The sequence below is a fragment of the Pinus tabuliformis genome, chromosome J, assembly GCF_031772625.1.
Source record: "Pinus tabuliformis cultivar Carrire ecotype Pingquan chromosome J, CPIR1, whole genome shotgun sequence".
Taxonomy (NCBI): domain Eukaryota; kingdom Viridiplantae; phylum Streptophyta; class Pinopsida; order Pinales; family Pinaceae; genus Pinus; species Pinus tabuliformis.
In genome coordinates, this window is record NC_142295.1 from 15751282 (window position 1) to 15823370 (window position 72089).

Here is a 72089-nt window from a genome sequence, read left to right on the forward strand (position 1 = left end):
AGGTGCAGGAGTTGCTTGAGAAAGGGTTCATCAGACCTAGCACATCACCATGTGGGTCACCAATCATTTTGGTGAGAAAGAAAGATGGTTTGTGGATAATGTGCATTGATTACCGAGCACTGAATAAGATAACAATCAAAAATCGTTATCCCCTTCCTCACATAGATGATCTTTTAGATCAATTGAAGGAAGATGTTTATTTCTCCAAGCTAGACTTGCATAGTGGATACCATCAGGTCAGATTTGCATAACAAGATGCATGGAAGACTGCTTTCAAAACAAAGAAGGGATTGTATGAGTGGCTGGTTATGCCTTTTGGCTTAACTAATGCTCCTACTACTTTCATGAGATTAATGAATGATGTACTCAGACCTTTTCTTGATGATTTTTTTATTCTGTATTTGGATGACATTCTGATTTTTAGTAAAACGTGGGAAGAACACTTAAAGCATGTTAAGCAGACATTAGATGTTTTGAAAAGAGAAAAACTTCATGTTAAACTCTCAAAATGTGAATTTGGCAAAACATCTCTGAATTATTTGGGTCATATAGTAGGGGGTGGTGAATTGAAGATAGATCCCTCTAAGGTGGCAATCACTGTAAACTGGCCTAAACCCAAATCTGCTACAGAAGTTAGAAGCTTCTTAGGAGCAGAACAATATTGGAGGAAGTTCATTTCTAAATTTTCCTTAATTGCAGCTCCCTTACATGCTTTAACAGGATTGAACAAGGTGTTTCAGTGGGGAGGCAAATAGCAGAAAGCCTTCGACACCTTGAAAGAAAAGATTAGTACAACACCTGTACTAGCACTGCTTGATCTTCAAAGACCATTTGAGATCCAAACAGATGCCAGTGACTATGCCATGGGAGTAGTGTTGACATAGCACGGTAAACCCATATGTTATCATTCTGAGACTTTTAATCCTACAGTAGTTAACTATCCTACATATGATAAAGAATTGTATGCATTAGTACAGAGTGTGAAAAAGTGGAAACATTACTTAATGGGCAAAGAGATAGTAATACATACTGATCATCAACCACTTCAATATCTACACTCCCAAACTAAGTTGCAACAATCAAGGCACTATAGATGGATGGGTTTTCTACAACATTTTCATTTAGTCATCAGATATAAAAAGGGCATACACAATAAAGTTGCAGACATGTTATCTAGACCCATTATAAATGCATCTACTATAATTAAGCATAATTCTATTCTAATGAAAGCTACATTGAACAATATGCTAAAGATATAGACTTTAAGGATGTATATGCAACTTTAAGTCAAGGTAAACGGGTAGAAGAATTGGATTATCACATAAAGGACCGACTCTTATACCATTGTGGGAAGTTATGCATTCCACAAACTTAAAGACTAAAGATAATTAGAGAAGCACACACTTCTCTGATATCAGGTCACTTTGGGGTAAGTAAAACAATTGCACAGCTGCAAAGATTTTGCTATTGGCCAAAAATGAATGAGACAGTTTCTAGATATGTAAGAGGGTGTACTATGTGTGCTAAAAGCAAGCCTGGCAATAGAAAACTAGGCTTGTACACTCCATTACCAATTCCTTCTCACCCTTGGGGAAGTGTTTCCATGGATTTTGTTGGAGGACTGCCTAAATCTAGGAAAGTTCATGATTATCTATATGTTGTTGTGGATAGGTTCAGAAAAATGTGTATTTTGATACCTTGTAATAAACAGATTACAGCTGAACAAACTGCAAAACTGTTCTTTGAACATGTATGGGTTCATTTTTGATTACCCACTTCCATTGTATCTGATCAAGACACCTGATTTGTGGGGAAGTTTTGGTCAAGTTTGTGGGAACTGATGGACACCAAACTGAAGAAAAGCACAACTTTTCATCCAAAAACTGATGGCCAGACAGAAGTAGTTAACAGGACAGTGATCTAGTTACTCAGAGGATATTGCAGCAAACATCCTAAGCTTTGGGATGAACATTTGTGTTATGTGCAGCATGCTTACAACAGAGCAAAAAAATCTTCTACACAAAGATCTCCTTTTGAGACGTGTTTTGGTTTCACACCAAGGTCTCCTTTGGATTTTGTTTTTGGTAAAGACACCACAGTTGAGGGACACAGTGATGTGGACAGGGCAACTAGGTTCATTGAACAAATCCAAGAGATCCACCAGGCAGTATAGGAACAGCTGGAAAAGAGCCAAGCCAAATACAAGGCAAGGCATGACAAGCATCAGATGGAGCATAGTTTCCAAGTTGGTGACCAAGTCTGTCTGTATATCAGCAAGGACAGGATGTAAGGTGAAGGTAAAAAGCTAAATCCTATCAGGTATGGACCCTTCAATATACTTGAGAAGATTGGCGAGAATGCTTTTCGCCTTGATCTACCAGCTTACATGCACATCTACTCAGTGGTAAATGCAGATGGCTTGAGGCTGTTTGAACCTTCATTAATTGAGGATCCCGAAGAGTAGAGTAAATTGCATTCTATTGATGACCTGCTACCTGAATATCTTAATGAATTGTAGGAAGACACAGTTTTGGACAGGAAGGTGAGGATGACACGCAGAGGAGATGTTGAGTACCTCAGAGTTGGGCTCAAGGGTTCAAAGCCAAGCAGTGCAAAGTGGATAGAGATTGGAAAAGTGAGACAATTGTACCCTCACTTAGTCGATGCTTGAAAACCAACTTTTGGTGGTCCAAAAGCTTTTTCAGTGGGAAGGTCGTGATCCGAATTAGATCCATGAAGAATTATCAAAGTGCCATGACTGTATCAAATCAGGATAGACGTCAGTAATTTATGAACAAACAATGATCAGGAAGACCTCTGGACAGTGGCAGTTTGCAGCCAGCAAGGAACGACGAGGACCTCGGTAAAAGCGTGCTGACCAAGGCCCATGGAGACCACGCAGGAGGCAAAATTGGCAGTTGAGAAGCCTGGATTGCGAAATGGAGGCCATTTTTGATATGCACTAAGCGCACATTGCTGGGGAAAACCCCTCGAGAAGGAAAGGCCCTGAGCACTCGGTCGCATGGGAAGTCAAGAAACCATGGGGAAAGCACTAAGGCGAAAGGCAGGTCCCGCGCTCCAAAACTGGCGGTATATCAGGGGAATCCTTGGGCAGTGAGTGGATTTGGTAGAAAACGAGCGATTCCATTCAGTGCATAACGCATGTCTGGTGGATGATAGAGAAAACTGCCTCTCATCACGCGCTAATGGTCGAGCAAGCCAACCGTGCTGTCACGCGGAAAGAGTCGTTAGTGCGGACACAACCGACCTTCCTAGAAAGCCTAAGACTTTCTAATGACAAACAATACAAATAAGAGCAATCCTTCCCTAAATATGTTTTTACAATATGAGAAATCAAGTGTTTAGATCCTACCTGTAATCCAACGCTGTTGTAGTAGTCCAGCTTCGTTGATCCGGATGAGCTCCTCCTTCCCTTCGAAACCTGCATTCACCAACAATCAAACGATTAAATAGCACCTGAATATCACATAAAATAAAACATATTTAACATATAGACCAAGGAGTACATGAAACAACTCATAAATAACAAATTGTTGGGAAGAATGGACTAATTTGTATTAAAAGGTAACAAAGGAACCATTACAACCTGAGCCTTGGTGTTGTGCAAGCTCCTCCCAGGGTCCACAAGAGTTCTCCCTTACTCTGATCAGCTCACCCACCTCCCAATGGAAACAAGTAAAGATGGTAATCTCTCCTCACAAGCTTCTACAAGGAAGTCCTAATTCCAGCAGCATCTACCCTTAGGAATGTTCAGCTTTCAACCTCTCCTCCCTTTGGCCCAATGCCTGTATTTATAGTGCTCTAGAGGAAGTTATTCAGGTCCACCATCAATGGGATAAGCCCCTCTTTGGATGGAATAGCTCCCCTCTTGATGGGATAAGTTCCTCTTAGGTAGGGATACATGAACCATCTGGAGGCGCTTCATACACGTCAAACAAGCTTCTAGAAGGCTCTAGAAATGACCACAAGTAACTTTTTTGGAGTGAAACTTGCGCCTTTTGACATTTACAGGAGTACGCACCCATTGCTTTACATACAGAGCGTACAAGTACGCAGGTACTGTGAACTTGGGTTGCGTACACGCAGGTAAGGCTAAGAGAAACTGCATACCAGAGATAATTGACTTTTAATGACTTTTCTCTTTTTCTTGAAGTTTGACATGAAGAGCAGAGGCATGAGACTTTCCAAGGAGGATAGTATGATAGTGGATGGAGCCACACTAACTGCAAATAGTCATGGTGACATTTTTTAGTGTAACAGATTGCCCCCTAAAGTGCGAAGCCTGTAGTAGATTAGGGTTTCATATGATCTAGGAAGGGTGAAGTACTTTATCATTTCAAGGAGTATCTTGCGGAGGACCCGGTCAGAACCTGCAAATATTCAACACAAAATACATATATAAGATGATATCATCGCTGAGGTAGGCATTCCCATACTCAGATTGAAAACTTTAACTAACAATCTAACTACTGCTCTGATACAAGAATGATTTTGCAGTACATCACAATCATAGACTTTTGTAGACACAGTATGGACGCAGCCATCTGTTTATGATTAGTCTACTATATAATGAATACAAAAACTCCTCGCAGCCGGGATGGTGGAAACTAGATCCAGGGTCTTCATTTCTACTTCCCGAATTGGTACGATTCTATCCATGCGAATAAATGAGTTGATGTCGAGCATGGTAGAAACCACTTGATTACCGGTCAATGATGTAAACCGTTAACAAGTGTGAGAGAGACCACCAGTAATGTCAATGGTTCTCAAAGTACCCAGTACAATCCATGAAATGTGAATGAATGGGTTGATGTCGAACACATCACAGAATCCTTTGATCGAAAGTCAATGATGTAAACTGTCGTCAAAGGCGAGAAACCTGCCATTGATGCATGCAGACTTCAAGGTACTGACGATTTCTAAGTCATCTTTCTAGATAATGTGCTGATGTCGATAGAAAGCGACCCGTTGCAGGCAAGCCCACAACACGAAATCATTGTTCAAGTTGAAGAAATGTTGCTGTAAGGACTGACTCAGGGATGGCCAAATGGATGACAAGTATTTTGCATATGAATGGTTTATTTGCAGAGACCTCTTGAACACATAACGACACGACAGATGACTTGGTGACGATTGACCCAAAGTTAATACCCAGAAACGGTTGAAGACTTTCAAAGCGGTTTTGATCAACTTTAAGGCAAAGGATTTACCAACCCAGGTGAATGAAAAGTGTCGTGTTCAAGAGCGGTGATAAGGTTCTTCTGTAACAAAGGATGGCAAATAGGTTCATTCTTCTCTCTTTTCCCCCACCATTTCTGGCAAGTACCTCTTTATTTTTTACAAGCTTGAGGAGGATAACATATGCTTGATTATAAGCTCATCCTTTGGATGAGTCCAACTTAGTTTAGATTCAAACCCTAAGAAGGAGTGGTCCGTTCCTGTTTGTAATCGAACAGGTCCTTTACTGTGAAATTTTAACGAGTCCAGTATAGGAGAAACTCGGCGTTTTTCAATTTTAGAGAGTCTGAAAAAACTAAAGAAGACTCCAAGGTGAACTTTTTCGTAAATTTGTGTCTCCCAAGCCCGAAAAAGTATAAAATAATACCTGAGAGAACCGCTTGATCTTGCAACCAAGGAGTACTTTCATGATTAGTGCCTCTGACCTGAAAAGTAAAAAGCGATCAAGGACACGTCGTTTTATTTCCAATATCGAGTTTGAAACGACAAAAACCCGGCAATCTTTTCCTGTTTTTACGGTCAGAAAAGGGCTATAAGGGGACCGTCTTTTAATTTCGTTTTAACGAGTGTAAAAGAAATGCTCGGCAATCTTTTCATGTTTTAGGAGTCAGAAAAGGGCTTAAAATATGACTCTGATGTCTTGGTTCGTGAAAAATGATGATTTTACCCTAAAGCCCCTTTGTCCTGCACAAAAACAACACATTACTCATACCTGTTTAAGATAGGCAAAAATACGTTGAAAAATATCCTTTCATGGTGAAAAATAAACAAACTTAGCATTCATTCATCCAAAAAACCTATAAAAAGACTTTTTACCATGTCATTTTTACCATTTTACTGTTGAGGTTGAGAAAAGGGCTTTTGACAAGAAATTTCCCGTGGACTTTGCGGAGAATCCGACCGTCAAAATCGAGCGTCGTCTCTTTCAGGTATTTCACAACATCCTCCTCTTCAATTTCATCCGTTTAGAATTTCATTTCAAGTTCTAGTTTGATTTTTTAGAGGGCTTTAGGTTTTAGGGTCCGCTTCTCGGGGGACGCAGGTGCCCCATGGGCGACCTGCGTACCCCGACTTTTTCGTATATGGGAAAAAGGTCGGAGTACGCAGCCCACCTTCAGAATAGCTGCATACCGCCGCTCTGTTTCTGAACGCGGGGTGCGTACCACGTGAAACGCGGATTTTCAAACCCCAAACCCCAAATTTAACCAACCAAATTTTGTTTAATGAATTCTAATCATTGTTTTTTGGTGTGTAGGTCACTCACCATGCTAGATTGGCGTGAAAGAGAACACGAAGACGTTGATTTGGCTGCAATAGGTCATCAACCTTCTATTGATGCGTTAAAGGCATGCGGTCTCTACAAGTACTGGGCCATACCTGGCATGAGGGCCCAGGTGCCATTCTTAGAGTGGCTGGTTGAAAGGTGGAACATTCAGGATCAATGTTTTTACATCGGAGAACACCAACTCGAGATAGAGTCCTCCGACATATACTTTCTCACTGGCTTGCCTAACAGGGGCGAGCAACTCTCTCTATTCGGGACTAGGCCGGGTGGCCAATCCCTTGCTAGTCTCCGGCTAGAGTGGTGCAACAATCAAAACCAGGAGAAGGGGATAGAAATCAAGTACATATCCCAACCTGAACTTATGGTAATTGCCTTTACAGTTACCAGACTTTGCGGCGCTGCCGCTTTGCACATAGCCACTGGTTCCCAAATGCGGATGGCTATAGATTGCTTCCGAGGCACCATTTTCAACTGGTGCGATGCTGTGTTGGCCAATATGAAGGGCCAACTAACCAGGGCAAAGAATGGACAACTGAAGACTTTTGGATATGGGCCTTTAGTTGTGAGCTTTGCCCTAGAGAGAGTTCCAATGCTGATCCCCCAGCATCTTACAGTTCCAGTTGGGGCTCCTCGGGAGCCTAAGTTGACGAGATGGGTTGCGGTAATGGCCCGGCATCCTGATGAGGGAGCAGCAGTTGTTCGATTTCCTGATGGTTACTTTCACTGGCTGGAGAGCCAGGTCTTTGCGATTCAGGATTTTCCTTATGCCGGAATGGATTTTCGCAATGATCCGAACATGGTTCTTCCACAGGGAGAACAATGGGACGACAGAGGTATTTCATTTTTCACAAGTTTTTTAAATTATCTATTTTTTATTTTTTTTTTATTTTTTATATATATATATATCATCTCAAAACTGACAGTGACAAATTTTCAAAATGCAGATGTAGGTCCACGGCGTCCAGCCAATCTCTGGGCTTTTGAGAGAAGAGTACCAGCACCGGCCCCACAGGATGCGGCCGCAGAGACCTTAGCCGAGCTGGAACAGGATCTAGAGCGTCTGACGGCGGGTATACCAGAGACCACTATAGATGACATTCCTATCCGACTTCAGCACTATGTGGTCGCAGTCCCAGGACCTTTCAGGAGGTTCCTGTGTAGGGTAGCGCGGGCAGGGGTCTCGTATAGAGAGCACCACCAGTGATTGGCTAGTCACTTTTGTAGACACATGTGACATTTTTGGTTTTTTGTACTTATCATTTTTGTCGATCATAAGGTGTTTTTCAACCTATGATCGAAGACGATGTATATTTTTGACACACTCCTATCTATATATATATCATTATTACCGGCTTATTTTGTTAAACATGTGTGATTAAATGTTTATAAATTTACATTTATGATTGTTACAAATGTCTATTTAACATTCGAGACGCCATTGCATCTGCTAATTTATTTAAAGACCTTGGAATATGCTGATATTCAATGTAATCAAATTCACATTCCAAGAGACGCACCCTCAAAAACAATCTTAATAACACTGGATTTCTAATGGCATAGACTCTATTAAGCTGTAATACAACGAGTTCAAAATCTAACCTCACTATCAAACTCCGAATCCCAAATGAAATAGATTCAGATAATAGCTCAATCACTGCACTGTATTCTGCAATGTTGTTTGTTGTTTGACCGAGGCTCACCCCATGCATAGAAACTAACTCGTCAGAGGGCGAATAGATAACCCAAGCTGCGGAAGAGATATTCTGTGTACTACGACAAGCACCATCAGCAAATCCAATGTATGTTTGGAGAGGCGTCGACATCTGCAATATCAAGAGTAAAACCAAGATAAGCCAGAATAACGACAAAAAACACACTCTCTAAGCTAAGCACACTGTCTAAAATAAGCAAACATACCAGCTAGAAAGAAAAATTAACCTAACTAAACTAACTAAATCTCCATACCCACCATTTAAGCATAATACCTCTTTAGGTAGAGTCCATTTCTGGGCTTACCCAAAGAGTCCCCATCAAAATCTACCAGCTCATAGGCCCCTTTTGCTAGCTTTCGCTTGACAATGTAGGGCCCATGCCACATAGGGACGAATTTTCCAGCACCTAATTTGTCGTTAGCTTGATCATATAATAGCACTAGGTCTCCTTCCAAAAAATTACGAGGGGTTACGTTACGATCATACTGAGCTTTCATCCTTTTTGCGTGAGTCTCGATTGCTAAAGCAGCGTCACGTCGAGTCTCATCTAATTTAGCTAAGTATAACAGACGCTTCTCCTCTTCGGAAGTAGCTGGGAGTAATTCGATAGCCATTTGAAGTGATGGGATTTCGCATTCAATGGGCAACACTGCTTCCAAACCATAAACTAGTTGGAAAGGAGTGAACCCTGTTGATGTTTTTACTGAGGTTCAGTATGCCCAAAGCGCTGAAAATAACATGTTGTGCCAATTTGACCGATGAATACCAATGATTCGTCAGATCATGATAACTAGAACTTTGTTGATGGATTCAACCAAACCGTTTGCTTGAGGATAATAAGGAGTAGAACTATCATGGCGTAAACCAAGCTGGCTTGTAAGTTCTGTCATCATAATGTTTCGAAAATGGCATCCATGGTCAGTGATTATCGCTTGTGGGACACCAAACCTAGCAATAATGTGATTGAATAGGAAAATTGTTGTTGTCTTGCCGCTGGCCTCGAATGTAGGCATCGCCTCGGCCCACTTAGTAAAATAATCAACCGCAAGGATGATATACGCATGCCCCCCGGCCGAGTGAGGGTTACATGTAATAAAATCGATACCCCATTTAGCAAAAGGACCAACGGCAATTATAGGGTGGAGAGGAGCAGGTGGTGCGCGCATCTTGCGATCAAACACTTGACAGTTGTGGCATTTCCGGACCGCAATGATACAATCTTTAAACATGGACGGCCAGAAATAGCCAGCACGGAACACCTTCTGAGCTGTGGCATACCCAGACATATGACCGCCACATGCTCCAGAGTGACAGTCATTCAAAACCCTTTCTGCCTCTTCATGAGTTAAGCAACGACGAAAAACCAAGTCCGCCCCACGACGATAAAGAGTATCTCCAATAATTTTGTACTGTTGGGACTGGAATCGAATTTTCCGGCGTTCTGACTTTGAAGCTTCGGGCCGAAAGGATTGGGTTTGGAGATAGACAATTATATCCCCATACCACGGATCTAAAGTGCTGATAAGAAACAGAGATTCGTCCACAATGGGTTCCTCTGCCACAGTTTCCGTGTCAGCACGCGGGAAGTCACACATCAATTCCGCAAAAACTAAGGATTTCTTAGACTTGGACTTCTCGAACTCCAAATCGAACTCCTGCAGGATAACAATCCATTTGGAGTACTTGCCCCCTAGCAATTTTTTAGTCAAAATATAGATCATAGGGTTGCAATCCGAAATCACTGTAGTTTTACGGAGAAGAATGTAGTGACGAAAACGCTGGACAGCTTGAACGGCTGCCAGTGCCAATTTCTCCACATGCGAATATTTTAGCTCAGTGGGATTTAACGTCCTACTAAGATAATATATCACATGTTCCATTCCTAATTCGTCTTCCTGAACTAAGACCATTCCAATAGTGGAGTGGGAAGCGGCGAGATACAAAAAGTAGTTTTGGTTGTAGTTGGTAGGATGCAGCAACGGTGCATGGGTCAACGCGTGCTTAAGCGCATCAAAAGATTTATGAGCTATCTCATCCCAAGAAAATTGAGCGTTTTGTTTCAACAACCGGGTGAAACCCTTTCTAACCTCGGCGTAGTTAGGAATGAATCGACGTAAAAAGTTCGCTTTCCCCTGCAAACTTTGGAGTTGGTGCAAACTCGAAGGAGGAGGCAATTTGATGATGGCTTCGACCTTCGAGGGATCGACGCGGATACCGGCTTTTGAAACGACAAATCCTAGCAACCGTCCCACTTCTATGCAGAAGACACATTTGTGTGGGTTCAACCGTATTCGATAATGCCGACACCTCATAAAAATAGCGCGTAAGTGGACAAGGTGATCAGCTCGATGTAAAGAATGAGCAGGCAAATCATCGAGATACGGTTGCACAATGTGCTTGATGTCGTGAAACGCGTAAGACATTGCCCGCTGGAAAGTGGCTCCGGCATTCTTAAGTCCGAAAGGTAATTTGCAGTAAGCAAATGTCCCCCAAGGACAAATGAAAGTCGTTTTTGGTTGATCGGCAGGTAGAATATTGATTTGGTTGTAACCGGAAAAACCGTCCATAAAGGAAAATATTTCACTGCCGGCACAATCATCAATTATTTGATCGATATAGGGCGTGGGATAGTTGTCTTTTGGACAAGCACGATTTATATCCCTATAATCGATGCATATTCTTATTGTTCCTTGTTTCTTGTTAACCGGAACAATATTCAATACCCAATCCATTAACGGGATCAGATAAATGAAACCTGCTTTCAACAGCTTCTCGACTTCTGCTTTAATCGCAGCCGCTTTCCTAGGGTGTATCTGACGCAGACGTTGCCGAACGGGTTTAGCGTCCAGGTAGGTCTTGATTTCATGAACAACAATAGAGGGATCAATTCCTGGCATTTCCTCATAGGACCAGGCAAACACGTCGCGGAATTCTTGAAATAGGACCTTGTATGTTTGAATTTCGTCATCCGTACACGAGGCTCCTATATGAATGTTTTCAATAACTCCGGTTTTGACTGAAATGTCAATGGCAATAGTTTGGGAAATGTTTCCCAAATTCAACTCTGAATCAGGATGTTTCGTGGGATTCTGAGCGTCCTTGACATATTCAACTGTAAAAATTGATCAAAATTTATTTTCAAAGTCATCACCCTCAGGTAAAAACGAAGATCTATGATGAAGATCTTCCCATGGTAGATCGTCTACACTTAGGATTTCGCGAAGTTGTTCGTCAGATGACACGACTTCAGGAAACGTTATCCGTTCTGAGGTTGATGTGAAAAGTGATTCCTCACGGACCACATTCATTTGGTCGATTTGGGTTGAACGCGAGTCGGTAAAAGACTGCACGGATTCATAAGCAATTTCATATGGACTCAAAGGCATGGCATCACCGAGTGAGTCTATCTTAGATTCAGATGGGACAATCCAAGGATCATCGTAAATAATAGTGTCTGAAGTAATCATATGAATGGATGCGAATGAAGGGTCTGCATTGATCGAAGGAAAAGGAAAAGTTCCCAGTAAACCGGAATATTTAACTAATCCTACACCAACATCCTTGTAAGGGATAGTCATTTTACCGACATGCTGGATACTCTCTGAAGAGGCTGGGTCGGATGAGAAGTAAGCCAGCTGGTCTATTGTCACGATCTTACCATTATGTGGAAACTTTATAACTCTGAAGACCGATGACACGACCCCTGTCATAGCGTAAGACCAACTGTGACCCAAAAGAAGGTTGTAGTCTAGAGGGGCATCAACCACCTCCACATCCAGACTAACAGTTTTTCCTTCAACCCCTATAGGCAAATCCTGTAGAATGCCAAACGGATGGAACCCACGGCCATCAAAGGCCTTAAGAATTGTCGGGGATTGGTTCAGTGAAGGAGAACCAAGCGATCTCCAACACTGAATCGACATAATACACGTAGAAGCTCCTTCATCAATTACAGTCCGATGAATAGGCATGTTTTTGACTATCACTGGTATCTGGAAAGCCATTTGATGAGGGAGGCGCGGTGTACTATTTTCTAGATCAAAGATTATCAGGTTCGGGTCCTGAATATCAACAGCTCCTATAGCCAACAAGAGTAATTTTCGCTGTGCTGGGCATGATTGCAGCACTTCCAAAGCCGACATTGCTGAGGGTGAAACAGCTAAATCCTCAACAATGTTATAATTCTGAGCTGCTCTCGCATGTGGATTGAAAGCAGACTTTCGAAGTATACCCTTAGCGGGCGGAGTGATTACCAAGTCCGGATTAGGTTTCTCGATCTGTAGTGGATCGGAACTGGGAGCTGAGGTTGATGGATTAGAATGAGAAGATTCTGCTTCTTTGCCATCAACAGGATTCTTACTACCATAATCTTGCGATCGAGTCGCAATCCGTACATGAGACATCATCAATATGGGTTCTTCACTGGCACTCGAGGAAGAACCTATCATTTTACTCTCTCGCTTTGGAAATGGATCTTTCAAAACAGCAGGAGTTGGGGAACCCTTAACGATTTTCACAACCTCTGCCCGATGAGGGCAATCTCTTGTGAAATGATCTTCTTCACAAATTAAACAAGGATAGCGAGGTTTGCGCTTTTCGTCGTTAGATTCTGACTTCTCTTTTTTCTCCTTTGGAGCCTTGTCTGCTTTATCCTTCTTCTTACCACCATTTTTTGATTTAGCCGTAGATGTCTCTACAGCATGAATATCGGCGGTAATTTCAGGAGAAGACTCTCCTGTCGGGGAGTCTGGTAAGGTTATTATTGGAGAAGAATTCTTTGAGGATTTCTTCTTACTTTTCGTATTCACCGTACCAATCATGCCATCAGCAGCATGAGACCCCGAAGGAGCAGCAGCAATTTGATTCGACTTAGGAAGATCTGGGATCTTCTCATGCAACGTACCCGACTAAGTGTAAACTAAGTCAAGGTACTGGGCTTGAGCAATGACTTGCTCCTCAGTAACTACTCCGGACTTAGCCACATCCTCAGTAATCTTCGGTAATAATGATTTTACAAACCATTCAGCTAAGATTTGGTCTGGGATAAAAACTTTCACTAAACGTCTTCGACGTCTCCATTCATGGATATGATCGGAAATATAAGTGGACGTCGATTGTTTTAATGAAGTTAATAATTCAGTACCATTATCTTATCTAACCGGCAACTGAAAATGAGTTAGGAACGAGGTAGCTAACTGGCTAAAATTGTAAAAAGAGGCTCGTGGTAACTCAATGTACCACTTGGCCGCGAGACCAATGAGCGTACGCTGGAAAAGACGTAAGCGGATCGAATCATCCGAGATAGAATTGGAAGCACACCAGAGGTGGTAAGTCATCACGTGATTGGACGGATCCTCTCCAAACTTACCTTCGAACTTGGGTATATCACTGGGCAACTTATTTGGCATTGGCGGACAGAACGGAAGATATTGAATTGGATCGTTTGTTAGGCGCGTCAAGTCTGGTAAATCCAAAGTTGCGATAAACGGTAACTACCGGTTAGGATCTCTAAAACTCTGGGTCACAAGACCAGTCCCAGGAGGAGGATATCCAGGATAACTTGGAACAGGAATCGCATTTGGGATATTATATCCTCCTGGAAAACCAGGATTAACCGGACCGTACTGGGGTTGTTGAGGTTGTTGATAAGTGTACCCAGGATACGGTTGATACTGGTAAACCGGTTGTTGGACAGCAGGACTGAATTGGTACTTTCCTTGGTACTGTTGGTAGGTAAATTGAGGTTGACTTGTTACAACAGTACTTAAACCAGGCTGCCCTACAGGCATCTGGACCGTGGTTTGAATCGTAGATCTGGACAATGGTAAAGATGTCTGAGGAGTGGTTGCAGAGACAGTAGAAACCGGAGCTGTCGATACTCCAGAAGTAAGTGCGGTAGATGTTGCAGTAGTTGCAGCAGCCGTTTGAGATGGAGTTGTTATCACAAAATCAAGCACTGAAGGGCTGCTGATCAGGTAGACTCTGTGTAACTATTTCAGACCAAGCTTTTGACTAAGGATTAGCCTCCCTAGCCTGAGAGGGCTCTCTCAAGAAAAGGTTATTGATTTTGAATGTTGATAAGAGGGCTAACTCTTGTACAATAGATTTAATGAAAGCATAACTGGTTGGAAACACACCAAAAGATATCTCATTGGGCTATGGAGTCTATAATATCAAGTAAACAAGAAAAACACAGTGAACTCATAGAAATCAAGGCTCTTAGCATTACAAGTCAAACATATTCCACCACACATAGTTTGCTGTATACACAGGAAGTCAGAGCATATAAGTATGAATTCTGAGTGATTGCATACAACAAAACCATAAAATAACATAAGGTATAACACATCATCACTTCATTTGACCATGACAATCCTTCGAGAATCTTGAGAAGAGAATAACTCTGTTTAACTATTACTGTCAAAAAAGATCTTACAGTGGCCCAAAACAACACACTTTTTCTATTAAGTATCCAACCTTTTTTACATCTAAGTTATTCCTATATATAGCCTATCAAAACACTGCTGTACGAGACTCCTCATCAAGCATGAAGGGAGCTCGGGCTTTTGACATAAATGACCTTAACAATAACATAAACAAACTAATTTATTACAAGAGATATGATGCTACGAAAACAGAGGATTCCATCATATTGGCACTTTAAGTCTTCTTCCTTGTATACCCTGCTGTGTCCTTAGAGCTTGCCACCTGTAGTACTGCAATAATAACCATATCCAAGCTTAAAACAGATTCAATGTACATACAGCTCCGGATACTTGATGCATAGATGACTCAACAACCGAAAAGAAAATGAAGCCTATATTCTTGGTTGCTGCCTCCCCTCGGTGTTCATATATTAATGATCCATCTTTAAGCCATTTAAACCTTGGATAGTCCCGTGTGACTGAAGAGAACTCATAACCCAGCCATCCCACAACTGGACAAGTGTATCATTTAACACCTCAGCAGCTCTATCCAAACCCTAAAATTTCGGAGATAAAGTGACTTTTAGGCAAAAGACAAAACTTCGGCTTTTTCTTTGAATATTTACACCTGGCCTCCTTTTCAAAATATCTGACTGGTCTTCTATAGTCTACATGCTGATATTAAACCATCTCTTTAAATATATGCTGATCTCAGCATTCCAACTCAAGCTTTAAACCTAACCAGTCATCTACAGCAGTTTCGTAGCGCGCTACGAAACTGCTGTAGGTCATCAAAATTAAATATATGAACCTCAAAACAGCAATATTTCAAGTCTATGATTCCTTTAGTCTTTCCATACAGGTGTGAAGACACAAAAAAGTCTCAAAAACTTTTTAAAAAGACAATGGCCCAAAATATATCAAAATTTGAGAAAACACATTCCTCCTTGAATCATTTAGCTAGCTTGTCTAGCTTTTCTTTCAGGCTGATGACTTCCTCCTTCAACTTCTTGTTCTGTGCTCTTAGACTTGCATTCATTTGTTTCATAGTTTTTGCCTGTTTTAGAGCTGGTACTGTCCATACATAGGCGTCAGATACCGAACTAGCTTGACTGATCAAACTTGTTTTACCTTTCATCACAACTTTCTTATAACTAGTATATCTCACTGCCTTCTCTTTAAAAATATTATGAACCTGAGGTATCTCCTTACTTGCTCCAGCTTGTTTTTTAATGACAACCACATTTCCACTTTGACTAATAACCACCTTATTGTCCTTATTCTTGTTTTTAACTGCTTGGACTATTCCAGAGAAGATTTCAAGTGCCTCTGTCCTAGGCATGTCTGAAGGGACTTTCTCTTTTTGAGCCTTTTCTGCTTCCTTCATTTGCCTCCTAGTCATTGGTCTGCGAGGTTTAAAGGCATACTCTTCACCTGGTTCTTCAAACTTTAACCTTTTGGAAGCCTTTGACTTCTTAGAACTCTCAGGTGAAGATTGTGTTAGATCAATATGCATAGGTGACACCAATTGATCTGGTTCTATTTCAAGTGGTTCAACTTGGATTGGATGTTCTTGTTCTAATTCAATGGCTTCCAGCAAATCATTTAGACTACCCTTAGAAACAGGACTCTCTTCCACATGAGCTGATTTTCCTTTTTCTTTGTTCAGCTGGCCTCTAGTTCTTGCTCTTGAAACTCTTTCAACTTCACTAGACTTAATTTCATCTTTTCTTTTGTGAGTCTTCTGTTTAGATGATTCTGGTGTTTCTTTAAGCGGCAACTTAGAAGCTTCTTTTTCAGATACTTTGGATGATTTTGAAGTTTTGACTACTGATGCCTCAGGAGTTTCTTTAACTGCTAACTTAGGAGTCTTCTTTGTTGATGCTTCAGGTGTTTCTTTGACTGTTACAGACCTCTCTGGCTTCTTTGTTTTAGCTTTGGGCTTCTTATGGTCTGTTATTTCTTTCCTAATCTCAGCCAAAGTAGTATCCTCACTCCTATCTTCTCTTTCTCTTACAGGTAATGGAGTGAGGCCCGTTTTACTAGGGAAACCGGCCATGAATACAAACGAATCCCAGTCTTTACCAATTTTATGTAGGCTATCCAACACCAATAATTTAACCAGACCATGATGAAAAAGAGATGTTTCATAAGCTTCCTTTTTCAACTGAATCTTGTCACACATCTTAGAAATACTCCTGAATAAGTAAAAAGGGATGTCTATTGAGCTCTTACCAGTGAAGTGTAGTAGCAGCTTGAAATGATATGAGTAGACTTTGTTGTACCGACCTTCACATGTCAAGTACCTCTGGATGCATGTCAATAATGTAGCATAATTCTCCTTAAGATAGCTCCTTGGGACAGCTTTAGCAAGATCTTCGTCTACATATGGTGCCTTTAAGAACTCCTTACACGGACCCATATCAAACTTGAAATTCTTGAACCATTCTTGGCCACCTCTTGGGATTTCTGTGACTGTAGAAATGACTTCAGGGGAAACCGGAAACTCCAGCATGGCCACCTTTGAATTTAATCCCGTGAAGTTCACTGCAAATGCCTTGGTCACTTCTGCATGTCCACCTTTGAGTTTTTCACAGAACCGCCAACAACCAGCACCTCTGAACGCCTTTGCTACTTCCTCATCCCTGAGGGTTACATCTAATCCCTCCGGCTCTGTTCTCACACATCTACCCGAACGGTGCTCCTTTCTTTCCATGTTTCTTTGCACAATTCTACACAAGGAAATGACGGTGGTTTGCAGCACGATAACACTCTTTGGCTGTAGAAATCAGGCTCGCTTGCAGTAGTCTGTTTAGAATAAAGCTCACGCTTTTCATAGAGCAGAAGACATTCATATGTTATGAAAAACACATTATGGAATGACCACTTCCTATAACGTCCTCCAAACTGACACCTAACTCAATGAAATCAGACCTGATGGCAAAGTAATGGCTAATCATGACACGTAAATGGTGTGAGGAAACAATCATAACCGGACTCGTGACTCACCACTTCTCGAATTAGACATTCCAGGAAAAAAAACTAGACAACAGCCCGAAACCCCGATTTCGTAGCGCGGGCAGTTCAAATTTAAAGGAATGCGCTACGAAATCGCTGGCAAACGGGCCGCTATGAAAACACGCAAACATTATTTAGCAGCAGAACTGACCAATCACACTCGCGCTACGAAACTGCGCAAGTACCTAAGAGATCATACCCGCGCTGCGAAACTGCGCAAGTACCAATGACATGACATGACATAACTAACCATGATGGAAGATGACTAATGCCCTTGCCTTTACACGAATTTCATTCATAACTCTTGAATTTCAAAATTTGAAATTGACATAAGTTAACAAACTTATTTACAAGACCTCAAGACTTTATAAAAACTTATGGATAATTAACATATACATGAACTATAGATTCTAGTGATAACAGCGGCTCCACTAGGGATAGTGTGCCCCTGTGGTACACTAAGAACACGTAGTACCAGTGCTTTATCCATTTATTACACTCACATCTGGCTGACAAGCATTCCTCTCAAACTTTGTGGGCCTTCTCGTCGGGCTAAAATCTGCTAGTTCAGCTTGTCACTTATTGCTAGCACAAAACACTTCAAAAGCAATGATTATTTACAATGATCATGAACTACTTGGCAGACTTTTCACTGATAATAATGCTTTAAGAACCTGCCATTGACAGGCCCACCAGCATACTGTGATCCATCAACTTCTTGCAAAATGTAAGTATTGTTTCCATGGAAGGCAGAGATCAAATATGGCCCCTTCCATAAATTCTCAAACTTACCATGTTTGCCCTTTTCCTCAATTTTGGCTTCCCATTTCAAAACCTTGTCATTAATTTGAAAGGTCACATCTTTAATCTTCTTGTCAAAAGCCCTCTTGACTCTATTCTGATTTTGTTGATAATCTTCAACCACTTCATTCCTTTTTTCTTGTAATGCAATCAATTGATTAATCCTCCTCTGTATGGCATTGGGCTCTTCTTCAAGTCCTTGAATTAATTTCATAACTGGGACACCAAGAGACGTTGGAAAAATAGCTTCTGCTCCGTACACAAGTTCATAAGGAGAGGTTCCAATAGATCTTTTAGTGCAAATGCGATCAGCCCATAATGCATACTTCAGTTTCAAATGCCAAGTTTTCTTGTTTTCCTCCAGCAATTTCTTGATAATCCTCACAAGACTCTTATTTGAACTTTCAGCTAGACCATTGCCTTGTGGATAATAAGTTGTTGAGTGACCAAGAGTAATATGATATTGGTGGCAAAAGTTTATCATTCTCTTAGACTTAAATGCTTGAGCATTATCTGTGATAAGCTTGAGTGGACATCCAAACCTTGATAAAATATTGTTCTCTAAGAAAGAAATAATGACTGCATCATTAGCTTGTCTAGTTGGCACTGCCTCTATCCACTTTGTGAAATAATCTGTGGCTGTAAGTATCCACCGATGTTGGCCTGATGAAGAGGGATGTATCTCACCTATAAAATCTAGCCCCCACTGCTGAAAAGGCGCTTCTACATAAATAGGAACTAGAGGCATAGGCATGAGCTTTCTTTTACCTTCAAACAACTGACATTCATGACAAGCTGCAACCTTTTTATAAATATCTTTGAACATGGTGGGCCAAAAATACCCAGCTCTCAATATTTTGTTAGCAGTAGCCTTCCAATAATGGTGTCCTCCACAGTCTCCTTTGTGAAATTCTTCAATCACTCTATCAGCCTCTTCTTCAACCAAGCAACTTAGTAGAATCCCTCCAGCATCCTTCCAAAATAAATTCTGCTCATAAACAAAATATTTAAGAGATTTCAGCTTGATGAAACGAGCTCTAGACTTGGGAAGATTGTCAGGGGCTCTGTTGTGCTGTAGTACAAATGAGACATCCTTATACCACTCAGATATCAGAAATTTTTCATTGATTTGAACCAACTCTTCCTCTTCTTCAAAAATTTCTGATATTTCTGCATTAAAATTAATGTCACTGCAGTCTAGATTTGAGTGAGTTAGCAACTCTGCTAACCCTTGGCCTTTCACCAATTTAGTTGGCCTAATTTCAATATCATATTCCAACAATTTGGCTATCCATTTCCCTCTTTTACCATCCGGGTCCGCTTGTGTGAGAATTTCTTTAATAACAGCACTTGGCACAAATGCAATAATATGAGAATGAAGCACATAGATTCTAAAATCTTTGATTGCCTTAACCAAAGCATATGCTTGCTTTTCTAAAATGTTATACTTTAATTCAGCATTTGCCAATGTTTTACTAAAGAATGAAATAGGCTGCTCAGTACCTTGATCCCCTTTCTGCAAAAGAACTCCAGCGATTGTATCTTCAGAGGCATAAGTGAATATTAAAAATTCCTTGGAGAAATCAGGACTAATAAGCACCGGTGCTTGAGTGAGTGCTTTTTTAATTTCTTCAAATGACTTTCTTGCCTCAGCTGTCCACCTAAAGTCTGCTCCCTTCTTTAGCATTTTTGTGATGTGCTTAACCACCTCTGCAAAGTTAGGAATGAACCTCCTAACAAAATTGACTTTACCAAGAAAAGACTGAACTTCTTTCTTACTCCTTGGCAAATCCAGCCTTGAAATAGCACTAACTCTATTTGGATCTATTTTAATGCCTTCTTGAGAAATGATATGCCCAAGCAACTTACTAGAAGTCAAAGCAAAGATACTTTTAGTTGGATTCAAAGAAATGCCGAACCTTCTACACTTCAATAATATCTTTTCTAGATGCTTTAAATGATCTTCCTCTCTCTTTGAAAATACTGTGATATCATCAAGGTATACCACAACTGATTTATCTCTCTCCTCTGCAAAAGCAATGTCCATAGCCCTTTGGAAAGTTGCCCCTGCATTCATGAGGCCAAAGGGCATCTTGGCATACATAAATGTGCCCCATGGTGTAGTAAAGGCTGTCTTCTCCTGATCCTCTGGATGAACAAGGATTTGGTTGTATCCTGAAAAGCCATCTAACATTGACATTCTTTGAGAACCTACAATATTCTGCAACATGAGATCCATTTTAGGAAGAGGATAATTGTCCTTGAGTGAAGCCTTGTTCAAATTCCTAAAGTCTATGCAAATCCTTATTTCTCCGTTCTTTTTCCTCACTGGAACCAAGTTGGCTAACCAATTTGAAAATCTGATAGGAACAATAATCTTCGCATCATACAACTTCTTAACCTCTTTCTCAATTAATGGCATCAGCAGAGGATTTATTCTTCTCAATTTTTGCTTAAAAGGTTTCTCATTTGGCTTGATGGGGATTGTATGTTGTATAACTGAGGAATCATATTGTTTGAGATTAGTATAATTCCAAGCAAACACATCAATAAAATTCTTCATCAGATCAATGTACTTAACCTTTAGATCAGCTAATAAAAATTTTGAAATTTTGATCAATTTAGGCGCTACTAAATCACCTAGATTGCAGTTTTCTATCTCTTCTTCATTTGCCTGCAATCTTGGCGCCTTAAAAACATCATTCTGATCAAAAAGTTTCTCAAGTGGAATCAGACCCTTAGGAATAAGGTTATTTTGCAGCTGCAACACCTCAGACTTTTCTTTTGTTTCCACTAACATGTTTTGCTGATCAATTTGACAATTCTCAAATTCTCCTTTCAATTCTAAGAAACTTTTCACCTGCTGGTCATCTTCAAATACTTGCCAATTTAGGATATTGTCAGGGATCACTGGCCTATGGCGGACTTTGACTGCATAACTGTCAGAAGCATGTTTAGGAATGACAAAAAGACTAGCTGCTACAGCAAGAGAATCTGCCATGGAATTCTGCTCTCTGGTTATGACATTGAAAGTGTATGATTGAAACTTTTCCAACAATTCTAACACCAAATTCCTATAAGCTCTCATTCTTGCATCTTTTGTTTGATAAACACCTTGAACTTGCTTTATAACTAGCTCAGAGTCCCCATAAACAGCAATGTTTTTTGCCTTGAACTCAATCAAATTTTCTAGGCCTAAAACCAAGGACTCATACTCGGCCATGTTATTTGTGCAATCAAAATTGAGCTTATAAGACAGAAACTTACTCTCATCAGCTGGACTCATGATCCAAATTCTAGCGCCAGCTCCTTCCTTCCCTGCTGCTCCATCAAAATACAAAGACCAGCAACCAGAAATGTCTTCTTCATTACTTTGCTGCAACTCTTCACACTGATTTTCTGCTTTTTCTTTCTGTGATTCCTCTCCCACTGATTCATTAAACAGAATGGCTGATCCCAAGCTTGTATCACAAGAATAGATAGGAAAATTCTATGGTTTATCCTTACTACTCACCATATATGCCATCCTTGTTTCCCGGTATAACCTTCTCTGCTCCCCAAATACTGGAATAGTAGCATAAGTCAAATCCATTTGCATAGTACCCTTAATTTTAGCTGCCCACGATCTTGAAAGTAATATTCCAAATTTAGGTGGAACATCAGCCACAACAATATCCATGACAGTGGTTTTGGCTGGGATTTGTGTAAGAGCCACAACAACATCCTTAATTAACCCAATACAATGCACCCTCTTAGAATCAAAAGAAAATAAATCTTTATAAGGTCTGGTCACTTCCAATCCTAACCTTTCCATAATGACTTTGGGCATAAGATTATGAGATGCTCCTGAGTCCAACATGGCATTATGAAGAGTCATTTCATATATATTGATGCTTATATAAAAAGGAGGAAATTCATCATTCTGCTCATCTTCCAGCCTTGGGCCCAAACAAATGATAGGATTGTCTTCTTGCAAATTTAAAATATCAGCTCCTCCCGGGGGAGAATTAAGCATTTCCACAATCTTGCTTCTATACTTGTTTACTTTCAAAAGTTCATTAAATGGGACTGATATTTTAATTTTAGAAATCTCATTTTCTATATTGAATCCTGGAGTAGACTTCTCAACTTCTTTAGGAATAACAAGAGCTTGATTCTCTTTCTTTTCAATAGGAGCATCACCTTTTTCTTCAGCTTGTTTTGGCTTTTCTTTTTTGTCTTCCGCTGCTTTTGGAATATTCTTCTTAGGCTGACCCTTATTTGCTGTAATAGGCACCTCTCTATTTCTGAGATTATATTGCTTTTGAATTTCAAAAATGGCATGCTGATACCCCTTTAGGAAATCTGAAGGTTCTTCCTCAACTTTTTGTTGGCTAGACTCATCATGCTCTTCTTTTGTTAAAAAGATTTCTGAATCTTCTTCACCAAGACAATGAATAGCTTCTTCTGGTTCCTCAGTCTCTTCCTCACCATCTACCATATTTTGCTGAAATGGAGGTCTTACAGGAGGATCAGCTGGCTGATTTCTATTTTCCCTTGGCCGTTGTTGATTTTGAGGTCTCCTAAACTGAGGATTTCTAAACCGAGATTCTTGTTGTGCTTGAGGAGCAGCAGTATTCCCAAGTGCTAATTGGTCCATTAACTTTTCCATAGTCTTCATCATGGTTTCAAATCTTTCATCTTGAGCTGAAGTAGAGGGCCTCTCCTCTTCCTTAATTTTGGTCTTAGCCATCTTAGACTTTTTAGCAGCAAGTATATTTACTTCAACTTTGATAGCATCATTTTGCATATCAGCCAATGTAGCAGACTCTCTTTCTCTGAGTAAGAGAGAAAAATCAGATTCAAAGGACTCAGCATATCTTAGTTGGGCCAGGGCTCCAGGAGGTTTTAAGTGAGCTGGAATGGAATTGTAAATCTTATTGAACCTCTTAGAAAAGTTTTGAATAGTCTCATCTGGGGCTCTTCTCAAATTATTATATTCAGTGAGGGCCTGTACTGGATTAGTTCTATTTCCCCATTTTCTCAAAAAACTATCTTCAAACTCAATCCAACTGTGAATACTACCAGCTCCCAAGGCTTTGAACCATTTCCTAACTTCCCCAATAAAGGACTGAGCAAATAATCTCAATTTGACATCTTCATCATCTACTTCATACCTATCAATAAAGTCATTGAATCTATCTACATGCTCTTCAGCTGTAATGTCTTCATCCCCTCCCCAGGTTGGAATCTTAGAAGCATATTTATTTGGTAAGTCATGCAAAACAGCAGGGAGGGCCAAAGGCGCATACCTTGCAGGTACAGCCATGATGAAAGGAGGAACAGCAACAATAGGTATGCTATGACTAGGACTAGTATGAGATGTGAGTTGAGGACTGTTTGGACTTGCAGAAGCTGAGGACAAAATATGAGTACGAAAAGGACTATTAGGACTTTGTAACCCACCAACAAAAGAGCTCCAATTTGGGAGAGGTAACCCAATGTTTGAGTTAAGCAGAATTTCAAAAGGATCAAGCTCCTTGAGCTGTTTTAAATCTTCTTTTTCTAACAAAAGCTCAGAAGAAACAATTTCCCAAAACTCCTCTTTATCTTTTTGTGAAATTAAAGAAGAGGTATCAATACCTCTCTTCTGTAAATCCAAGATAATGCCTATTACTTCTTCTTCATTTTCAGACCTTAATATGACCTCTTGAACCTTATCATCCACAAGTTTGTTCTCAGGACTTCTAGAAAACTCAGTAAATAATGACTTTGAAATACTTGAAGTACCTGGTATGTCAGAGAAGCTTTGTTTACTCCTTGAGATGATATTTGGATTTTCCACAGGACTAGGTGGATTTGGATCAGGGTTACTCCTTGTGTACCTTCCTTTCGAAGCCACCTTTAAACTTTAAAATAACAAATGGAGTCACCAAGGTAGAATGCAGCCTCGAAAATCATTTGAACTCCTGCTACCTTCAGAAATTCAATCTTAAGCTCCCGGCAGACGCACCAAAATGTTATCACAAAATCAAGCACTGAAGGGCTGCTGATCAGGTAGACTCTGTGTAACTATTTCAGACCAAGCTTTTGACTAAGGATTAGCCTCCCTAGCCTGAGAGGGCTCTCTCAAGAAAAGGTTATTGATTTTGAATGTTGATAAGAGGGCTAACTCTTGTACAATAGATTTAATGAAAGCATAACTGGTTGGAAACACACCAAAAGATATCTCATTGGGCTATGGAGTCTATAATATCAAGTAAACAAGAAAAACACAGTGAACTCATAGAAATCAAGGCTCTTAGCATTACAAGTCAAACATATTCCACCACACATAGTTTGCTGTATACACAGGAAGTCAGAGCATATAAGTATGAATTCTGAGTGATTGCATACAACAAAACCATAAAATAACATAAGGTATAACACATCATCACTTCATTTGACCATGACAATCCTTCGAGAATCTTGAGAAGAGAATAACTCTGTTTAACTATTACTGTCAAAAAAGATCTTAAAGTGGCCCAAAACAACACACTTTTTCTATTAAGTATCCAACCTTTTTTACATCTAAGTTATTCCTATATATAGCCTATCAAAACACTGCTGTACGAGACTCCTCATCAAGCATGAAGGGAGCTCGGGCTTTTGACATAAATGACCTTAACAATAACATAAACAAACTAATTTATTACAAGAGATATGATGCTACGAAAACAGAGGATTCCATCATATTGGCACTTTAAGTCTTCTTCCTTGTATACCCTGCTGTGTCCTTAGAGCTTGCCACCTGTAGTACTGCAATAATAACCATATCCAAGCTTAAAACAGATTCAATGTACATACAGCTCCGGATACTTGATGCATAGATGACTCAACAACCGAAAAGAAAATGAAGCCTATATTCTTGGTTGCTGCCTCCCCTCGGTGTTCATATATTAATGATCCATCTTTAAGCCATTTAAACCTTGGATAGTCCCGTGTGACTGAAGAGAACTCATAACCCAGCCATCCCACAACTGGACAAGTGTATCATTTAACACCTCAGCAGCTCTATCCAAACCCTAAAATTTCGGAGATAAAGTGACTTTTAGGCAAAAGACAAAACTTCGGCTTTTTCTTTGAATATTTACACCTGGCCTCCTTTTCAAAATATCTGACTGGTCTTCTATAGTCTACATGCTGATATTAAACCATCTCTTTAAATATATGCTGATCTCAGCATTCCAACTCAAGCTTTAAACCTAACCAGTCATCTACAGCAGTTTCGTAGCGCGCTACGAAACTGCTGTAGGTCATCAAAATTAAATATATGAACCTCAAAACAGCAATATTTCAAGTCTATGATTCCTTTAGTCTTTCCATACAGGTGTGAAGACACAAAAAAGTCTCAAAAACTTTTTAAAAAGACAATGGCCCAAAATATATCAAAATTTGAGAAAACACATTCCTCCTTGAATCATTTAGCTAGCTTGTCTAGCTTTTCTTTCAGGCTGATGACTTCCTCCTTCAACTTCTTGTTCTGTGCTCTTAGACTTGCATTCATTTGTTTCATAGTTTTTGCCTGTTTTAGAGCTGGTACTGTCCATACATAGGCGTCAGATACCGAACTAGCTTGACTGATCAAACTTGTTTTACCTTTCATCACAACTTTCTTATAACTAGTATATCTCACTGCCTTCTCTTTAAAAATATTATGAACCTGAGGTATCTCCTTACTTGCTCCAGCTTGTTTTTTAATGACAACCACATTTCCACTTTGACTAATAACCACCTTATTGTCCTTATTCTTGTTTTTAACTGCTTGGACTATTCCAGAGAAGATTTCAAGTGCCTCTGTCCTAGGCATGTCTGAAGGGACTTTCTCTTTTTGAGCCTTTTCTGCTTCCTTCATTTGCCTCCTAGTCATTGGTCTGCGAGGTTTAAAGGCATACTCTTCACCTGGTTCTTCAAACTTTAACCTTTTGGAAGCCTTTGACTTCTTAGAACTCTCAGGTGAAGATTGTGTTAGATCAATATGCATAGGTGACACCAATTGATCTGGTTCTATTTCAAGTGGTTCAACTTGGATTGGATGTTCTTGTTCTAATTCAATGGCTTCCAGCAAATCATTTAGACTACCCTTAGAAACAGGACTCTCTTCCACATGAGCTGATTTTCCTTTTTCTTTGTTCAGCTGGCCTCAAGTTCTTGCTCTTGAAACTCTTTCAACTTCACTAGACTTAATTTCATCTTTTCTTTTGTGAGTCTTCTGTTTAGATGATTCTGGTGTTTCTTTAAGCGGCAACTTAGAAGCTTCTTTTTCAGATACTTTGGATGATTTTGAAGTTTTGACTACTGATGCCTCAGGAGTTTCTTTAACTGCTAACTTAGGAGTCTTCTTTGTTGATGCTTCAGGTGTTTCTTTGACTGTTACAGACCTCTCTGGCTTCTTTGTTTTAGCTTTGGGCTTCTTATGGTCTGTTATTTCTTTCCTAATCTCAGCCAAAGTAGTATCCTCACTCCTATCTTCTCTTTCTCTTACAGGTAATGGAGTGAGGCCCGTTTTACTAGGGAAACCGGCCATGAATACAAACGAATCCCAGTCTTTACCAATTTTATGTAGGCTATCCAACACCAATAATTTAACCAGACCATGATGAAAAAGAGATGTTTCATAAGCTTCCTTTTTCAACTGAATCTTGTCACACATCTTAGAAATACTCCTGAATAAGTAAAAAGGGATGTCTATTGAGCTCTTACCAGTGAAGTGTAGTAGCAGCTTGAAATGATATGAGTAGACTTTGTTGTACCGACCTTCACATGTCAAGTACCTCTGGATGCATGTCAATAATGTAGCATAATTCTCCTTAAGATAGCTCCTTGGGACAGCTTTAGCAAGATCTTCGTCTACATATGGTGCCTTTAAGAACTCCTTACACGGACCCATATCAAACTTGAAATTCTTGAACCATTCTTGGCCACCTCTTGGGATTTCTGTGACTGTAGAAATGACTTCAGGGGAAACCGGAAACTCCAGCATGGCCACCTTTGAATTTAATCCCGTGAAGTTCACTGCAAATGCCTTGGTCACTTCTGCATGTCCACCTTTGAGTTTTTCACAGAACCGCCAACAACCAGCACCTCTGAACGCCTTTGCTACTTCCTCATCCCTGAGGGTTACATCTAATCCCTCCGGCTCTGTTCTCACACATCTACCCGAACGGTGCTCCTTTCTTTCCATGTTTCTTTGCACAATTCTACACAAGGAAATGACGGTGGTTTGCAGCACGATAACACTCTTTGGCTGTAGAAATCAGGCTCGCTTGCAGTAGTCTGTTTAGAATAAAGCTCACGCTTTTCATAGAGCAGAAGACATTCATATGTTATGAAAAACACATTATGGAATGACCACTTCCTATAACGTCCTCCAAACTAACACCTAACTCAATGAAATCAGACCTGATGGCAAAGTAATGGCTAATCATGACACGTAAATGGTGTGAGGAAACAATCATAACCGGACTCGTGACTCACCACTTCTCGGATTAGACATTCCAGGAAAAAAAACTAGACAACAGCCCGAAACCCCGATTTCGTAGCGCGGGCAGTTCAAATTTAAAGGAATGCGCTACGAAATCGCTGGCAAACGGGCCGCTATGAAAACACGCAAACATTATTTAGCAGCAGAACTGACCAATCACACTCGCGCTACGAAACTGCGCAAGTACCTAAGAGATCATACCCGCGCTGCGAAACTGCGCAAGTACCAATGACATGACATGACATAACTAACCATGATGGAAGATGACTAATGCCCTTGCCTTTACACGAATTTCATTCATAACTCTTGAATTTCAAAATTTGAAATTGACATAAGTTAACAAACTTATTTACAAGACCTCAAGACTTTATAAAAACTTATGGATAATTAACATATACATGAACTATAGATTCTAGTGATAACAGGAGTAATAGGTGCAATTGGCGGCTGAGTAACTACCGAAGTTACAGAAGTTTGAACATTTGACTGGACAGGTTGCGGTTGCTGGGGTGAACCAGAAACTACGGGTTGTCCAGTTTGAGGTAACAACTGTATACTTGGCTACAATACCTGTTGACCTTGTGATGGATCCCACACTATCATTCCAGGGTATTGACCCGTAACAGGTTGAGGATACTAAGATCCATAACCGGATTGAGGATAGGATTGATAACTGAAAGGAACAGTTCCCATACCTTGAACATATGACTGACCTTGAGGTGGTTGATAACCTTGACTCGAGTATTGACCTTGAGGTTGATAACCTTGGGGTAAATACTGATACTGGGGTTGACCTTGGCCTTGAGGTTGATACCCTTGAGGTTGATACCCTTGGGGTTGATACCCTTGAGGTAAATATTGATACTGAGGTTGACCCTGGGGTACATATTGAGGCTGGGGTTGACGTTGAGGCATGTATTGTACCATGGGTACATACTGGCCTTGAGGCTGCCCCCCAGACACAATTTGTGTACCTTGAGGTTGCCCCCCAGGCGTTAATTGAGGCTGCCCCCCAGGCGGTAATTGGCCACCTTGAGGTTGAGAAACGGGAACTGAACCTGACATCATGTAAATGTCCCCTATACCCAACGGTTTATTACCATTGTTTCCAGCTAATAACCCATGATCAATGGGTTGAGGAGATGCCCCCGCAAAGGTACCAGAAAGTGACTGATACCCGGTGGGGACAGAAGGACCGCCGTGTAAGAAAGATTCAGGAGATTGAGTGAACACGGATGACTGACCAGACATATTTACAGGAGTATAAATACCTCCAGGTGGAAAAGGAGTACGAGGTGGAGAAAAACCTACCCTTGAGTTGTCTAAATAATTGGTTAACGAAAGGTACCAAGTAGTACTTAAAGGAGGGCTGTAAAAGATAGATTCACGCTCCCTTAGATCAATAGTAGGTTGATCTTCAAGGATAAATATGCCTAATTCTTCCTCTGGAGCAAGTTCTTCAATATCTATCAAACCAGTAGGAAGATTTTCGGTGATGACTCTTTCTACCCTAGGTGAATCTGGTACACTAGAAGTTGGAGTAACAGGTTCAGATATTTCAGGTTCTTCACCTATATCACTAGTAGATGAAAAACTACCAGCAAGCTCAGAAACTGCAACTGCTTCAGGATTATAACCTGTTTCTAGACTTTGGTAATCTTGATGGACTACCAACGAAGACTCTCCTTCTTCAGGTGAACCTACTCTACTGCCACTAGGAGGAGTTACAAGGACCTTTAAACCTTCGTGATGACTCGGGACGTCTTGAGGAGGTTCACCCCGAAGTCTACAGGATTTCCTCAACAATTCGGCCACAGAAACAACCTCAGGAGACTTGCCCCGAAGTCTACGGGACTGTCTCGGTAATTCCGCCACAGTTAAAAACTTTTAACTACTGCACACGCAAACAAAGTAAAATCTCAAAGCAAACCACCTAAAGTTTCTAAAGAGCCAAACAAATTTGAATCACACGCCTAAAGAATCTAGGGCGTCAAACCAAGCACAAACAGTAGCCTTCCAGACCAAAAACGCTAGTTGGAGATGAAACCCAACATCGCCGGATTCAATACAGAAGTGGCAGGTGGAACAGTTACCCCGGCAACCTGCTTAATGAATAGACCGGCACAAGTTCCTCCACTTTAACCGTCTCGAGTGAAGTGAACCCCCCGGAAAATCCAAGTGAGTCTAGCCGACGTCTGCTCCAGGTACAGTGGGATCTTCCCTCCACCGTCACCTCGGTAGAATCCTAAAGATAATGGTCACTAAGGTTACCAACAGCAACAAATGCACCTGGGGGAATAGTCTACACTCCGACAGCACGCAAGGGCAGAGTATCAAGCTCAATCCCCTTGCCGGCTCCTTGACAATAATCCAAGGTTTACCGACAAGTGACCCCTGGTTCCTCAACAATGGTTAATCCGAGGTTTACCATTTGTAATACGTGCGTGTCTGGCGTCGTTCCCAACGAGGGAGGATTGATCCCCTCACTGGTTCGGACACGAGCTCGTGCTTCTCCTTTAAGAGGAGCTTTCCCAGAGTACAAATGAAACAATTGGATTTATTCTATCACAAGATAAGCTACTTGTTTAGTTTTGTTGTCTTGGAGAGTTAATTACTCTCCTACTCCAAGACACTAGCCTGATCTAAATTGGTGTTTCAGAGCCCTAGTAAATAAAAGTTACTAAGTTGATTTTACTTTAAGCGTTAATTTTATGGTTTTTCTTAAAGACAAAAGGTAATGGAGATGAAACTGGTGGTCTGTAGACTCGACTCGCAACCACTACAAAGATGCACCTAAGATGATTTACACTACTTTTCTTTTTTCAATGAATCTCCTAACTAAGAGAGTTGGAAAATGCAAATTTTATAGAAAACAACTTTCTTAGTAAAGACAATCAAAGAAACAATTCTCTTTATCTTTTCAAAACACACAACTCATGACCACTAATTACTCTACGAAATTTCCTTTTTCTCCCAAAAGTCTACAAATGCTACCAAAGCAAACTTTTTCCAAAAGAATTTTGTGTTTTTCCTATATTAATAAAGCATATAAAAACTATTTTATCAAATCAAATTTAACAAATCTAATACAATCAAATCAAATTCACTCAAAAGCAAATCAAAAGTAAATTTACCTAAAAGCAAAAATAATGAGGACAAAAGCCTACAAAGATGATTCCCGGATGTTTTACTCAGTCAAAATGCAACTAAGGATCAGTTCATGCAGAATCATAAACTAACCAAAAAACAAAATCGAAATCTTTTTGTTCTTTTTTCTCAAGAATGGAATTCAAAGCTTTAACACACAAACTTTTCGAGATTCGCAAAGAGAAGACACAAAGGTAGGTCTCTCACAAAGGTGACTTCTATGACAGGCCCGACTCCTAAGAGCACTGATCAAAACCAAGGAGATCCAAAGTTTGACAACCTCTAACACCAAAGTCACTACAGGACCAGCTTAAAAATCAAACCCTAAGGCAAAATCCCTATGAATTCCACCAAAACCCTCGACACTAACGGGACAAGTTCAGGTGAAGATCTCTAACAGTAAACTAATGGATCTGGGCAGTAAAAACAAATTGAAAACAAAATCTAAAGAGCAAAAAAGCAAAAATTGAAATTTTCTCAAAAGTGACAGGGGTACGCAGGTCATCTGTTCACACAGGCGCGGGTACGCTCTGTGCGCAAAGCCGCAGTACTGTGCCTATCTCAGAGGCTGCGTACTGCTGGCAAAGCTAAGAAAAATAAAGAACTAACTTGAATCTAAGCTAACCCACCCAAATACACAGTTAGACAGCCAAAAATCAAAAAACAAGCGATTTTTCTCAGACCAAAATATCAAATCAAAAAGAACTCAAACAAATTCATGGTTTCCCCAGTATGGTCGCCATTTTGTCACGCGGAAAGAGTCGTTAGTGCGGACACAACCGACCTTCCTAGAAAGCCTAAGACTTTCTAATGACAAACAAGACAAATAAGAGCAATCCTTCCCTAAATATGCTTTTACAATATGAGAAATCAAGTGTTTAGATCCTACCTGTAATCCAACATTGTTGTAGTAGTCCAGCTTCATTGATCCGGATGAGCTCCTCCTTCCCTTCGAAACCTACATTCACCAACAATCAAACGATTAAATAGCACCTGAATATCACATAAAATAAAACATATTTAACAAATAGACCAAGGAGTACATGAAACAACTCATAAATAACAAATTGTTGAGAAGAATGGACTAATTTGTATTAAAAGGTAACAAAGGAACCATTACAACCTAAGCCTTGGTGTTGTGCAAGCTCCTCCCAGGGTCCACAAGAGTTCTCCCTTACTCTGATCAGCTCACCCACCTCCCAATGGAAACAAGTAAAGATGGTAATCTCTCCTCACAAGCTTCTACAAGGAAGTCCTAATTCCAGCAGCATCTACCCTTAGGAATGTTCAGCTTTCAACCTCTCCTCCCTTTGGCCCAATGCTTGTATTTATAGTGCTCTAGAGGAAGTTATTCAGGTCCACCATCAATGGGATAAGCCCCTCTTTGGATGGGATAGCTCCCCTCTTGATGGGATAAGTTCCTATTAGGTAGGGATACATGAACCATCTGGAGGCGCTTCATACACATCAAACAAGCTTCTAGAAGGCTCTAGAAATGACCACAAGTAACTTTTTTGGAGTGAAACTTGCGCCTTTTGACCTTTACAGGAGTACGCACCCATTGCTTTACATACAGAGCGTACAAGTACGCAAGTACTGTGAACTTGGGTTGCGTACACGCAGGTAAGGCTAAGAGAAACTGCGTACCAGAGATAATTGACTTTTAATGACTTTTCTCTTTTTCTTGAAGTTTGACATGAAGAGCAAAGGCATGAGACTTGCCAAGGAGGATAGTATGACAGTGGATGGAGCCATACTAACTGCAAATAGTCATGGTGACATTTTTTAGTGTAACACGTGCGAAATGAGCAAACACCGTAGGATCTGGGGGCTCCAGATCTAACGACGGAGAGTGCGACCGATGGAGAAACTAGATTTGACAGGGGAATTAAGCCACAGCATGTAAAATTCTAAAGTCCGATTTGACCGCTCAGTTGGCGAATGAGTCATTCCACAGTTTAATTACCGAACCGTCGAGGAAGAGATGGCGCAGTTTGTGAGAAGACAAGTGGCTACTTCCCTGTGTATAATGGCTACTTTCCAGTGTCTGTGTATTTTGCAAGCTGATCGATCCATTGCCTAAAATAACATAGACACACACTAGAACATGAGTCTGTAATACCTTCATTCAATAATTATTTAACTACAATCACTCAGGAGTGATTTTCAGATCACTTAACCCATCATATGTAGGCAGATCTCTTACCTCTGTTGCTACGCAGCGTAGTGATCTCATCACCATGTTACAGTTGAGCGTGGTTACCTCGTGTAATCAGTTTTGCCATCATTCTACCTCTTTGTTAGAATCTGATGTGCAGGATCTTTCGCACTCCCATGAGATTCAGCCATCCACGGTTGGATTTACCCAGTCTTGCTCCCTCATGGTTATCTTGTAGATGCAGTCCAAATCGTCATCATTGTCATATTCGCGCATTGATTCCGTGTAGCACGATCCTTCTGCAGGGTCTAAAGGTACCAATATGTGCATAGACTTTTTCTCAAAAATCATCTTGCGCTTCTTCATATTTATCACTCCATTCATGTCAATGGCCCAATCTATTCCCAATAGCGTAAGGTAGGGTTTGTTGTCATCAACAATCTCTAACACTTCAAAATCTGCTAGCGCGCTTTCTCCTTCGATAGCTACTATGATTCCCTACAATCTCCCCATAGGTAGGATCTTTTGTTGGTTTGCCATTCGCAGTTGGATAGGAGACCATTGAAGCGCAGGCCTGCCCATGCATTCCCATGTCTGCTTTGGCAGGACATTCGCGTCTGATCCTAGATCCAAAATCACTTGGTCTATCTCATATTCCCCAATCTGCACGGTCAATCTCATTTCCATTCATGTTCGCATCGTGTGCTTCCCGAGCTTCAGGACTACGTGTGTTTCTCCTAGCGTGGTCCCAGCGCATCTAGTTATGAGTTCTTGTAGCCCCTTTATAGCCTTGCTGTCGTGCAACAGCTTCATGCATGTCTCCAAGAACGTAGTGAGGATCGATGGGTCCATTTCCAGCTCCAGTCTATCTTTGCTTCCTAAAGTGGAGGCATCAACAAAGCCCCTCTTAGCTTCCATGAAGGTCTCCCTAGCGCGTTCCAAATCAAATTCTGGTTCCTTCATTGGAGCCTTGTGAACCCAAGTACTTTCTTCAGGCTTCTTCCCTTTGTCATTCCCTGTTGTAATTCCACTTCAGAGAATGATATTTACATTAGGGTCTTCCTCGTGCGGCTCAGACCTCATGATTTGCAGGTTCTGAGTCGAGGAAGGTTGGAGTGCTCCTTTATTGCACAACCTTGCTATCAGTGTGGGACAATCCTCCATCTCATGATCAAAAAACATACAATACAAGCATGATGGTCACGTTGGATTCGTACAATTGCAGTCATAATGCCCTGGCCCTCCGCAATTGTCACATATCAGCTGTCTGCAACCTCTTCCTGGTCCCCCTCCACCTCGACCTCGTCCGTGCCCCTGAAATCCGGTGCGCACCATTCCTGGGTTTTGATCAAGGGGCCGTGTTTCGGCCTAAACTCTATAGGTAGGAGTTCGATCCATCTTCAGCTCATAACTTCTACAGGTGTGCTCATCATGTCCCACTAACCTACAAAAATTATAGAACAACTGTTGTGAATTCTACGTATACTTCTGTAATATATGGCAGTTATTTGTAGCATGCTTTCCTCCTATCTGAAAAATCATGCACCATAGTGTAGGCACCACACTCGGTCCTGCTTGTGTCTCCGATCTTAATGGCATTGGCCCTCCTCCCGCAAGGTAATTCACGAACACTAGGTAGTGGTCCTTATCGTTCCCCTGGCCCTTGCATTTTATGCACCATACCTCATCGTGCATCTCTAGGTGGGTTGTCCTGTCTTGTTTCAAACTCTGCATATCAAGGCACAAGTTTTTCAACTGCGAGTGAATCTGTTGAACTCCCAGGTTTGGATCTTGTATCGGGGTCTCGTGCAATCTCATCGCGACCTCCAAGGCCTTGGCCTAAGTGGTTAAACTCTGCTGTGACAGCACGTTACATAGATGCGGCGTTAACGATGCTACAAACCATTTGCGATGTTGTCCATCTATTAACGTCATGTTAGCTTCATGAATTGTGCTCTTCAGTCTTTGATCCAACTCCCAAGGGGTATCGCCTGGTAGCATTATGATTTCCTTGAACTCGATGATCGACTGTGCCTCTAACTTTGGCCTGCTAAATTCTTTTTTTAGCGTAGCTTGGATATCCACAATCCCTGCATTCGGATTGTCATTGGAATGCTTAATGTACCAGGTCAGCACGCGATCTTGCACAGCGCTGACCAACGTTGCCTTCTTTATATTGTCATCCATGACTTCTTGTGCTTCCCATACAGCTTTTATCACAAACCAAATTGGTCCAGATCTTCATTTCCTACTCCCTTGAACACTGGTAGCTTTATCGCGTTTGCCATACTGCTTTGCGGTGGTAGTGGAGGTTGTATGGGCGAAGACGGGGGTGAAGACTATGAAATTGGCAGTGGTGTGGGTGGGGGTGGTATGCACAGAATTCTCTACCTTATCAGATTGATCTCACTTCTTGGCGAGACCTTCGCGAGCTCTTCTTCGCCCCCTCACGGAGGTGAAATCAAGGGGCTAGTTTCTAGTTCTATGCTACCTTCGTTTCTATAGATTCTCCCATTTCGCGTAGCCCCAAACATCAATTTAATTGCATGACCTATTTTTCACACAGTAGCATTTTAATCCAAGTGTTCAAAGATTTAATGTACCTACCTTGTGGTACTTTGAGGAAGCATAGTTCTTCCTCGCTATAACTAACTGAAGTATCTACCGTGAATTCGGTGATGAATCCTCTTATGATTCGATTGAGCCAGTGATCGACAGCGTGTGTGATCTTGTCTTCCGATGCTTCCAGTCTACGCACCAATTCTAGAGTCCACACAATAGGTCTGTTGAGTTTACACCTTCCTTGGCTACCTATTAGCTTCACAATCCACTCGTATAACTTAGTGGGGAAAGATGCGAAGAGAATTTCATGGATCTGTGTATATAAGTTGCAGTCTAACCACTCTTCCTTTGATACCAGCGGATTCCTGTTTTCCTGCGCCGCGAACTCATGATTCTTCCTGTCCAACCAATATTCAACCCCTTTCTTTATCGGATTCCAGTGATACGACATCAGACATCTCTATGCAGATCCTAGTCCCAGCAACAGAACCATTTGTTGGCTTGTTGGGGCTTGACCCAGGTTCGGAGTTAATTAGCCAAACATATCCCTGTACTACTAGCCCTTTCGGTAAAAATCCGCGGAGTGCATACTGAGGTCTCACCCGAAGTAGTATGGGAGGGTGTTGGATCCAGGTTTCCACACCCTTGAGATGTTTGAGAGGTTTGATTGGTCCAACTGTGCATCCCAACACGCAGGACACTTCGCGCACTCCCCTGTTTCTCCCGCCCTGATATACTGCTTTCACGCAGCCCTAACCAGGGGCTGTGGAGCTTCTACGCTGCTAGGGAAGTGCTCCGCGCTATTCCCAAAAACCTTACTTATCTTCCTATACTAGTTAATTACCTTCGCATTCTTGGATGTCTTACGTTATATTTATTTATACAAAGCATTCATATGAGTTCGCGCAACAAATAAACAGTATACTTGCAAATTATACCCAATCATACATTAAAACAGGGAAAGATACACAAAAATATGGTAAAATTCTCTTTATTGATTCTTCTGACAGTTACAGACTCGACCTGCCCTCCGCACTCAACTGCAGGGGTCCGCGCACTTAGTTGCGGACTACTAGGCCTCTGTGCACTCAGCTGCAGAGCCTTCTCCTATTCTACTACCCAAAGACCCACTTTACACTTCGACTCAATCACTTATACTCATCATGCTCTTATGCTATTCTCCTCTTTCCTACACTTAGAGCCTCGCTCTATTTATACAATCCCATGGTCCGTGGACCATGGGTAGGTCTATCTAGCTAACATTACATTACAAAAACTAAGGCGAACAACCCTGTGACTCTATTATGATTTCGCGCTCCACATCCACAATTCGCGGAGTATTTACAAAAGGATTTGGTCAAAACTTGGGCTTTAAGCCCCAAAACATGCCTTGGGGGGATTCCATGCCCAACACTATAGCCAAAAAAGTGTTGAGAGTGGGTTACTATTGGCCTACGCTTTTTGCACATATCTACAAGGCAGTGATGAGTTGTCACAAGTGTCAAGTTTTTCAAGGTAAAAGAAAGCTTATTCCCTTACCTCTACAATCAATATCAGTGAATGCACCTTTTCAGTGGTGGGGCCTAGATTTCATAGCTGAGATCAATCCATCATCATCCACACAACACAAGTGGATACTCACAGCTACGGACTACTTCAAAAAGTGGATCGAAGCAATCCCAACCAAGAAAGAAACTGATTCAGTTATCATTCAGTTTTTGGAAACTAACATTTTGTCCCATTTTGGTTGTCCTCATAAGATAATCACAGACAATGCAGCAGCACTCAAGTCCAAAAAGATGACTGAGTTTTGGGACAAGTATAACATCAAGTTGGGACATTCTACAACATACTATCTGCAAGGTAATGGTTTGGCAGAGTCCTCCAATAAGTCTTTAATCAACATCATCAAGAAACTATTGGAGGCCAATAAAAAGAATTGGCACAAAAAGTTGATCAATGCATTGTGGGCAGATTGGGTGAGTAGTAAGAAATCTCTTGGGCTTTCACCTTTTCAAATTGTGTATGGAGTATACATTGTTTTCCCTACATCATTTGTAGTCCCAGTCATCAAATTGTTACAAGAAACGGGAAGTGAAGAGAATGATATGCAACGCCGAATCAATCAAATGATTCACTTAGAGCAGACATGGGAAGAGGTATTTCAGAACACCTCCAAGCTACACGAGAAGATAAAAATGATTTATGACTGGAAAAGAAAGGAAGATGATTTCAAAATCAGAGATGTGGTACTTCGTTGGGATGCTAGAAACGAGGACAAGGGCAAGCATAGTAAATTTGAAATTTTATGGAAAGGCCCTTATCATATTTCAGCTTTCCAGGGACAAATGCTTTCTTGTTGGAAGAAATGAATGGAGAATCATTCTTTGGAGGACCAGTCAATGGTAGGCTCCTGAAGCATTATCTTTTCTAAATTTTCCTTGGTTTCATTGTACATACATTTTAAATTTTCTGCAAGTGTGAAGCTGAAGATCACTGGAGTTCGGAGCCTGAAGTGAAGGCCATGGAGCTTCACTGATTTTCTGTTATTTTGATAATTCAATCCTTAGTCATGTAAGTCAGTTTTGAGTTAGTTTCGAGTTAGTTTCACGTTAGTTTTGAGTCAATTTTGAGTTTTTTTTACCGTATTGGCCCCTCCAAGGAGTTGCCATCCCCAAATAAGGCCAATGTTAGAGTCAGTATTTGCATACTGCCACCAGTGATCAAAATCTCTCTTTTATATCATATTAGAGTCTCGTTTGAAATTTTTTGCATTCCACTTAGGTCATCATGAAAAAATTTGTTCACTAATGGTAGTCCAAAGTCCAAAATCACTTTTCCCTCTCAAAAGTTTGTATTTGTTGGCCCTCCTTCATGTGTCTTTTGGGTTACCATTGAACATGAAGGCTCGTTTCATCACATTTTATATCAGTCAAATCCACCTGAAATTCAGTCATTTGAGGTTCCATTAGGTCACCTAGGTTTTATTTTTCCAAGGTCCAATAAATCACCATCTCACTGCATAAGGTCGGAAAAATATGAAAGTCAAGCAAATAATATATTTTTCAGTTAAATAAAGCTTTCCAAAGCATGTAACCATAGTTACTGAAAGCCCTAAATTTGATTTCAAGAAGGGATTTTATTCCAAGTTTGTAAATTAAAACTGCAAACAGATGTAATAATTTTATTTTTGCTTATGTAATTTTATGTCTATTATATGTAATAAGTTACTTTTTAGCTACATACTCAATTCAATTGCCAAAAGCATCCCATGCAGAAAGTCAAAATCAGGATTGCCAAAGCATCATCCACCTGTCAAGAGAAAAAAGGTCACAAAGTAAAAAAAGCATTAATATGAGAATTTGGAAATGACAAGAAACATTAGAAAGTGGGTATTCAAAACTCATTAATTAAAGTCCATTCAAGTATAAAGCCTCTCAACACACTCATGAAGCCTCATTTTCACTCTAGCACTCTCACAACTCCTCAACAAAAGAAAATTGGCGATTTTAAGGTGAAATTGGGCAAAATAGAGCAAGAGGACGTGTTCAACAAGGTTGCTACATTCCTGTAGATGTCATTGCGCATTTTCCAAATAACCCAGTGTTATTTATAACAACATTGCGCTCCTGTAGAGGTCATTGCAGGTTTAACCAGGTCGCTGCGCCTTTTCCCAGGTCGATGCATGTTTGCCTGGAAGGAGCCAAAATGTCCTAGAAACCTTCCATCACCACCAAGTTTCCAAGTTGATCATCATTTACTTCAGAAAATCATGTTGGTGGAAAAATTACTCACTCCTTCCCTCCATTGTTTGGCTACAAAGGGTTTAATTTGTTTGTTGTTTTTCCTAATATCAAACCCTAGTTTAGCATTCCCACCATCTCAAATCACATTTCCTAGTTTTCATCACTATTCCCCCTCACTTAAAAACTATTCCCTATCACCTCCCTCATTCCACATATCCCCATCTCCTCCTCTTCGTCTCTCCTCACATCATTCCACCTTTCCCATACCCACATTCCATTCTACCATTCCCCTAGGGTTTTAAAAGCAACAAATCATGGCAGAAGAAGAACACACAAGTCAAAGTGATGGAGAAAAACAATAAAGGAGGAAATATAAAAAAGGAGGGAAAATCATCAAATATGAACCAACCAACACTAGAGAGCTCATGGCATCTCCCATCATTGTCATAAGCTTCAAACATATGGGCTGTTTTGAGTTTTGTGAGAAGGTGGAAAGGACACAGCATCATTCTGAATTTACCGGATAGTTCATTATCAACCTCCACGACAATCAAGAAACCGTTGTTGATGTCACCTTTACCATATCTTCTGTTATCATATCAGCTGCTACTGGGATCCCAGATGTTGGGGAAAAATGGTTTAAACAGGCAGATTTGGATTATTGCTACTATGAGCCATATCTTAAACCCAGCCACAAGAATGAAAGAAGGAGGATTTTTCCTTTCTATTACCTCCTAGATAGATATGTTCCTATGATGAAAATCATCATGAAGTACTTCACATGTGAGGGCAGGTTTTCTAGGCTCCATTCCTATCATATTCGGTTACTCATGCATTTTACAAGAGTCAGAATGCTCAATTTGCACTACTATCTTTACGGGATATTGACAAGATGTCATACATTGCCTGAAGGAAAGATCATGATCATCAAATGCATAGCATATTTCAACATTCTCTCATCAAAATGATAGTCCTACATTGCCTTGATCAACTTAAAATTGAATGGGACAATTTCATATCCAATGAGGTTTTCACAGTCCCACCTATTCAGCATGGCCAAGAGGCACCTTCATCCTCTCATCCATCCACCTCCATTCCTCCACCTCAGTCCATACATCATTCATCTTCATCTGATGAGTTAGCCACACCATTACCCCCTGTTGACTTGAGAAGGCCAGACCTAGGTTCAGCGTTAGTTAGCCAAACAAATCCCTACACTACTGGCCCTTTCGGCATCAGCCTGTGGAGCGCGGACTGAAGTATCACTCGACGTAGTATGGGGGGATTTTGGAACCAAGTTTCCACACCCTTGAGATGGTTGTGATGTCAATATATTGCAGCTATACCTACCAGCGCGCAAGTTGCTTAGCCCTCTATTCCACCCTTCGGTACCTTCGCGAAAGAATACAATCGACTTTCGCGCAGCCCTAACTAGGGGTTGGTATACTTTTGCGCTGCTAGGGCAAAGAACTGTGATATTTCCCCAACTACACTAAGTATCTTACTTATCTTATTAACAAATCTTAGTTAGCTTCACGTAAATAGATGTTCTTACTTGCATTCACTAAACCAACACATTTACATATATCCACGCATCATATGAGCATTAGAAATGAAATTCATACCCAATATAACAGATGCATAAATAGGAAATAAAGATGTAGAAATTATAGAATACTTCTCTTTATTGATAATTCCAGATGATTACAGACTCGACTCACCCTGCGCACTCAGCTGCAGGGGTTCGCGCACTCAGCTGCGGACTTCTAGGCCTCTATGCACTTAGCTGCAGAGCCTCTACCTATGCTATGACCCAAGACTTAAACTTTACTTCAGAGCCATCTCTCATACATGTTTGATCTTCATTCCATTTTTGTCTTTAAACTACTTAGAGCTTAGTTCTATTTATAGAATCCCATCATCTTCTACAACCGAAATTACATTATCAAAATAAGGGTGGACAACCCTATGACTCTTTAACATCTACGCGCTCCGCGACCACAAATATGAAGTCTTTATATTTGGATTACAAAATTGAACCAAAATATGGGCTTTTAGCCCCAAAACTGCCCTTGGGGGATCTCGCGCCCAACAGGCCCCCAACACAAATATTGTGACTCACCCTTGAGTCACTTTACAGGTGTAGAGATCTTAGCGTGAAGACCTCCCAGCTCTGTTTGGATCACCGCAACTTCGGCAACGCACTGAGTGGCCGCCTGCTGGTCTTGTTCCATGCGTTGTTCGATGAATACTACTGCTGAACCACTGCCCTGAATATTCTGTTGAGTTGCCTACAATTGTGCAAGCTTTCCTTCAATGGAGGTTGTGATCACATAAGCCTCAAAGTTCGTGAGGTCCATACATACTTGATAGCACAACAACTGAATTTTCAAAATACCAAGTGTTTTTCGTTGGACAGCCAATTGTAATTTATAGGGATTTTTTAATTCAACCGTTCCCCCCACATTCGACCCATTAATGCTAGATTGGTAGCATATTTTCAAGAACCTAACCCATAAATTTCACCTTAAATTCCTGGAGCGCTAAGGCTATGCCACTTTCATATAGTCACATGGCCAGATCACCGATGTATGGCTTCAAGGAACTACCATTCACCTTTCTTGGGAAAGGTTCTCCATTTAACTTGACCAGTTGTACCGCGCCTCCATCGATAATCTCCTTAATAACATACAGCCCTAACCAGTGCATCCTAAACTTTCCTGGGAATTTACCAAACTTAGTATCATATAAAAAAACCAGATCGTTTACCTTGAATGTGTGCAAATTGATGTGTCGGTCGTGCCATGCCTTTTCACGCTGCTTTTGGACCTACTGGTGAAATCAAGCCAAAATCGCTCTTCTTCGAGCTCATCCAACTGTGCGAGCCTCTCTTCTAGGGCTCCGCAATCTGTCATAAATGTGAGCGCTGCTATGCACAGACTAGGCATGATGTATTCCATAGGCACCATGACTTCAACCCCGTATACAAGCCTAAAGGGTGTTTGTCTCGTCATCTTTTTTGCATGTTCTCTAAAAAACCCATAACACTGCAGTTATGCGTAGGTCCCAATCATTTCATTGAGCATTGCATACCTTGGTTAGCGTGTTTTCAAGCACTTTGTTGAATGCCTTCATTGTCATGTTATCCTATGGGTGATAAGGTGTGATATTTTGGTGATAAAACTGAAGTTCCTCCATTAGTGCGTTGATTGTCTCATTCAGGAAGTGCGTACCACGATCGCTCATTAAGATCTTTGGACATCCAAATCATGTTAGTACATGTTCAAATAGAAACTTTGCGGTAGTTGCACCCATGCAATCCTTCATCGTCTGCGCTTCTGCCCAACGAGTCAAATACTCCGTCGTGGTGATAATATACCTCGTGCCTATCTTCCCTTGATGTTGAATGGGTCCTACAAAATCTATTGCCCACTTTTTGAAAGGTTGCAATGTAATTTTTGGATTCAAAGGCATTTCATCCCTTCACGATGGCCTGCCTGTTCTTTGACATACATCACACACCTTGCAATATTCTTTTGAATCCTGATGAAGGGTTGGCCACCACAACCCTGCGCGTAGAATCTTCTACACGATTTTTCTTCCTGCATAATATCCTCCTATGGCGCCCCCATGAGCGTCCACGAGGATGCTGCTTCGTTCAAACTCAAGTACATACCTCTGTAGCATTTCATCATTCCCCATCTTGTATAAATACCCAGCAATGATATAGAAATCTGTCGCGCCCACCACTAATTCCTTCTTTTGCTAGACAGAGTATCCTTCTAACGCAATTCTAGTTGTTAGAAAGTGTATTATATCCTAGAAATGTCCATCCGCGATGCACACAGCAAAGATTTGTGAATCATGTAATCCTTCCTCCAAATTAGTAGGTTCCTCCCTTGTCTCGATGCGCGACAGGTGATCTGGTCCCGCGTTCAATCTTCCAGGCTTCACAACAACTTCAAAATCGTACTCTTGGAACAAAAAGAGCCATCTACAAATTCCCCCCCTAACACAAGCTTATTGACCAGGTACTTTAGCACTGGGTACAGGTGCACCTGCTCAGGTTAGGGCTTTTCTCCATAGGCCTGTGTCCATTTGGCCAGATGTGTGTGCGGATCATCTTGCCCATCATACTTGTCTGTTAGTTGCATCTTAGGCTTCCCAAATCGTGCTCGCATCATTCTCCTACGTTCGCACCAATCATCAAAGCTTCCTTTGCGCGTACCCCGCCATCTTGCAGGCGTAGTGCGCAGTACCCAGTCTAAGGCCCGGAAGCATTGCTTTTCTAGCACCCCCCTTTCAAATGCATCCAAGAAGGTATCGACCTTAGTTATACCATCATAAGTAGGTAGATTTCTTACTTCTAACAACACGCAACGCAGCGACTGGGTCATCATGTTGCAATTCAGTGTAGTTACTTCATATAACTGATTCTGCCAACGTTCTATTTCTTCGTCAGAACTCGAAGTGTAGGAACCCTCGTGCTCCCATGTAATCCGCCCATCGTGGTGGGATTCACCGAGTCTTGGTCTCGCGTTGTTATCTTATAGATGCAGTCCATATCATCATCACTTTCATGGTCGCGGACTAGTTTTGTATAGCGCGATCCTTCAGCAAGATCCAATGGTATTATTACGCGTAGTGATTTCTTCTCAAATATCATCTTCTGCTTCATCAGATTGATTACCCCATTCATATCAGTAGCCCAATCAATTCCTAGGAGCACAGGGTACTGATTGTTGTCATCAACAATCTCTATTACTTCAAAATCTTCCAGCGCGCTTTCTCCCTCAATATCCATGGTTACTCCCTGTGGTAGCCCCATGGGTATGATTTTCTACTAATTTTCCACCCTCAGCTGAATCGGAGACCATTGCAGCGCAGGTCTCCCCATTCGCTCCCATGTTTTTTTTCGGTAAAACATTCGCATCTAATCCCAAATCTAGAATGACTTGATCCATCTCGTATTCTCTGATCTACGCGGTGAGTCTCATTTCATGCCTCGTCCTTGTTTTATGCTTTCTGATCTTGCGGACTACGTGTGGTTCACCTAGCGCGGTCCCAACACATCTATTGATAAGTTCATGTAACCCTTTCACAGCCTTACTATCGCGCAGTAACTTCATACATGCTTCCAACAAAGTAGTGAGCATAGAGGGGTCCATCTCCGGCTCAGGCTTATCTTTGCTTCCTGAAGTGGAGACCTCGGCGAAGCTCTTCTTAGCTTCCATGAAGGTTTCCCAAGCACGCTCCAAATCAAACTCAGCCTCTTTCGTCAGGGCTTTGCAAACCTAGGTACTATCTTCTAGTTGTTTCCCATTGTCATCTCTCATCGCGAATCCACTTTGGACGACCATATTTACGTTCGGATCTTCCTCGTGCGGCTCAGACCTCATCATCTACAGGTTCTAAGTCGGGGGAGGTGGTAGCGCTCCTTTGTCATGTATCCTGGCTATCAGCGTAGGAAAATCTTCTGTTTCATGATCAAACAGTGTGCAATACTTGCACGATGGACGCATTGGATTAGTGCAATCATGGTCATAGTGTCCTGGTCCTCCGCAATTGTATCAAATCAACTGTCCGCGACCTCTACCAGGTCCTCCTCTGCCTTGACCTCGTCCACACCCTTAAAACCCTGTCTGCACCATCCCTGCATTCTGGTCAAGGGGCCATGTTTCGGCCTAAACTCTGTAGGCGGGTGTTCTATCCATCATCAATTCATAGTTCCTGCAATTACGCTCATCATGTCCCATCGATCTACAAAAGTTGTAGAACAACTATTGCATAGTTTGTGTATACTTTTGTAACAAGTGGCAGTTATCCGTGGCATGTTTTCTTGCTATTTGACAGATAGCACACCATAAAGTAGGTGTCACACTAGGTCCTGCTTGAACTTCTGGCCTTAAAGGCATCGGTCCTCCTCCTGCAAGGTAATTTGTAAAGACCGAGAAGTGGTCTTTGTCATGACCCTGACTCTTGCATTTCACACACCATACTTCTTCACGTACCTCTGGCTGAATCGTCCTATCCTGTTTCAAGATTTGCATCTCAAAGCACAGATTCTTCAGCTGCGCGTGGATCTGCTGAACTCCTAGATTAGGATCTTGCATCGGGGTCTCATGTAGTCTCGTAGCCATCTCCAAGGCCTCTGCCTGAGTTGTTATCTTCTGCTCCTACAGTGCACTTCTTAAGTGTGGTAGTAGCGAAGCCACAAACCACTCGTGACGTTGTCCATCTCTTAGATTCATGTTGGATTCTCGGATCATACATTTTAGCCTCTAATCTAGTTCCCAAGGCATCTTACCTGGTAGCATTGTGATCTATTTTAATCCCATAATCGACTGTGCTTCAGATTTAGGCCTGCTAAATTCTTTATTCAATGCTGCTTGGATGTCTGCTACTCTAGCATTCGGGTTATCGTTGGAGTACTTAATATACCAAGTAAGCACACGATCCTGTAGGGCGCTAACCAGTGTTGCTTTCTTTATATGGTCATTTGTAACACCTTGAGATTCCCAAGCCTTTTAACAAAGGCAACTTCACTGTGTTCGCCATACTGAATCGTAGTGGAGGTGGAGGTGGTATGGGTGAATTTGGAGCTGATGGTGATGAAGCCAGTCATGGTGTGGGCAGAGGTGGTATTCGTCGAAATCCTTGTTTTATCAACTCAATAGCACTTCGCAGAGAGACCTTCGCGATCCCTTCTTCATCTCTTCGCGGAGGCGAAATTAAGGAGCTATACTCTGGACCTTTATTTCCTTCGTTTCTGTAAACCTTTCCACTTTGCATAGCCCCGAACATCAAGGTAGATGCATAACCCATTGTTCACGCAACAACATTTTAATCCAAGCATTCAAAGATTTTACGTACTTACCTCGCGGTCCTTTGAAAAAGCATAGCTCTACCTCACTATAGGTGACTAAAGTATCGACCACGAATTCAGTGACAAATCCTCCTATGATGCGATCAAGCCAGTGATCGACGGCGCACGTGATCTTATCCTCTGATGCTTCCAACCTTCGCACTAGCTCTAGGGTCCACATAATAGGACCATCAAGTTTCCACCTTCCTTGGCTATCTGCTAGCTTCGCGATCCACTCATATATATCAGTAGGGAAGGACGCGAAAAAGATTTCATGGATCTCCGTATATAGGTATCAGTCCAACCACTGTTCTTTTAATAGTCATGGGTTTCTGTTTTCGTGTGCCGTGAACTCGTGAATCCTTTTGTCCAACCAGTCATCAATTTCTTTATTAGTTAGATTCTAGTGATACGACATCACACATCTCTATGCAGATTTCGGTCCTGGCAACAGAACCATTTATTTGCTTGAGGGGGCCTAACCTAGGTTCAACATTAGTTAGCCAAACAAATCCCTACACTATTGGCCCTTTCGGCATCATCCCGCAAAGCGCTGACTGAAGTCTCACCCGAAGCAGTATGGGGGGATGTTGGAACCAAGTTTCTGCACCCTTGAGATGGTTGTGATGTCAGTTTATTACAGCTATACCTACCGGCGCGCGGATTGCTTAGCCCTCTATTCCACCCTTCAATACCTTCGCGAAAGAATACAATCAACTTTCGCGCAGCCCTAACCAGGGGCTAGTATACTTTCACGCTACTAGGGTAGTGAACTGTGATATTTCCCCAACTACGCTAAGTATCTTACTCATCTTATTAACATATCTTAGTTAGCTTTGCATAAATAGATGTTCTTACTTGCGTTCACTTAACCAACACATTTACATATATTCGCGCATCATATGAGCATTAAAGTGAAATTCATACCCAATATAACATATGCATAAACAGGAAATAAAGACGCAGAAATTATATAATACTTCTCTTTATTGATAATTCCATATGATTACAGACTCGACTTGCCCTGCACACTCAGTTGCAGGGGTTCCTACACTCAGCTGCGGACTTCTAGGCCTTTGTGCACTCAGCTGCAAAGCCTCTACCTATGCTACAAGCCAAGACTTAAACTTCTACTTCAGAGCTATCTCTCATACATGTTCGATCTTCACTCCATTTTTGTCTTTAAACTACTTATATCTTAGCTCTATTTATACAATCCCATGGTCTGCGGACCATGGGTAGATCTTCTACAACTGACATTACATTATCAAAATAAGGGCGGACAACCCTATGACTCTTTAACATCTACGCACTCTGCAACCACAAAACGTGAAGTCTTTATATTTAGATTACAAAATTGGACCAAAATATGGGATTTTAGCCCCAAAACTGCCCTTGGGGGATCCCACACCCAACACCTCCATCATCACCATTTCATGATCCTATTCATTCATCTGGCAAAGATGAAGGCACTAAGGAGGAGCACATTGAGCATGGTGAAAGCAGCAAGCCAAAAAGGGTTGGTTTAGGTACCTTGGCACATACCTATCAAAGAGGACATAGGCAAGTATTTGCCCCACTGATTGTGGGAGGGGCCTTGCCTTCTTCATTGACAAAGAAGGTATAGAAGGGTAAGGAAAAAGTTGCAGAGGCAGAGATCCAACAGTAGGAGGAAGACCTCCATGAGATAGAGCATGATTTTCAGTTAGTTGACTCAGATGACAATGATGACAGTAAAAGCACAGCTATTGTCATCAAGGAGAAGCAAGCACTCATAGGTGAGCTCAAGGTCAACTTGCAAATGGCCAAATGGAAAATTTCCTACTATGAGCAGGAAGATAGGCAATTTGAGGTCAAACATGAGCTCATGGAGATTCAGCTCAAAAAGGAAAAGAGAGAGGCTGAAAGGGAAAAGAGAGAGGTTGAAAGGGAAAAGGCCTTACTTGATGACGCATATAGGCATTAGGGTGAGCCACTTGATGAACAGGTACCAAGAAGAAGGCCAATGACTAGAGGCCTAAAGAGAGCCTTGGACCAAGAAAGGAAAAGGGAGAAAGAACTAGCCAATCAGCTCACCTTGGATGAGAAATTTGCCAAGATGGTAAATGAAAACCAAGAATATTGGCTTGAGAATATAAATGATCATCTGGAGAACCTCCTAGACAAGGCCAAGAAGGAAAATGATATTCAAACAAGGATGGAGAAGCACTATGATATGAGAGACAAAATTGCAAGGGCCAAGCTCAAAAGAGCTCATGCAAAAATTAAGGCCTTGACAAAGCAAGAGGAGAAAAAGAGGTTGGATATCCTTGCCGAGGCATCACTCTATGCCTCAAACATATAGCTATTTGTCATCCCACCAATTTTGGCCATTTTTGAACAATTTTGGAGAGATAGGGTTTGCTGTGTTTTTTGAAGAAATTTTGGCACATTTAGCATGGTCAAACGCGCAACACCTAGGACGTTGCGATTTTGTTTGGAGCATCCAATGAGAAAATGGTCAGCATTTTTGGATCTAGGATGATGAAGACATGCACCCTGTATTTTTTCTAAGAATTTGGAGCAAAACTGACCAGTCAAAAGGGTCAAAAACTACCAAAAAATCACATTTCTGCCTCTTTTCTGGCCTGATCATTGTGTATTTGAGTAGTCTTGGGAGATTGAAATTTTGGAGGGGTAAATGAAGCCCATCTTGAAATCCCAAGGCGTTTTTGGAAACTAGATAGGATAAGCTTTCCAATGAGCTATCATGGAATAGATTTGGACAACGGGGAGGTGGTCAAAAATCAACTTGAAGAGGACGTTGCGCGTTTGAACAGGGTCACTGCGTGTTTAACTAGGTCGCTACGTGTTTGACAGTTTTCCACAATTTTCACTATTTCATTCCAAGTTGACTTTTACCTATGGAAAATTTAATTTTTACCTATGTAATTGATTTGGATGATGTGATTATTATGTTTTTACTTTTATCTAGGGTAGATACATCAGTTAGATGCCTATGCGGAATGTACTGAATCAATTTGCTAGAGTGAGGGATGAGTCACTTTGACCACCCTACACTCCAGCTATCAGTTCAACCTTTCTTGAAACTGCTCCTCCACTCATGGATGCGACCCCTTAGCCTAGGATGAGTTGGTTTTTGGCCTATATTATGTATTTTATTAGTCATTTTACAAGTTGGATTCAGTAGGGATGCTATACTTGTGATCAGAGACTATTATATCATATTTTGGCAATTTTCAATATCCCTCTTACCTAAATCACTCATCCTCGCGACTACCCAACAAAATCAAATCAAACAACCCTATACACTATACATATAGCCTAAAATCCTAAACTATCCAACCCTCATGGTTGTGACCCTTTAGAGAGAGCCCTCTCCGACTTGGTAGGGCTAGCTACCAAGCTAAAAGACTAGTCTGTGGTTACCTGAGTCAGGCTCTTCCTCAACCTTGGAGATCCGGAGGAGTGATAAAAAAAGCTACTAACCTTTAGCATTACAGTTTCACTGAAATTTTGATATATGTAAGTTAAAGTTATATATCCTTAATATGCACTCCTCTTTTTTGGTTTCCATTTCATCTTATTTCCATATTTCTACTAAAGTTTAAGACAAGAGATTTTGCTTCAAGTAACCTATTGTTTAAATGTTTCTTCAAAATGTTTCACTCATTGTACTACAACTCAAAATCACATTCATCATTAGAAGGCCACTTTGAAAGAGTGCTGTTTCCCCAAGAAATATTTAAAGGCATTATCTGTAAAACAAATATTTATGGGGTTCTAAAAAATCAGACAACAAATTGATAATTTCATAGCCTTGAATAAATTTCTTGAGCATTGACCTATTCTCAGCCAGAGGTTTTCTTCCAAGGTACAACATTCGGCATGTCTTGATCCCTTTCCTACCATAGTGTGGTCTATTTTATGCATTTATCTTCATAGAACCTGATAGGGTAGTATTTTTCCTTGACAATATCTCAGAAATAATTCCAAGAGGGTGCAGCGAAAAGTAGTGAGGGTTCCTCCTTGTCCCTTTTCTCATAGTAAGTTTCCCACCAATCCTTGATATGGGGGGTGGCTTTGAGGAGTACAAAAGTAATATTTTCCCTATCGGAAAATTTATGGACTGAAAAATATCCTTCCAACATATTTAACCATCTATCAAAAGCATCTTCATCTATCTAGCCTTCAAATATAAGAATGTGAAATTTAAATTGTACCTTAAAGTGGGTGATGCATCCGAAGTGACTGTTGGATGAAGATGCTTAACCCATTGATACTCGCCGAAGGATATGGGAAGAATTATCCATCATCTCGTTCATTTGTCACTCGAGGGACTCTTCAAACAATAATTTTAAAGTATCTCCTGCTCCCTTGTGTTTCTTTTCTTCCACCATTGGAGGTCATCGAGGTCGACGAGGCCTATCTTGCAAGTGTTCAACTAGTTCAAGTCCCCACTGCTTATACCCCAGCCTCATTGGGGACTCGCACATAAAAATAGAGAAAGAGAAGAATGCTCTGATACCACTAATCTGGATTTATGAAGGAATGAAAAGAAATATAGATTTAAACAAAAACATAGAGATACAGTGAAACATAGCTTTAATTAATAGATAGTAGTTTTTGAAAACTATTTACATGTAGAAAGGAAACAAACTAGCTCAGACGATGGTAGCTTATCTCTAAGAAGAGATGTGATGGCTACATGCCTTCTAAATTGTGTTACAATGAGGCTCAAAGGCCTTTTTATCATGAAGAAACATTGAGAAACCCTAAACATCCAAAAACCTAACCCTAGGAGATGAAGCGCCAAAAGGTATGGCCCCCGATGGGGTTAGCTGGAACGTTAGCTTCCCGAGGTCATAACATTGACATATGATCTTTATTTGGTGCGCACAATAGCCTGTTAGAAAGTTCTATCCAAGGAAAAAAACATCGACTACAAACGTCAATTGAAGACTCAAATTTTCCTGTTTCCCTAAAAAATGTTGTTTAGTGCCTCAAAACGGCTCTAGAAGTTCAGGACCCAAAAGGCTGCCAAAAATATAAAATTGTCGAAATAGGAAACTATGCTGAAATTAGGAAATTGAAAGGAAGCAATGTTGGGGGTCCAAGTGGAATAGGCAAGTGGCCACCAATATCCACTGCATCATGGTCCCTCCTGATTTGAAAGATGAAGAAGGCCCAGATCGGGACCCTTCAAAGAAAATTTCCATAGTGGACAAGTTTTATCCAAAGGTTCCTCTTGAATTGAATGATGAAGAAGTTGGTAAGGTGGCCGAGAAGAATCCATCCTTTTCTTCCCCTTCCTATTCAGATGTTCTTAAAAAATAGTGGTTTCCCCTCCAATAACAAGAAGTAGGAAAGATCATAGAAGAAAGAACTTTGGTCTTGAACCCTATATTGCACCTCTTGGGTCTAGCGGTGGGTTATATTTCAGCAATATATATAAATTTTTTGTTTCTCCATTTTCTTATGCAAGCGATTTGTTAGAATTTACTCGTCCTCCCATGAAGCGGTAGGAATAAAAATTCAAAGATTTAGTTGTGGACCTTTGCCCCCTACTCTCACTAGGAGGAGGCTAGTTCTTAGCCTTTTTAGAAATTTGTGAGGCAAAATAAATGTAACTCCAAATTTACTTGACGTCATCAAGGGAGAAATTCTCAATATAATCTATATAATTCTTGTTAAAAAAGAAAGAATAATGAGAAAAAAATATTATAATGAATGCGGCAGAGTCATGTCCCAAGAAGAGAAGGGGAGTTACTTGAATTAAGAAGGGAATTCCTTCAAGTTACTTGATATATTTTTAATTTCATGTGAGTTTAAAGGATGTGAAATAGTTAATGTGTATCATACAAAGAAAAAAATTATAAAATGCAATTGTTAATGTGTACTTGTAGGGCCGCAGGGAGAAAAAATGATCCAAAAAGTCAGAGTATTTGGGCCTGAAACACTAATTCTATAATATTAGATCCTCCAAAAGCTTCTTAACAAAAAATAAAATTTACAATGCATAAGTCACCGGTCTATTTTTTAGGCTCTGTTGCATTGAATTCCTAGTTGTTCTCTAGACTATTATGCTCTTCTATTGACTAGTTGAGGTATGGGAGCTCCTAGTTCTCCTCGTTGACGGAGGTAGCTAACAAATGGGAGTCCATATATTTTTTGGCTAGGTGCTAGTATATTTCTTCCATTGTATCTCTTAAGTATCCAAGTTCATCCTTAATTATACCCATCTAAGTTTTGGGGCAATGAGCTATTCCATAGAAATTGTAAGTGAAGAGGGAAGTTAATTATGACAATTTTGCAAAGTTAGAATGGATGTATTTGGATCTTCCTGCACCTTGCATCTTTACATCCGACTTTAGCAGTAAATCCTAGAATTTCCTAAAATTCTCCCCATATTCATGCTTGTAACATTAGCAATCTCTTTGTTAAGATGTTAAGTTTAACACAGGGAGTCAAAATCATCTTGAAGAGAAGGAAAATTATATTAATTGAAGGGGACCATCATTAATGTTTATCTGGTTTCTTACCATTGTTGATGATCGAACAACTTGATGTGCCTATTGTACTAAAAATGGGAAATCACATTCATGAGAAATGTTTTGGAATGAGACTTCCAATGTCATTACCAAAGCTATGCATCATCATACACCATGTCTTCATCCTCCACCTATGTGGGAACGTACAAATTTTAGGCTTTACAGTTAATACTCTAAGCTTCCTCATTTTATTTTGCTTCACCCTAGTACCACACTTCTTCTCATGCCTTAACTCATTAATCCGATCTGTGCTCATTATATGCGTACAATCCAACCATGGGGTTCGTGGGGATGAGACATAATGCATGGTGTGTGCTGCCCAATTTCCAACGCAGGAATTTAGCCATGTTCCCCCCATATGCCTTTCTATTTATGCCTTCTCCCATTTGATGACATGTTCCCTTTAATTTGTTATGACGTTGGGTGGGGCCATTATTTTTCCCTTTTAAGGAATCACACATTTTTCTATAGTATTGTTTATCAATATTTTTCCTTTACTCTATTTGGTTCCATGGGTTGCTAATTGATTCACCTCTCCGTTGCTTTTCCTTAGTATATGGAAGGCTTCATAGTGCAAAAACTTATGTATCAATCATCTTATTCTTTTCATTAGAGTCTTTGGTTTCAAGCTATCAAGCGAAGTTTCTTTTTGTACATAAGAAATGAGAAGGGAGGAGACCTCTACCACAATTTGCTTGGAAACTTTTTGAGATGAAACTTGGAAATTACCTTGGAATAGATTGTAAAATTCTACATGGTTATTTGAAGTTATTTCTAGGCCCCAAGAATACATTATTTATCTTTTTACACAAGGGTAATAGATTACACCCCTACCCATGGCTACTGTCACCCCTAGATTATGTTTAAACTACAACATATATTCTAAAGAAATTGGAAATGACACTAGTGAAACTAATAGCAAAACCATGCATTAATAAAAATAAAAATAATAATTAGGAAGTATCATTACTAAACATGTATAATGGGTATATACCGAACCAAAAAATAATAAATTAATTCCTTCATTTTTACCATCCATATATATATAAACTAAAGAGATCAAACGAGATGATATCTAAAACTTTCTATTATGGATGTCAAGGAAAGTGAACAAGGATATGGTTAGAGAGATAAGAATAATTGAATATTGGTAAAATCTATTCTGATAACAACAATCATCAAACATATGAACTCATTATTTGTCTTCCAAATATAATAAATGAGTTTTATCACACCAAATACTCAATTTTAATTATTTTATTGTTGTATAAAATAAATAAAATGGAACCTATTCTTCACATAAGATGGGACAACATTGTTGTATAAAATAAATAAAATGGAACCTATTCTTCACATAAGATGGGACAACAATGTTAAAAAAAGGTTGATCAAAATGACTACATAGATATTCCTTCACTAACATTTCATATTTGTTGTGATTTCTATATTTAGTCTATAACCATCTTTGGATGTTTTCTACAAGGTGCCTACCTACAAAGAAGAGACATTCAAACATTTTTTAAACAATTTGTAAGTAGATATGTTGTTTTATATTTCCTATTATATAAATATTGAAATAACAATAAATGTTTAATTATAATTAAATGACGCCATGAAACATAAAACTCATAGGAAATAAAGTATGGAATGGACCCAACAAAATATGTGTTGCAATATAGAATGGTGCATTACTTCAAAAGGATATATGCTGTTCATAAATCAGTCACTACTATTTTAATTTTATTGATTCCTAGAATCGCATATATTATATTATAAATGTAAATAACTTATTACATTTTATTCCTTTGTTTCTAGATGGAAGATGTAAAGGCCAAACAAATCAAGTAAATCTACAACAAAACATTGCAATAATCCAAGTACAACATACCCCACAAGGTCATGAAGAAATGAGGAATGGAAGCATCTTAAGCATTGACAAAAACTAGAGTTGGAATGAATGATGATAAATACATTAAATGTTACACATTTTATATTTTGGAATTTGTTTGTATAAATCAAACATTGTGTTTAATATAGACCATATTATTGTCCCATTTTCTATGACAATGGATTACCAATATTATAACAATTATTTTTGGCATACTATTTATCTCGAACATTTGTGTTATCTCATTTTGTATGATGAAGGGTTCATTATTATTATAAAATAAAATGGGTTCTTAATTTTATTACAATGCATGTTTTTGTAAAATGTTATGTGTCGATTGGGTCTAGCTTGGGTAATTGTGAGAAGGATCACTACCCTCCCCACCCAAGTTCAATTCCCGCAAGTAACATGTTCAAACCTTAAAGAGCGTATTGTTGTAATCACCTTGAGCTCTATAGTGACAAAATTGTTGGCTCAGGTTGGGCTGACCTAGGTTCAAATTTTACTGCACACCATCAAAACCCTCAACCACAGGCCCTCTCAGAAATGACCTACAAGCAAGTCACAGTCTCACCCGAAGTGATTATGGGAGGTTGCAGAACTAGGTTCCGGAAACGTGAGGGATGTTGTGATGTGGCACTTTTGTATTTCCTTTAAGTTTAATACTTATGAATTGCTTCACATACATCAATTACTTCGCACTTATATATTACTTCACAGAATTACATTCATCTCTTAGACATATAATAAACATCCATAAACTTCACAGTATTGAAATAAAGTGAAGATATTAATCAAATAAACACATGTAGACACAAATTTTACCATGGTTCATCCCAATGTGGGACTACATCCACAAGAACTGTTGCTTATAATATACAATTTGTACAATAAATAGTTCTTCCCTACGCACATAGCTATAGGATGTCTACGAACTAAGTTTCAAATGGTCTACGCACTCAACTGCAGACCTGTTGACGGTTTTGGACCCACCAACATATCAGGGGATCTCCCTAGTAAGAATTCCCAACTAAACCTCAGACCGTTTGGTGTAGGAGTCCCAGCAGTGGGTCGTACGATATTGCCTTAACCGCGGTTCCGCACAGAGGCAAGCATGATGTCCTTATTGATAGCAAGGGTGTGACCAGCGCAACAAGCCAAGGAAGGTGCATGAAGGTTTCTAACACATGGAAAGTGGAATGAGTGCGCCCCTTGGAAACCTGTGGAAACACGCAGCTTGGGAGGGAACACACGAGAAAAGATACATCACAAGATGGAAGGCAGGTGAACCAACAATCCAAAGTGATTGTTAAACCAACATCACATCTCAACAAGATTCGTACATACATATATAGAAAGATTAAATATATACATGGGTAAGCAAACATATACATATATCATTAGTGTAACCAAGACAGCTGAAATACAATAACAACATATGCATGAAATGTGTTGGCTTTATTATATTAAGAAAGTAAAAGTTCCAATCATGCATGCAACCATGACCAACCACTAGTTCCAACAGCAAAACGTTACAGTCACTACCACCTGCTCCTCCAAAGAGATATACTAGCTCTTCACTGTGGATAAGCCAAGGCTCGTTACAATACACTCCAACCTTTTTCTAAGATACTCCTATAGGAAGCTTGGCTCCCAAAATCCTATACAATGAGTTATGAGGTTCTATAAATAGAAAAGGGTGGGGTGCCCCTTGACATTCCCCTTTGTGACTCTTCACCTACCCTCATGGCTCTTCAACTACTACATTCTGTTACATTCGACTATCGACACTTGGTCTTTCACTTTTACAAGATGTTACATTACAATCTGCACATGTACCCATGTGAGACAAAATAGGCTTGAGCAAGCCATGCAAGATATCACTAAGACTCAGACAACTGTGGGAAAACAAACTCTTCGACATCCTCACAATGATTGATGATGGTGAACTGATGAAAATCTTGGTAGTTCGTGATGGTGTTCGCATGCTCAATGGTGACATCTTGTTGAAAGTGAACTCTCACCTCCATTGCATATGGGTACACTGATGTGGCACCTCTCTCCAACTTGTCTGCTAACATGCACATCATCGTCTTGAGTGTAGTCGGACCAGCAAGATATTGATGCATAGTGTGTGCACTTATCTCCAAGTCTGTGTTGGTGGCTACATGCATCAATTCATCAAAGTACATGTCTAGCTCCGTTTGGACTTGGTTCTTCGACTTCGCCTTGGTGAGTGTTCCAATAGATGGGATCACGTGTGCGTGCACAATGACATCCATGCTTATGAACATGTGTGCATGCGAAGTCTGAAAACTGGTGATGAGTTACGGGAGTTCCTCATGGTTCTGGATGTGGCTCCGGATGCATGCCTTCAACTCTACCACCTTCGGCTTCATCATCTTTGGAAAATGCAATGGGGCTCCTTTGTATCTCATTGTCCATGTTTGCATGCAGTCAATAGCAGTGTGCAGATTTGACAAGGTGCATGCTCTCCTTGCACATCATTGTTGTCAACTGTTGAGATGGACAACTACCTTATGCACGGTGTTGAATCAGGAATACAACATTCGCATGACTGTTTCAAGGGACACTACTTCATCCAGTATTTCTCTCTTCAAATCTGCTCTGGAGGATGATGTAACTTATTCTCCTCCCTGGTTGGCCACTTGTAACTCCTTGGTCATGCGCTCATTCTCTGCTATCAAGAATCGAACACTCAAGCTGGTGGCCTCGGCATATGCTCTTGTAACATCAGCCAATGCGTCTAGATTCTTGCACACATTAGATACGATCACCCTTTCTTCAAACTGCGTAGGATATGTATGGACATCCGGAGTAGACACTTTTTGCGACTGCATAACTCTGTGTTGGAACTCGTCGAAAGATATGTTGTGCATTTTTGCTTCTAGATTGTCTTCAAGGATCTTTGTGTCTCCTTGATCACTTGGTACTTGCTTTACTTCTAGATCTGGTGAAGCTAGTGGGGTGACCTCTTGGTTATGAGGCATGAGGTCTGTGTCCTGATCTAACTCTGGTAGCAACACATCTTGAGCTAAGTCCTGCTCTGTGCCAGCTGCTTAGATGAGTTTATAACCTATATGGGCACATTTTTGTCAATATGTGCATGTTGCGCCTCCTATTGTGTCTGTCCATGTTGTGCTTCCTTCTCTCTTCTGCACAGATCTCGTTCTTCCCAGAGTTTTTGCTTCAACTCTTGCAACTCCTTCTCTACTTCCTCCATCCTATGTTTATCTCTTTGCCTTTGCACATTCCTCTTGTCACGTTGTTGCCTTTTAGCCTCAATCTCCAAAGCTGATTTCATCATGAGTGGATCTGCTTTGAAATTGCGATTTTGTTCAACCTCTGTGTTGTTATCAACCTTTCTGTTTCCTTTGTCATGCGCAAGGCTATTACCCTCTGTTGTTGTTGATGATGGTGCTCTCTGAGATAATGCTTCGTGTTGCTTTACTAACCATTCCACAGCTTATGTCGACTAGTTCATTGAGCCTGGAGAAGCTGTGAAAATATCTCCATGGGTCTTCCTCAAGCCAATGACACGCCCTGTGGACCCACGGAAATTGCACTCTTGTGCAGTGGTCCTTTACAAAGCAATGTGGGTCATACGGATTAAAACTTCTAGTGTCGAAAGTGAATCTTTTGAACTGTTGAAATGTGGCAACAAAAATATTCCAATTTAATTTTTCCTTGAATTAAATTGTGAATTAAAATCAAATTTAGTCTTAACAACTACTTGGAAATAATTAATTGATTCATTTTGGATTAATTAGTTGGAGAAATTCAAGTTAGAAGTCTTTCTAAAGTCATGCAAGAGTTATCCCTTAAATTAATGAGATAATATTGAGTTATATTTGAGTTGTAATTAGTTAACTCAGTTTAATGAGTTAAGTCCAGTTAAATTAGTTCCAAACTGTTTGAGGAACTAATTATGAGTTATCAGTCAGTTGATGCATGCATGCATCGAACTAGTGTACTCCAGTTGAATGAAGATTCCCTCATCAGAAACTCATGCATTTTTGTTTTGAGAAAGACCCAGTTGAGTTAAATGGCAAGGACAATGTACTATCATTTGCATGGGTTTACTTATAAAGGAAACTCATGCATGCAGCAAGGAATCATTCTTGATTCCTTGAGGATTGCGCAGTTCTGACAGTGTGTGAGAGCAGTGTTACAATTGGTTGGAGGAGATCATCCACTTGGTAACAGAAGAATCATCCTAGAGGAACAACGCAAGGAAATAGGAGCTTGGAGAGCAGAGAGGAAGGCTGAGGAGAGCAGCCAAGATTGCCTGTGAGCATCTGTGAGCATTTTGTTAGTGTCAGTCTTTCCAGCCTTCCTCCAGTGATCAAATATGCTCTTACAAAGTGGTCTCAGAGTTTCCAAGTCAAATTTTGTCATTTCAAAGAGTTTTCAAGCAAAATTTGGTCACTAGGCATTAGGTCTAGGGTTTGCCCAAATGTCAGTCCATGTCACTATTCAGCTGAGTATATCATCATTCATAGGGTTGTCATTATCATCTCAGTGTCTAATGAGTCATTTCACACCTTGTTCATGCTTCAGTTGTGCCTAGGCAAGGTCATTTCCCTCTCCTAGGGTTTTGAAGGCAATTTCTCTTGGATGGTCAAATCACCGGAAAAACTTGTTTCCTGATGTTCATACACCTTCCCCTGTCCTTAAAGTACCTTATCAAACACTTCCCATCCCTTAGATCCGCCAAATTCCTCATTTTTGCACAAACCCTAGTTTCTAGCTACAACCTGGCAATTTTCTAGGTTTGGCCTGTGTTTTGCCCTTTTTGACCCCTTCCCCTCACTCAATCTCTGAGATTCCACTTTCCCCTGCTTCCTAACATCCCTCCCCACTCCCAAAAATTTCCCCAAGAATTTAGAAGCCCCCTATCCCCTTCATTTCACTCCATTTCGACAAAATCCCTTGTTTCACACATCGGGACAAGTTGCACTCAAATGATGTTTCAGAGCAATAAAAGATGAATTTTGGAAAACTGAGAGAAGTTTTTGTCCATAACATTCCAAAGAAGAAAAACCTCCTTCACTTTTTGCACAGGTGTCATGGTTTTAGAGCAATGCCAAAATTACAGTCGCCGGATCCAAGGAGTTTGGCCAAGGCACAAAAACGGAAAAAGAAGACCAACCCGCTCCGTATCTTGGCTGAGGCCTCTCTCACTCACCATGATACTCATTAACATCCTCCTAGCAGAAAACTCAAGAAATTTTGAGAGTTTTGAAGCATTTTTGGCATTTTTGGGAATTTTACAGGTTTTGGCCATTTGACTGGTCTCACCCCGCGCGCGACCATACATGGGGGCAACTCAGAACGGGGAAAACTTTGCATTTTTGGAATTTTCATGCAAAAATACACTTGCCTATGGATGGGTTTCAGATTTTATGGAGATTTTGGCTTCCAAAAGCTCAAAATACATGCAATTTTTTACTTTTTGCCCCTATTTTGAGTTGCAGAAAGCTGTCTTGGGAGAAATGACTTTTGTGGGGTCAAATCAACTCCAAATTCAGAAATTCCAGTGGGGTTGGAAAGTAGACTCGCAGGCCTTTCCAACGAGCTATCTTGCACCTGATTTGGACACCGAGAAGGCCCTCAAACAGATCTGTGAATGTGCGCGACCAGTCAGAGTGATGTGCGCGACCTGTCAGGGAAATTTGCCTGTTTTGACCAGTTCGGCCAGCAAAACACTGTTTTCATCTTGGTTGACTTTTGAGGCATGTAAATGATGGATTTTTGTGTAATTTTCATAGCACTTAGATACTTTTACTCTCCTTGAACACTTCTAGAAGTTTCCTTGATGTAAATGGTAAATATTTAATGCATGGATAGGTTTCCTAGGTTTTAGAGGCAAGTTGTTTTGACTGCCTATTATCTAGTGCTCAGTTTAGAATTAGTTGAAACAGCTCCTAGGAAGCTGAGCTCGACCCCTAGAGGTGGGGAAAGGAGTTAGACCATCTATATTATGCCTTCTCTTACTCATTTTCATGGTTGGACTCTTGAGGGAGAAGCTCCTATTGTATATTTTACTTGTATCTCTGCAATTTGAGGAAAAGGAAGACCAAGGTTTTGCAGACATCATTGGGATTCTTGTGGACTCTTGTGTTGATGGTGTGTTCTCTTATTGTAATTGTAAGTGTGTTTATGTGTTCCATCCCTTTCTTTACTGCTGCTAATTAAACAAATGAAGTGATAAAGTTTGAATTCATGCATGTCATGCTCAGCTTTCAAATTTGTTTAATGTTTATGTTTTCCACTGTCTAAAGAGGATTCAAAGTCATTGTTTGCCCTCTTTAGCTTCTCTTCTTTCCTCCTTGATCATCCATCTCAGCTAAAGGCATCAGCACAAACTCCTACCTTGCCCCAAAGACCCACCTGCAAAAAACTGAGCTCAATCCCCGCACCCTGAATTGCACTCCCTTCAATTGCCACCAAAAAACCCCAAAAACCCCCAAATCAACCTTTTAATCAGTTTACTAGCCTAATATCAGTGTTACCTTTGATTGGTCCTCACCCCATTGAAAATTTGCCGAGATAGACCGGAGAGAGCCTTCTCATACCCCGTAGGGCTAGCTACGAGGTGAAATGGTTTGATGTTGCCTTGAAGGTTTACCTTCCTCAACCTAGGGTGAAATCTCAAGCGCTAACATAGTGGCGACCATACTGGGGAGAACAAACTTGTTTGTGTTGATGTGTTTGTTTCATAAGTCTTAGACGGAGCCTGAAGTTACGCCAGGTAGCCTTCGAAAACGCTCTTGTTTTACATCAGCGCAAGTAGATAAACGCTGCTTCAGTCAATCTCCGTGAGCTTGTGAATACAACACTTCATTTGTATTTCACCCCAGTACATGTATCAAGTTCAGATCTGATTGTTGATGGTGAACAACGATCAGACACTTGAAAGGCTGAAATCATTCACTGGCGACTCCACTGAAAACTCCAGAGATCAATGCTTCATGGTGACTTCACTGCAGAGAGATCAGTAGCTGTAAGATGGATCGGATCGCAAGAAGATATGCTCCCTTGAGCCGAGATCACATCCCCGGTTTTCCAAATAAAATTCCGAAGGTAGATTGGTCAAGGAATCTGCCTATATTTAATGATGATGGTAAGAAGGATGCTGCTTTACATCTAGTTAGATTTCACATGCATATTCGCAAGTTGAAGGTTGATTTTCCTGAAGATTGCTTGATGAAGATATTCTTGGCCACTCTGGAAGGTGCAGCCCAATCATGGTATGAAAGTTTGCCGCCTGCTTGTATTTACTGTTTAAAGGATTTTCATGCTATGTTCATTGAAAGATATATGGACTCTTATCCATCATTACATCTAGTTCAAGACTGTTGCAAGCATGCTTATAGTTTTATTGAAAGCCTTGAGAAGTTTTATGAAGATGATAATTTCATGGATGAAGAGATCATGGAAGCCCTGTATGAAAAGCCGTTTCAGCAGCACATAGAAATCTTAGAGGATACTTGTCAAGATCAGCAGGTTGAAGATGGCCATATGGCTGTAATTGATGAAAGAGAAGAGCTTGTTTCAGATCTGCCCACAGAAGAAGACAGCATGCAGATTGAAGAATGTGATAATGTTAGGACAGCTACTTCAGTTCTAGATTCAGATCATGGTGACCAAGAATACCTTGTGCCGAATCCTGAAAAGGAGAGTTTTGTTGTTGAGATCATAGACAAAGTTCTTGATCCAAATGTCCTTATGCCATCAGAACAGAGCCTGCATGAGGAGGTAATTCAGCCAGCTCATGAACAACAAGATGAGATCTTTGTTCAAGTAAGTGAAAACTCTTCTTTCAATCATAATTTGGATAGTTTGATTGCCATGTCATATGAAGATGATCAACAATGTTTCCAAGTTTCAGAAGATCAGGACTGTCATTCAGATTTTTCATGTTTTGAAATGTTATTTCAAGAAGACAAGACTTGTTTGAGCAAAGGGAAACAGAAAGCCTTATCTCCTTTGTCTGAAGAGGAGATAGATCAGCTTTTGAAAGGTCATGCTACAACCCAAGCTAAAGCAAATCGGCAGTGTGCACATGGTCACGAAAGTGTTGGTGAAACTTCTTCCTCTTTTGAAAATGATGACAGTCTTGTAATTAATTTTATAGATCAGCAAACGGATAATATTTTCTTTGATGAAGATGATGAGGCTGTCATGTTTGATGATCTTGAGGATTGTTTTCTGTTTAAGAATGACCTAGACCATGAAATTGAGGAATATAAGCTTGAGAGAGACAATATGTCAAAATTTCTCACGGTCAAAGAATTTACAGCCAACATATGGCAGAAGCTTATACCTCTCTGTGCCTTCCTATCAATCAGCAACCCACTGTTCTTTCAAATCAGAATGAAGCAAGTACTTATATTTTTGCAGCTGGATCTCCAAACAAGGTAGTGCTTCAGGATTATCAAGATCCCTTTGGCATTCTTCTGCAAGCATTAGAAAAGATAAATGTTGCCTGGTTCATTATCATAAGCTTTGGTTTCAGTGGTTATTTTGAGTTGCCTACAGGTTCATCGTTTCACCTGCTCGAGATAAGTGAGAGCAGAAATTTGGTATGTAGCCATCTGCTGGATTGGTTACATTGGAAAGCTCATTATACATGAGTGTACATATTTCATTAGTATGCAGGTGGTTGTCATCATGATTCCAAATCTTGATGGACTGCTGCCCTTCTCTTGTTTTAGTTAAGTCAGTCATGAGTCATTTGTGTTTGGTCTATTGAGTGAGTTTTTTCAAGTTATTTCAGTTTTCCATCGAGTCGGTTTGAGTCAAGCTTCAGTTAAGTTTCAGTCAGTTTTCAGTCAAGTTTTCATTCAATTAATGTGTCAAAGTTTTGTGTCAAAGGTGTAAATAATGACTCCATCGCCCAATAGTTGCAAGGCACTGGTCTGCTCTCCCAGAGGTCTAAGGTTCTTGGCACCTCCAAGGAGCTACCATCCCCATTGGAGCCAATGTTAGTGTCAGTCTTTCCAGCCTTCCTCCAGTGATCAAATATGCTCTTACAAAGTGGTCTCAGAGTTTCCAAGTCAAATTTTGTCATTTCAAAGAGTTTTCAAGCAAAATTTGGTCACTAGGCATTAGGTCTAGGGTTTGCCCAAATGTCAGTCCATGTCACTATTCAGCTGAGTATATCATCATTCATAGGGTTGTCATTATCATCTCAGTGTCTAATGAGTCATTTCACACCTTGTTCATGCTTCAGTTGTGCCTAGGCAAGGTCATTTCCCTCTCCTAGGGTTTTGAAGGCAATTTCTCTTGGATGGTCAAATCACTGGAAAAAATTGTTTCCTGATGTTCATACACCTTCCCCTGTCCTTAAAGTACCTTATCAAATGCTTCCCATCCCTTAGATCCGCCAAATTCCTCATTTTTGCACAAACCCTAGTTTCTAGCTACAACCTGGCAATTTTCTAGGTTTGGCCTGTGTTTTGCCCTTTTCGACCCCTTCCCCTCACTCAATCTCTGAGATTCCACTTTCCCCTGCTTCCTAACATCCCTCCCCACTCCCAAAAATTTCCCCAAGAATTTAGAAGCCCCCTATCCCCTTCATTTCGCTCCATTTCGACAAAATCCCTTGTTTCACACATCGGGACAAGTTGCACTCAAATGATGTTTCAGAGCAATAAAAGATGAATTTTGGAAAACTGAGAGAGGTTTTTGTCCATAACATGCCAAATAATAAAAACCTCCTTCACTTTTTGCACAGGTGTCATGGTTTTAGAGCAATGCCAAAATTACAGTCACCGGATCCAAGGAGTTTGGCCAAGGCACAAAAACGGAAAAAGAAGACCAACCCGCTCCGTATCTTGGCTGAGGCCTCTCTCACTCACCATGATACTCATTAGCATCCTCCTAGCAGCAAACTCAAGAAATTTTGAGAGTTTTGAAGCATTTTTGGCATTTTTGGGAATTTTACAGGTTTTGGCCATTTGACTGGTCTCACCCCGCGCGCGACCATACATGGGGGCAACTCAGAGCGGGGAAAAATTTGCATTTTTGGAATTTTCATGCAAAAATACACTTGCCTATGGATGGGTTTCAGATTTTATGGAGATTTGGGCTTCCAAAAGCTCAAAATACATGCAATTTTTGACTTTCTGCCCCTATTTTGAGTTGCAGAAAGCTGTCTTGGGAGAAATGACTTTTGTGGGGTCAAATCAACTCCAAATTCAGAAATTCTAGTGGGGTTGTAAAGTAGACTCGCAGACCTTTCCAACGAGCTATCTTGCACCTGATTTGGACACCGAGAAGGCCCTCAAAAAGAGCTGTGAATGTGCGCGACCAGTCAGAGTGATGTGCGCGACCTGTCAGGGAAATTTGCCTGTTTTGACCAGTTCGGCCAGCAAAACACTGTTTTCATCTTGGTTGACTTTTGAGGCATGTAAATGATGGATTTTTGTGTAATTTTCATATCAATTAGATACTTTTACTCTCCTTGAACACTTCTAGAAGTTTCCTTGATGTAAATGGTAAATATTTAATGCATGGATAGGTTTCCTAGGTTTTAGAGGCAAGTTGTTTTGACTGCCTATTATCTAGTGCTCAGTTTAGAATTAGTTGAAACAGCTCCTAGGAAGCTGAGCTCGACCCCTAGAGGTGGGGAAAGGAGTTAGACCATCTATATTATGCCTTCTCTTACTCATTTTCATGGTTGGACTCTTGAGGGAGAAGCTCCTATTGTATATTTTACTTGTATCTCTGCAATTTGAGGAAAAGGAAGACCATGGTTTTGCAGACATCATTGGGATTCCTGTGGACTCTTGTGTTGATGGTGTGTTCTCTTATTGTAATTGTAAGTGTGTTTATGTGTTCCATCCCTTTCTTTACTGCTGCTAATTAAACAAATGAAGTGATAAAGTTTGAATTCATGCATGTCATGCTCAGCTTTCAAATTTGTTTAATGTTTATGTTTTCCACTGTCTAAAGAGGATTCAAAGTCATTGTTTGCCCTCTTTAGCTTCTCTTCTTTCCTCCTTGATCATCTATCTCAGCTAAAGGCATCAGCACAAACTCCTACCTTGCCCCAAAGACCCACCTGCAAAAAACTGAGCTCAATCCCCGCACCCTGAATTGCACTCCCTTCAATTGCCACCAAAAAACCCCAAAAACCCCCAAATCAACCTTTTAATCAGTTTACTAGCCTAATATCAGTGTTACCTTTGATTGGTCATCTCACCCCATTGAAAATTTGCCGAGATAGACCGGAGAGAGCCTTCTCATACCCCGTAGGGCTAGCTACGAGGTGAAATGGTTTGATGTTGCCTTGAAGGTTTACCTTCCTCAGCCTAGGGTGAAATCTCAAGCGCTAACAGATTGTACTGAGAGCTGGCTAGCTGTGAGAGCTAGGGCTTTGTATAATTCCTATGTATTTCCACCTTGTATGATAATACAGATAGTGGGGTTTTTAGTTGAGGCTTTCCCCGAAGTATTTTCATGTGTATTGTGCATTGATTCTTCTTCTTCTGGTTATATGTGTTTAGCTCGATCTTTAAGCTTCCGTAAACTTGATAGTAGAAGTAGGTTATAGTATTCTGCTTTGATTTATATTGAATTATTAGGTTAACCTACAGCAGATTTTCTACATGGTAGTAGAGAGCTAGATTTGTAGGAAATTTCTACATGGTATCAGAGCTGTGAACAGTATACTGAGAAGAGAATTCGAATTTTGAAGTTCGGGGTTGTAGGTGCAAATCGAATCCATACCATACTTCAAGGTTGGCCAATGGCGTTCTATGGCTTGAGACTCGAGTATGCCTTGGAAGTTAGCTCGAATGGCATAGCATGGAAAGATAGAATGGAGGCTGTATTAGAAGACAATGGCTTGAAGGAATTCATTGATCAAGAAATCGCAAAGCCAGCTTCAACTAATGCACAAGAGTTGGCTGAGTGGAAGAAGTGTGTGGCAAAGGCGAGACGGATCATCTTTGAGGGAGTTCGAGACCATATTGTCTCGAGTCTCCATGGGAAGGATACTCCATTTTCAATGTGGAAGCAATTGAAGGACCTATACCAGAATAGTAGCGACCGAAGGAAATTGGCGCTCAAGGATAAGCTTCGAAGAATCAAGATGGATAAGGGCAATATTATTTCCACATATCTAAACAAGCTCACCACCTGCAGAGATGAGCTTGGAAGTGTGGGAATAATTGTTGTCGATGATGATATGGTGAGCCTCGCTCTCCTTGACCTTCCAAAGAGTTGGAATAGCTACCAGGACCCTATGAATGGAAGGGAGAAACTGCCGGATTGGGAACGACTATGGTCAGATATTATGCAGGAGGAGCACACGAGATGGTTCTTCATCCAAGGATGATGATGAAGAAAATCTAGCCTTAGCAAGTAAGGCAAGGAAATGGAAGGGGAAGGCTTCCCATTCCAAATCAAATTCTTCTCATGGAGGGAAGAAGGGTGACATGTCTAAAGTGAGATGCTTTAATTGTCATGAGATGGGACATTATGTGACTAAATGCCCATCGAAGAATTCCAAGAAGGAATCCTTGGTAGGATCGGAAGGGGAGGCATTAGCCTCTCAGTTCGAAATGGACTTTACCCTCATCGCATGCATGGTGTCATCGATGATGGTTGTGTCTGGTATATTGACAGTGGAGCCTCATTCCACATGACCAGTGATAAAAATTTATTGAGTACCTTGGAGGAGAAAGACCTCAAGATGTGCATAGAGATGGGGGATGATGGAAAGTATAGTGTTTCAAGAGCGGGCACGTTGCTTTTCAGAGGGAGCATGGAGCTCCTATCACCTTGACAGATGTGAAATATGTGCTTGGACTGAAGAAGAATATGGTATTGATCGCGATGTTGGAGGACAAAGGCTACGATGTTGTCTTCAGTAAAGGAAAGGCGTTCCTAATTCACATAGCCACAGGTCAAACCAAGAGGATAGGGATTCGAGGGAAGAATATTTATAAACTAGAGGTAGATGATTGTGTAGCATTGAGTACGAAAGAAGAATTGGTGAAAAGCCAAGACATTGGTGAGTTGTGGCAAAGGCAGTTGGGCCATTTGCATCATGGGGCTTTGAAGATAATGCAGCAGATATCTACAGGACTTCCCAAAGATAAAATTGAGCAAGTTGACACATGCAAAGGTTGTACCTTGGGAAAGTACACCAATTCTTCATTTCATGATCGAGACAGTAAAGCAAAGGCTATCTTAGAGCGAGTTCATACTGATGTGTGTGGACCATTCTCGATGGCATCCACAGCGAAGCAAAGGTATTTTGTGATTTTCATTGATGACTATTCTCATAAATGCTGGATTTATTTCATGCAGAAGAAGGACCAAACCTTCACAAAGTTTTGTGAAGTCAAAGCTTTGGTCAAGAAAGAGTCAGGGAAGAAGATCAAGGCCTTGAGAAGCAACAACGGTGGAGAATATATCTCTCAAGAGTTTAAGGACTTCTGTGTAGCGGAAGGAATTAAACGAGAGTTGACAACACCTCATAACCCACAGCAGAATGGGGTGGTCGAGAGGAAGAACAAAACTATTGTAGGGGAAACACATGAAATGTTGCATGACTAAGGCCTACCACTTCACTTACGGGCTGAGGCATGCAACACAGCAGTCTATTTGCATAATAGAATCCCGCATCGCATACTTGGGATGAACACACCAGAGGAAGCTTTCTCTAGTAAGAGACCAGATGTGGATCACTTCAGGATCTTTGACACATCGGTATATTTCCATGTGACAAAGGATGCACGGAAGAAGCTTGAGTCAACAGCAGAGTTGGGGATACTTGTGGGGTACACTGATACACCTCACAACTATCAGGTGTACTTGCCTACCGGTCGGAGGACAGTGGTTCGCTGACATCTCAAGTTTGATGAGCAGAAGGCCATGCGAGTTTCCCTTGAAAGGGATCTCCAACTACAGGCTGCGGAGGAACTGTTGGTTCCTAAGGAGGAGGAGCCTCATACTAATGTGTAGCAACCGCATGCAGAGGTTCCAGGAGTGGAGACATCCACTCAAGCAGAGTCTTCCAGAGATGGATGGAAGCGCACAAGAGAAGCTGACAGATTGTTGCAGGATGCGAGAGAGAATGTGGGAGCACCATTTTCTCAACACAGACAGAGGAGGTCACCTGAGAGGTACACTGGATACATGGCCCTTGCTAGGGAATGTGTTGAGACCGAGCCATCTTCCTTTGAGGAAGCAGTGCAATAGCTAATTTGGGTTGATGATATGGTGGAGGAGTATGACTCCATAGTTCATAACAGTGTTTGGGACGTGGTTCCGAGACTGGAGAACAAGTCAGTTGTGAGTTCTCATTGGATTTACAAGGTAAAGCAAGCTGTTGATGGTAGTGTGGAGAAGCATAAGGCAAGATTTGTTGCCTGTGGCTTTTCACAAATCAAGAGGATCATGTTGCTACAGTATATTTCGACAGAGGAGCAAGATGTTGACATTTTGACAAAGGCATTGTCAAAGTGTAAATTCTAGTTCCATAGAGACGGGATTGGGGTGCCAGATAATCCCTTTCTTGTTGAGAGGGAGTGTTGAAATGTGGCAACAAGAATATTCCAATTTAATTTTTCCTTGAATTAAATTGTGAATTAAAATCGAATTTAGTCTTAACAGCTACTTGGAAATAATTAATTAATTCATTTTGGATTAATTAGTTGGAGAAATTCAAGTTAGAAGCCTTTCTAAAGTCATGCAAGAGTTATCCCTTAAATTAAGGAGATAATATTGAGTTATATTTGAGTTGAAATTAGTTAACTCAGTTTACTGAGTTAAGTCCAATTAAATTAGTTCAAAACTGTTTGAGGAACTAATTGTGAGTTATTAGTCAGTTGATGCATGCATGCATCCAACTAGTGTACTCTAGTTAACTAAAGATTCCCTCATCAGAATCTCATGCATGTCTATTCTAAGAAAGACCCAGTTGAGTTAAATGTCAAGCACAGTGTACTATCAGTTGCATGTGTTTACTTATAAAGGAAACTCATGCATGCAGCAAGGAATCGTTCCTTGAGGATTACGCAATCTTGACAGTGTGTGAGAGCAGTGTTACACTTGGTTGGAGGAGATCATCCACTTGGTAAAAGGAGAACCATCCTAAAGGAACAGCGCAAGGAAATAGGAGCTTGGAGGGCAAAGAGGAAGGCTGAGGAGAGCAGCCAATATTACCTATGAGCATCTGTGAGGATTGTATTGAGAGTTGGCTAGTTGTGAGAGCTAAGGCTTTGTATAATTCCTATGTATTTCCACCTTGTATGATAATACAAATAGTGGGGTTTTTAGCTGAGGCTTTCCCCAAAGTATTTTCATGTGTATTGTGCATTGATTCTTCTTCTTCTAGTTATATGTTTTCAACTCGATATTTAAGCTTCCACAAACTTGATAGTAGAAGTAGGTTATAATATTTTGATTTGATTTATATTGCATTATCGGGTTAACCTACAACAAATTTTCTAAATGGTAGCAGAGAGCTAGATTTGTAGGAAATTTCTACATGAACTCCTCTGTCTCGACATCCGCATGCTTGAGATTCTGTATCTCGTATAACTTGATCTGTAAAGGAAGAGCGTGCCAAGGTTCCTTCTTCTTCCTATGCAGTCTAGCTGACAACCCAGTCGAGATGTGATATGACACTTCTTGCATGACGAGCTTGTCCATGGAAAACATTAATAAAACATGCGGAGCCCTCTCCACGATGTACATTCGTATGAAGGTGCCAAGGGGTTAGGCATGCCAATCTGCTATGTCAATCAATGCTTCCATCACTTCCTGTGACATGTAAGGTGGATCCTTCTCAAATATCATTTTGTACACTGGGTGGAAAAGTGCTCTAACAACTATGTGATGACTCCACGAAAGCTGCATTCGGATAATAATCTAGAATAAGTGTGCACAAAGGTTTCTGAAGGTGTCCATGCCCACTTCAAACCTGGGAACTACTGACGTGCATAGATTACATCCAGAATATAAGCAGACATGTATATCTCTTCTTGCTGACCTTTGGGTAGATGTCGATATCCTATCACCTGTTCCTTCAACCTGAGAGCCAACATGTTGGTCTAGTTCCATGGCCTTCCTTCACTGGCTAGTTGATCCAATGCAATCACCAAGCTCTGCAGCAGGCAAAATTTTAAGAACCCCCCCTAAATTTACATGTATAATAAATGGGCGAATCTCCATGGTATATAGGAAAAATGGAAGGCGATTTTATCAATAATATGATATGTATATATGATTTTTTGGTGAATCTCTCACCAGGCATGGCGAATATTTTACTCAATTATAAAATCTTGTGTTTATTGAATACACAAATGAAATCATTGCATTTCTTTAAAATATCTTTTGAAATCAAAATTACCGAAATTACATATTGATAACCTAGAGGGTGTAGGATAAAATTGACCCGTGCCATTCACAGAAAGCATGAGAAAAAACCTAATACTATATATAAAACCAAGAAAAATTCAAATTCATCACTTCTAGGGACCTCGTAACCACCCTGCCAATACACAAGTATGTTCCTGTTTGCAATTAGAAAAATTACCCAAATTACAATCTGTTTACTCCACTTCTAGGGACCTCGTAACCACCCTGCCAATACACAAGTATGTTCCCATTTGCAATTAGAAAAATTACCCAAATTACAATTTGTTTACTCCAGCATATGTTGGAAAGTTATAGAAGGATGACTAGTGCAATCAATCCATTCCTTTTAGCCCTGGATTTGTTTCAGTTTAAAACAGAAGTATACAAATATACTTGTCCAATGTCTATGCTTTAAACATTCACCTTAAGATGTTTTTACAATATAATTTCCTAAGTCTATTTAATATCTTCATTATCATAAAAATGAACCTATATCCATCTTAACTCCACATCTGCCACTCTTAGGGGGATGAAATCTATTTATCCCTCTGAGCACTTGGTAGACCCAGAATTAAGATGGATCTAAGATAGAATTTCCCCTTTAAATAGTCTATGCTCACATGAATACCATGGGTCAATACCATGGGTTATCATAAACCTGGAGCTTAAAAATTACTATTAGTAATTTATAAAAAATTTAATTAATAGTTGATTTTTATTTTATTTTTATTTTAACCAAGCTAAAATGTTTAACATACATTAAATT